We start from the raw sequence: 72,089 nt of genomic DNA, 5'->3' as shown, positions 1-72,089 counted from the left end.
AGATGCACCTCCTCATGCATTGATTGCGTTGTCTATGAAGTTCACAATTAGTGCTCACATTCATTCAACGAAATTTGCAAAACAGGCTTGGGATATTCTAGTTGGTCTTTATGCAAGTTGCAATGAGGCAAAAATTGCATTACTGCGTAAAGAGCTAGAGTCAAAGATTATGCATGAGGAAGATGACATGGAAAATTTCCTTGCTAGTGTCAAGGATATCAATGAGCAACTTATTTCTACACATGAAGTCATTTCACACTATTCTTGATGGTTTGCCAGATTCTTACCAGACTTTGCTAGTACTTGGAGACTCATGACCCAAGGAAATCTAGAAGTTTCCAAGTTTGACGCATTATACACATTTTTGTTGCAAGAGTCGCTTTCTAGAAAAAACACGACTAGACAGCGTGCAATTGAACATGCCTTTATTGCTACTCAAAGCAAAGGTGGTAACAACAATGTAGCCACTTCTCATGGTTCTTCTACGAGTGGTAAATCACATGTTCCTAAATTCTTGTGTTGGCAGCAAATTTTTTGGAAATTTTTGGTGATAAGGGCAAAAAGAAGGTGCGTTGTGTAAAGATAATGATCATTTGATCAAGAAGTGTCCTAAGTTGAAGGCTAAAGAGGCTAAGAAGAAAGAGGCTCATTCGACCACTAATGTTGGTTCCACTACAAATGCAACTATTATTGAGTCTTCTATGAAAGGACATTGTGATGATGATGTTGATGCAAAATGGGCTTTTAGTGTAGAGTGCACTTATGATCCTATTGTCCATGATGTATTTTTGTCACTTGCTACAGATGCTGATGTGTGGTACTTAGTTAGTGAAAGGAAATGTTCATGTTGCGTTTGTTCAAATAGGGTTTGCACATTTTGGACACATCCTAGTATGAAAGAACCCCAAGAAAAGACATTGGTAGAACATCAAAGACACTCTTACTGGCACTAACAATAGGTGTATCGGACCTCCAGCTCACCCTCAACATGCTTGTATCCATAGCATTTTCAGCTTATAAGTATTTTCCAAATATAATATTTCTCATATGATCGCAATTTCTTTCACACATAAAAGTACTATTGTGTTTTGAGATTGCAATTAGTTTGTATTGTGGCATGTTTGATTTTTATTGGTTGAATTTAGGTCTCATTAACTAGCAACGACACGAGGTTTCAATTCAAGAAAGACACATCATATGTTGAATTCAACAAGGGCATGATGATGTCGTTTGAAGCCCTCTTTCTAGAATACCAAGAGGGTAATATTGTACTATCAAGCTAGCACCTAGAAAGGAAGATACAAATTAAATGGATCTCTCCCCTAGCCAAGTTATTAGCATGTATTAAATTCATCAATTTGTCTGAAAAATAGAATTTTCACAACTTTTGGAATAGGATTTCAGACGTAATACAAACATGCCGCCCTCATTAGTATTCATTGCATGCTTAAAGAGTAGCCACACAACAGTGGTAAGCAAGGTTTGCATGCATAAAACGTCAATTTCCTTAATTGCAAGCAAAGAGAACGTACACATGATTCTCTCAATTTCTTATAGCGACCAACTTTTCATGTGGTGATCATTTTTGGCCGCATTAATAGGTAATTGGGAGAATCGGTACAAATCATATAACACATGAGATCAAGCTAGAAAAAAAAATTCTACACAATAGTATTGTTAGTGCAAGAAAATACGAGCAAAAAAAAAAACAGAGAGATCAAATAGTACTATAGGTAGATTAGGCCCCTTTGTAGAGACATAGTGGAATAATATCATGCTTACTTGTGCCCCGAGCAAAAGCTAAGCTCATCCATTTTTTAGCAGAATATGGACCTCATATATATAAAGGCATATAGTCTCATATACATGTCTCCAGCCATTGCGTCCATGTCCATCCTAGTCAATGTTACATGTACTCTCAGACCTAGGGTAGGACCAGGTAGGCCAAGGGCCAAGACAGAGTCATGCGGCCAGGGGGTCCCTATTATTAGCAAGGCGGGACCTTTATAGGATGGTTGGGTGGAGAGTTGCAGGCTCTAGTCCCCTCTATCTCATATTGGTATCAGAGCTCAAGCTAGGGAGAGGCGATGGAGGAGGGAGAAAGGTTTTGCATGGCTGCATGATCTCTCGTACTCATTCGGGAAAATTTGGACTCTCAAGGAAGTTTGACTTCACCTCTCTTGTCCAAAGTGGGCAACCCAATGAAGTACATAAACGCTTTGTTAAAACCCTATCAACCAACATATCATTGGAAAGAACTAAGAAATTAGGTTCGAAATTCCCAAACTCCGACAAATTGATTTGTAGCAGTTATGGCCTCCCCACTGAAGTTGAAATCTCGGGGAGTCCACTATGTAAAAATTTCATATAGCACACGTGAACAAGAGGTATTTAAAAAATTCCTTACTTGTATATTTTTTAGTAGTATATGTACCCCTTATGTATGCATTTTTGTAAAAAAAATAGCCCTTATGTATGAAACTTTTCACTTTCTCAATTAAAAAAACATTTATGTAAGTACATTTTTTTATAAATGGTACTAATTATAAATCCCCTATTTTGTTCACACATGCTATCTTACATATTTCCTAGTGAACGCCCCAGGGTTGAAATGAGGGGAGAGATTCCATTTATAAGACGGAGTTGTTACATAAAAAAATGAAATCTTCTAAAATATAAGGAATCTGCTGGCATACTATGTATCAATGGATATATCTTGATGAGTATGTTCTAAATCCAAAAGATCCAACAAGTTTTGATTTCATTTGTAAAAATTTTACCATGCGCTTATGTTTGCGGGTCGCCGCGATGGACGTCCATAGCATAGCCTTCAGGCATCAACATAAATATCAATACCAGGGAAGCGACTCGGATGAGGCATGGAAACTCACTAGGGTGTCAATCCTAATGAAGTGAACTCGAAGAGATGCAACTACTAACTCTACAAGCAAATCAAACGCACTAAAGCCAAGTAATCTGCCTATGTCCTTCTACACAGCTCTACAGTCATCACGCCTGTTTACCATGCAAATCATATCAGATTCTCATGAAACTTGAAGGGAAGCCATAGGGGACTATTAGGAGCATATCCTATCACTGTCACAGCATTCTGGATGGGTACACGGATCGCGATCGTTCATCCCAAAGTACGCCAAAAGTAAACGGATGATCCTAAAGGGTCGTTTTTGGGTCCCTAAAGCCTCTCCTAGGGTCAAAACAACATAAAATACGCATGTAAACACTCAAAACAGCAATTTAAGGCCACAACGGTTGCGTTTGATACCTACACCAAATCTTGAATGCTTACACTTGAATGAAAGAGCAGAGTAAGAAGAACACAATGCAATAAACAAAACTGAATTTGGATTATCATAGCCACAATAGCGATGATTACAAGTTGGAGCCAAGAGGTCGCTCCCTGTGCATACAACAATAGTCACTTATCTTCAAAAAATAATCTCCCTTTCACACTAACCTTAGTGTATTATATACCTAGGGCTTTCTAAAGTGGCCGGTGGGCAACTTCTCATGGACCTTTACATACATCATTGGAAAAATTACATCTTTGACTTAGACTTGACATAGACGATTGACATTAGGCTTTTATAGGGTTTGATGTATTAAACATCGGAAAAATAATGTGACCACATCAAAACTTTGGCTGGCTGACCCAACGGGTGCCTTGGCTAGGTGGGCACTTGTATGTTGTTATCACCTCTAAACAACTTGTTTTGGACAATAGTAAGAAAGTCAAAGTCCTTGTAGGGCCCATTTGAGAGTCCAAAATTTTCCTAATGCGCTCTCTCGTTTTATCTTACTCTTGCCTATGGATTTCTCTCTCTCTTTCCTTCAAGGAAGAGGAAGGGAGGTGGCCATGTATGTTTTGCATGCCTAGCACCAAAGAAGTGGGGACATGGGAAGCATGGCTTTGCCACAGACAAGGAGGTCAAAGTTGGTTGAAGCGTGTGTGCATAGCCGCTTGCGGCGAGGGGGAAGAATCGGTCGACCACTGTCAAACACCACAAGGGCGATCTTACTATGAGCGTTGGGGCGACGAGAGAAAAGTACGACATAGAAGCTCGGCCCAGCAAGCCACACAGGGGCTGTAAACACCATTTCTCCCTCTCGCGGCATCACTGTTGCTCCATTTCCTATGTGTGATCCTTTATTTTCACACCTACTTGCCCAAAGGTACGTTACCCATGGATAGGGTTTTCTTCCCCCTATTCTTGGCTATGAGGTCCACCAACAATTGCAAGCATCCAACAAGGAAAGGCGAATCCCTGTACACTCAAAAAAATTATGAATTTGCAAAAAATCTTAGATGGTGGATCATCACTATCTTTAGGTAAAGCCAAGGCAAAGAGTCTTAGCAAGGACAATGGTCATGGATTTGAATTCAACATATATGTTGTACAAACTCAAGGTACTAGAGTCGACTGCACTTTTGATGATCACACCTGACAAAGTGGTCAAGAACCATGGGTACAATATGATTGCACTGTTGTTACTGAGACAAGAGGCTCTCTTATGGAGAAAGAAAATGTTGCCTAGTCTTGAGCCCAAACACAAGGGGGATTACAAGGATTTCCTTGTTACTCCTATACAAATTCAAACAATCCTTGGTAACCAACCCTTGCAAAGAAAGAAATGTTTTGAAAAGTGATCAATCGAAGAGACATATTATAAAAATTCACTTGAGCATCTCAGGATCGATCCAACCTATTGTCCTATCAATAGAAGGAGATACTGGGATAACTTTAATTTGTGGCAAAGTAAAAGACCAACAGTGTTGAACTACCCTATTCTCACAATAACAACACGAAAGTTCCCACCAACGGAGAAATCTATAGTCAATTCAATCACATGAAGGATATTATGGAGTTGTCTTGCCAAATGCTCATGAAAATTTCAAAGATGATCATCACATATAAAGGGGGGAATGTTGGTGGTCAAGCCAGACGAGCACCCTTTGAGTTGGCCCCTTCTTCCATAAGCCTAAAATTTCCATATCTCTTCATTTATTTTTCCGAAAAGCCTTGTATATTTGTAGTCCCTGATTATAAATGGGCAAGCTATGGGATGTTAAGCTGTAAAGTTTGTAAAAGGTCCAAGTTTTGTCAAGCCGGCCATTGGCCAAGAGAGCCTTAGGTACAAAGACTTTGTTGTGTAAAGTGGAAAAAAGAGCATTATCATTATCAAGTTTGAAGTTTTTGAAGCATACACCTGAGAGTGGCTTCTTTCCTACAACATTTAATCCTCATATCTTGAGCTTTAATAATAAAATTTCAAATTTGAAACTTACAATGTGTTCCTTGTTCAATGATCTTTCATTCAAGTATTGTCATTGTAAATATTGTTGTGATTTTTTACTATGCATTAGTAGGCTAAATTTGCTAATTTGAGTGCATTAATGAGTGTTTTTTGACATTACAATTACAGGAGAGTGTTCTTAGACCCTAGGGAGACGTTTTTGATGTGTTCAGTTGTAGTTTCTAAGACCTAAAATATGATGGATCGTGATTTTGGTACCTCCTCAAAATGCGACCAAATTTGGTAGGTTAGTGTCCCAAAGTCTCCTTGACATCCTCCTAAAGTTTTGTAGCAATTGGACTCCATTTGAGTGCCAAAATGGAGTTATGATTGAGTGTAGTAATGTTGAATATAGGTAAATTACTACAACACTTCGTGTGAAAATTGACGTTTGCACCAATGCAAATAAACATGGTCTAGAATTTAAAGACATTGGAATAAGCATCCATATAAACGCTTGAGGGGTCCATCTCTATGTATGTAAGTATACCATGAGAGTTCAATAGGAGAGGTTTTTAAATTCAAAAATTTTGGTAAATTTACATAAATATATTTAAATAAGGGATTTTTTTGTTGCACTTTGGAAAAAAACCCATAAGTTCATAAAGAAAGAGGGGTTGTTTTATTAGTTCATGATAAGGGGTTTTTTAAATACCCTTTGAACGCACATTTTATAGATGGTCTATATATAGTGAACCCCCCGAGTATAAACGTCGGACTCATATCATCGAAATATGCGTTAGTATATTGGCTTTCAATACCAAGGCGTATACCGATGCATATATCGACCTCCATACCAACGTGTATATCGATGCCTGTACAAACACCTGTATCGATGCCTATACAGATGCCTCTACAGATGCCTATAGCATACGGACACCTATATAGACACTCATACTGATGCGTGCACCTACAAAGTTTTTTGAGCAGAGAGTAGTGACATTTGTTGCTACTTCTCTTGAGCAACAAATGGCATTTCTTCTCTTGAGCAGAGAGTAGTGACATTTTTTGCTACTTCTCTTGAGCAACAAATGACATTTCTTCTCTTGAGCAGAGAGTAGTGACATTTGTTGCTACATGTGCTGTAGTAACAAAAGCACAACCTCTCTACTCAAGAGAAGAAGGAAAATGTAATCACACTTTGCATTAAGATAGATTGATAGTGCATCATAAAACAATAAAGAAGTGTTAAGCAAACAACCATAAATATGAAACACTCAATATAGAAATTGCAATAATCAAAACCATGATAACCATAACCATAATGATAACTATAAGAGAGATCATAACCTTAAATTTAAACATAATCATTACCTTAACCATAAACAGCACCATAACCTTAACAAACTCCAATGACATAATCATAAACAAAAGCATAACCATTGGCACTATCATAACCATTAAAAAACATACTCAAAACCGTTGTTAACACCATAACCGTTGTCACTATCATAAGCATAAGCATAAACATAACCATAACCATAACCACAAAAGAGTTATCAAAACCATAACCATTGTTTCTGGCATAATAAAATGAAAACGATAACCATTGTTAGAGGCATAGCAAAACATAAACCATAAGCATTATAAAAATTGTATCCATTACCACTGTAATAACCATGAGAATAATCATAACAAAAAAGGTACTGTTAGAACCATAAAAATTTTCATTATGTGCATCGTAAGCTTAATCATAATCATAAATAGTGATTATGTGTGTGTGTAGTTATGTGTGTATATTTATGCGTATGTGTGTTTTTATGTGTGTGTGCATGAAAGAAACAGAAGAAGCACTCACATTTAAAGAATGTGAGTGTGCGAGAAGAGTCAAGCAAATACTTGCAAAAACAAAGTATAAGCATTTTTATCCACACACAAACACAAATATTTATGTGTATGTGTGTGTTTACGTGTGTGTGTGTGCATGAGATAAAAAAAAAGAGCACTTATATCTAACATGGGTATCCCTATGGAACCTAGAGCCCAAGTAGCAAATAGAGAGTCTATTCACTTGTGGGGAAGGTCCATGCTAGAAATGGACAAGAATCATATGATAGATTTTTTAAGGCATTCAGATGGTTTTAGAGATGGCCCGATGATGTAATATTGAAATCAATCTGCTTGTTGACAGGTGCTTGTGTATCAAGATAGTTTCCTTAGAAGAGAAAGAGACTCAAGGAGGGGGATTTTAGTGGAGTATAAGGCAAGGATGTTGCGTTGTCTTTGTAGAAACATTCAAGTACTTGACTCTATAGTACCCATGAATGTTTTAATATTGTTTTGCAAATCATTATATACAACAAGGAATACTCTGAGGACAACGCAAATCTTCCAATGAAATCTGTTACAAAATTGTGTGGTGGGGATCCCCTACCACTGAATATAGAAAGGCTAATTCTGATAGAGAAATAGTTTTCTCTATGCATCTATGGGTATGGGTGCCAAGCACTTAGAGCCCCCTATTTCATGTCCTACATAGATCAGACTCTGACGGCAAGAGTTAAAGCCTTAAAGAGTTTAGATCCATATATCAACAATCTATTTTTAACGGAAATAAGATGCTTGATGCCCGCGGGGATGTTTCTATCAACACAGGAAAGAGTTTGTCTAAGGGGCTTGCACATCAAATAGGTACATAGTGAGGAAGAAGGAGGTGCAATGAAGAGGATAAAAAGGACATGGCTCATGCCCATCTTCTCCCGCTCCAGACTCATAATTGTCACCACCTCACATGGCGCTCCCTCGCATTTGGGTTTGCCCAAACCCTTTGCTTTTTTTCTTTTCCGATGTATTGTAAAGAACGTGTAATTTCAGATAGCTCCTTCTGCCTTGCTCTAAGAACAAGTCATCTATAAGTCCATTGGTGTAACTCTTTTAGGCTATTGTCTTTATCCTTGCCTCCCTCATGTCTGGTGTGATTAAAGTAACCCGTTCCTTCAATGTAGTGGGTCTTTTCCATGCCTATGTGGACCATATTGACAATTAGCCATATGTCATGGAAAAATATGTACCAAGGTTGAATAGTATGTGTCGCATTGGAATAAAACAAAATGGTGAGTAAAGTAGAGTTTTAAATGTTGTTTGCGTATGGAGCATTCTAGCTCACCGAAAGTTGCCTCATGAGCTGAAAAAAAACTTGATTTTTTTTTTGGAATGTCAATCTCACCATTAACCTTACTCTTGCACAACATTTTTGAACATAAACAATGTGAAAAAACGAGCCCGTGACCAAACAAATCCTTTGTCGAACGGAGGTAGTGGTCTCGTAAAGAGATAACCCGCTATAGGTCTAGATCTATGACCGGTGGAGGAACCTGAGTAGAGTAGGTGTAGGATGGCCATGCCTGCAAATAACAAAAATATACCTTTGACACTCATGGTTTATGGTTAATTAGCCAGAAACAAGACTTCGGTCCACTGGAGGCGATATCCACTCCAAGTGAGAGCCCACCTGGGATGTGAACCAACCAAAAGAAGAGCTAGATGGCTACTCCCCACCAGGTGGTCTCTCGTCTGATATCTACATTACAAAGAGCAATATGAGATTTAGCTTCCCCCCCTACTTGCTCATCTAGAAATATGTACACAAGTATATTAGCACACAAACACATAGATACATATACATACTAGTAGACCTAATACATAAACACGTAGATACATATACATACTAGTAGACCTAAGACAGAAACACATAGATACATATACATGCTAGTAGACCTAAGACACAAACACGTAGATACATATACATACTAGTAGAGGCTACTAGGGCCAAAGGTCAAGTGCACCTCTTTAGATATCATCATAGTCAACCATGGTAAAACCAAAGGTATATTGCGGAAATCAATGCATGAGTAGATCAATGACCGCAACGCCACGATTAAAAAAGCACTATACCCAAGAGGAAGGGTCTAGACTTTGGGTATTATGCTCCCATTACTTAGTGCTTGCCTACATACATGCATAAACAAATATATATGTACACACAATATATATACAATTACGTAATGTAGCCATCGTTTTGAGTAGAGATAAAGAGTTATGGTTGTAAATGTAGCCACTGTTTTGTGTTGTGCGCAATGTGAGAGTGCTCTTGCTTCTATAGAGTGCTATGAAGAAGAGCTTCTTTATTGTGCTTCTTGTGCAACATCTCTTCACATCAGCTCCTTGTTCAAGGAATTACTTTGCACATTGCATGCATGCCTCCATTCTGAGGTATGGTACTCTTAAAAGCTGTACAACCTAATGCCTATTCGGTAGGAAAAAAGAGATAGGAAGAGAGAGAGAGAGAGAGAGAGAGAGAGAGAGAGAGAGAGAGAGAAGCTAAAGAGAAGAGAGTAGAAAGTAATTTTAAAGGTTCCATTGGCTTCACGTAAATAAGGTCTTTTTCATATCACTCTATAGAAACAGAAGCATACCCACACCGCGCACACCACAAAATGGTTGCTTTGCCTACAACCATTTCCCTGTATCTTCCTATTTCTTTATCTATATATCTCTATCTCTCCCTCTCTATTTCTCTCTCTCTCTCTCTCTCTCTCTCTCTCTCCATCTCTCATTCTCTATCTCTATATCTCTCCCTCTCTCCCTCTCTCTCTCTCTCTCTCTCTCTTCTCCCTCCCTCTCTTTCTCTATCTCTATCTCTCCCTCTCCCTCTCCCTCTCTCTATCTCTCCCTCTATTTGTCTATCTCTATCTCTCTTTCTCTACCTCTCTCCCTCTCTCTATCTCTATCTCTCTCCCTCTCCCTCTCTCTATCTCTCCCTCTATTTGTCTATCTCTATCTCTCTTTCTCTACCTCTCTCCCCCTCTCTATCTCTATCTCTCTCCCTCTATCTCTCTATCTCCTCCCCCCCCCCCTCTCTCTCTCTCTCTCTCTATCTATCTATCTATCTCTCTCTCTCTCTCTCTCTCTCTCTCTCTCTCTCTCTCTCTCTCTCTCTCTCTCAGAAGTGAAAAAACTATCAAAATTTTGCATTTTTGAAAAAACATTCAAACAAAACACGCAAGGGTGGAAAATCCACACTCACCATGGAGAATGATGCAAAATCTCCAAGGAATTTGGATGCTAATCCAACCACATCGTCTACAACAATGGCAACAATGATGATGGCTTACTTGATCTCATTACAAAAAACTGTCAACAAGTAAGGTGAAGAGTTGCGCGCGCTTGCAATGGAGAATGGCACTTTAAGAGTTCTTGCTGTGGAGAATGAGCACCTCAAGAAGGTTCTTGAAATGCAAACAACACGCTTGGTGCATCTTGAGAATGAAGATCAAGAATGTAAGTGCTCTCTTGTGGACATGAATGTATTGAAAGAGCGCTTGAGCAAAGTTGAGAGTGATCATGTATTGAAAGAGGAAACGATAGATACAATACGACATGATGTATGTGAGATGAGAAATGCATCCAAATCATGGGTTGATATATGTAAGGATAATGTGGTTTCTACATCTCCTATCATGCAAGCCGTTGTCCAAGCAAAGAACTAGAGAATGTGGACACTCAAGAAATGCAAGAACGGCAAAAACGCTCAAAGAACATCTTCGTTCGTGGAATCGAGGAGGAAAGCATGGAAACGCCCCAATCTCTTGCGGTTGCTATTGAAGAGTTTTTTGCTACACACTTTGGCATGTCTGGAATCATGGCTTATGGTGCACATCGAGTTGGAAAACAAGGAGTCCCTCGCTCGGGAGAAAGACCTATTGTATGTACCATGGCTGATGAGGTAACGAGAAATATCATCCTTGATAATAGTTGGATCTACCTCAAAGGAGTGGGTTGTAACGTATATGAGGATCACAATCTTATGCAACAAAATGTATGTCGCAAAGCATATGAGGAAAGAACCAAGAAGTTCAAGGTGTCATCTCAAGAAGAAAAGTCACTTGAGGAGGATGCAAATCTACCCAACAAATAGGGACACATGACCTATGAGACCAACTCATGCTTGCGAATAATCTTTTGGAATTGTAATGGTTATCCATGGAATGCGAAAATTGGCATTGATGAGATTACCAATGACTCCGATGTGATACTTCTTGTCAAAACATGGGAGCATGATGCGGAATGAATTCTTGGATTTGACAAATATGATGTGCATTCTTTCATGTGGACCAAAAATGCAAAGCAACGTAGAGGCCAAGAAGGTGTAGCATGTATGATAAAAAAGGGTTTGAAACATGTTTCCATTGTCAAAGAAGATAAGTATAAACGCTACTTATGGCTGTAAATCAGCCCACCCAATGGTCAAGTCATGTTTGTGGTTGGTTGCTACATTCCTCACTATGGCTCCACTTTTATGCTCGCTTGGATATAGATAGAGATCAGCCCTTTGTTGAACTAGAGGAATACATTTCTCATTAGAAGGACCAAGGTGAAGTCATTGTCTTTGGAGACATGAATGCTCGCACAAATACATTACAACACGACACACAACAAGTTGACATGCCGCATGTCTCAAGAAGAATGGATGACTCATACATGTATAACCGAAGCTATAATGATGAAAAAGAATTGGATCACTATGGAAATTCACTTCTACATATGTGCAATAGTACCGAAATGCTCATTGCAGATGGTGTATCTTTATGGCAAGGCACCAATGACTTTACATGTAGAAAGCACAATAGTGATAGTGTGATTGACTATATGTTGTTTTTGGAAGCCACTCTAGAATGCATACAAAGATTTAAACTTGGTGAATGGAATCCGGAATCGGATCATAGGATGCTATGTATTGACCTCAAATGTGATAAAAGACCCGAGCATGTAGCCCCCAATCATGATGTGAATCATTCATACATATGTATAGACTTCAAACGAGCACTTATATATGTTGATATGGTGGACCAAATGTTAAGCATGACAGAGCATCAAGAGAGCCCAACATTAGAATGCAAGTGGAAATTTTTCAAAGAAGTAATTTTCTCTTGTGCGTGAAACACACGTAGACTTGCAAAAGATCTAAGAAGGGTAGCAACAAGAAGAAATGGTTCGACATGGAATGTAGCCAAGCCCAAAAACACTTGCTAGGGTTGGATGCAAGCAAAGACAAGGAAGGTTACTTGGAATGTTCACACACATACGAAGCACTTGTTCAAAAAAAGAGGAGAAGGTGGGAAATCAAAAAACAACTTCTTTTAGCGCAAGAGAAAGCATATGCATGTGGCAAGTTTTGGCAAAATCTAAAAGGCAAGCGTGTTGAGAGCTTTGGTGACTTGACTCTTGAGGATACGTATACACATTGCAAGAACCTCTATGAGCAACCCAATGTTGATAAGATGGAGTGTTGTATCTCCCTTCCGTTTATGCCTCCCTTCTTTACCATTGAAGATCTTGTTGCACTTTTGAGAAACTTGCTACCCGCAAGGCAGGGGATCTTCAAGGTGTCAAGGATGAAATAATTAAATGGACAAGCAAGAAAACACGATATTGGATATGCGATATGTTTAACCTTGCACTTCAGCATGGCATGCCTCACGATTGGAGTGAAAATTGGATCAAACCTTTTCACAAAGGAGGAAATGTAAACAATGTGAACAACTATCGCACTATAATGGTTGGTTCTTTGATGGCAAAGTTATTTGGATGTATCATGGAGATGAAGATAAGTGAATGGGCTGAAACAAACGGTAAACGTTCACTAGGCCAAGCAAGTTTCCGAAAGCATCATAGCACTATTGATCACCTTGTCACTCTTTGAGTTCTTATAAGAGCGTCTTGATTGAAAGGAAAAAAGTTGTATTGTTGCTTTGTGAATTTCAAAAACGCTTTTGTCATGGTACCGCGAGGAAATATTTGGAGACATATGCAAAGCCTTCAAGTGCCGAGAGAATTTATGCATGCAGTCTTTCACATCTTTGAAAAAGTGATATGTCGACTACATATGAGAGATGGAATTTCAGAATTTTTTGCAAGCACCATTGGTGTCAAACAAGGATGCCCACTTTCCCCAACCCTCTTTGGGCTACTCATTGATGAATTGGAATGCATGGTTCTTGATTTTATGCAACAAGAAGGCATTAAAGAGGTTAAGATTGGAAATGTGGTGATCATGCTTTTGCTTTATACCGATGATGTAGTGCTCTTGGCACATACCTTAGAAGATGCGCAAAAGCTTATTAGTGTATTGGAACGCTTTTACCTACATAGCGGGCTGATTGTGAATGGATCCAAAACCTCAATGATGAAAAGTCATGCATTGTATACAACAATGAGCAACTTGAAGTGGTAGATAGCTTCAAGTACCTTGGCCTTGAGGTTCCATCCAATCATAGATGGAAGGATTGTGCAATGCATCGCTTGGAAGCTAGAAAGAGGGCTTATTATGCATTTGAAAACATGTGCAATGCTGGAGAGATCAAGTGTTGGGATCTCAAAAATTACCTCTTTGACACATTGGTAACACTGGTGCTTCTTTATGGAGTGGAGGTGTGGGGTGGTAGCATCGGGAAGTCTACTTGGAAAGAGTTTGAGAATATTCAAAAGTGTTTTCTCACCAATTTTCTCCAAGTCAAGACACAAACACCCTACATGCTCTTACTTCTTGAGTCTGGATTGCTTCCCATTGAGGTCTTGGGCATGCAAAGGGTTGTGGAGTACATGCTTAAGATACAACGTAGCCCTTTGTATTGACTTCCTAGAATCGCATATGAAACAAGTCAAAAAGTCCATAAGACATGCAAGAGAAAAATACTAAGCTCGAGGTGGATGCTTGACATCAAGAAATGGTTTGGAAGATGGGATGCATGTCACTTGGTAAAGGATACGTCAATTGACTCCCAAGTTAATGAGGCCTTCTTACAACGCCAATGTAACACGGCTTGGGAGAAATCTAGAGGTTCTTGCTTCAACCATTACACCACACACATTGCCCCAAACTACAAATCTCTCTTCTTCTCCGAATGCAGTAACCAAACCCATCCCTACATCCTTGAGCCCATCCCATTGAGTGCGATCTGCACCATTGCCTCCATTCATCTTAGCTCCCATTCTCTATGCTGCGAGACAGGATTTTGGGGCACTAGCGAGGAGTCTTATTGTTGGACGGATACGCCGTGACGGACGTCAGCACAGCGAGAACTCACCTAACAAGATTTGTTAGCTAAGGACGAAGCTCGAGCCGCAGGCGCGTGGAAGAAATCATAAGGTGTCAACCTACACTCGACCGACTCCTAACTAATTCCTATAGAGGTCTCTACCAATTGTCTAAGTTACAATCTTCAAGAATGCATCAGAGGAAACTTCCTACAACGTTGTCTAGAGCTGAACACCCATCAAACAACCTTGAAATGCCACAAAACTTGAAGGAGACACTACTAACACCAATAGGTCGCTCTCCCTAAGGTATATGAACCAAAACCCCAACCCAAAACACCCGCTACAGAATCGGGTAGGATGTCTGGCCAAAATTTACAGGTCATCGTTTCCAAAATCTAAAGTGCCTAATGTGTAGCTCTACTCAATGCGAACGCATGGATATGCTGCAATGCAAAATCGGACAACGTATGCTCACCGAATCACCAGATGAAGCTCGTAGATGGAGCTCGCCAAACCGAACCGTACACGTGCAATGTAGGTATCGACGCGTAGCTCTCGTCGGGGGCAACACGCTGCACTTCTCCGCACTTGATTCCGACCATCGGTACTTGCATACGCTCACTCACATACTTTTTTTAAAACTTGACAAAAGGTTTTTCATTAAGGTCAAAAAGTGGTATATATACCTTACAATTCTCAAACCCTAAAGTTCCAAATCAACCATCTACTCAATCTAACTATCAAAACTGGGATACAATCTGGAAACTTCTGTAAGCCCCAATATTTACAAGGTGAAATGTCAGTTTTCTCGATAAATGAATAATTGCAAAAAAAATGACAATCTGTCGAGAAGTCAGTTTCCGTAGCGTGTGTCCAGCTTCTAACACTTATCAACTTTGCACCTTATGCCCTCGTCAAGTGCGAGAGTGAGTACCACACACTACTTGAGTGCTCAGCTTTTGACCACATTAGGTCCTCTTTTCCCCATATATTCAACCATGATCTCTCCCTACATACCTTCATCTCCCAACCATGATGTGGAATCTCTATTGCGACACTCATTTCAGCCATTTTTGAGCATCGAGAGTCACTTATAACCTCCACTCACACCAGGTGACATGTTCATTTGGTCCCATAGGTCATATTTGATCTCCGAGGACGATAATAGAACTCTCTCTCTCTCTCTCTCTCTCTCTCTCTCTCTCTCTCTCTCTCTTTCTCTATCTCTATCTCTCTCCCTCTTTTCCCTCTCTGTCTATCTCTCTCTGTACTTGTACAATTCTCTCGTAGAGAGCAGTACCATAAGTCACATCTTGACCCACTTACATGGTATGTGATCGTGACTGTATGAGGGTAAAGTATGACACTTTGCCTATAAATAAACATGAATAAAAAATGTTTTAAGACATCAATAAATGACCTCGTCCTTGACAGAGTATCTAGCGCTATAGTGAAAGTGTAGACAATTTTGGGGTTCGTATGTCCATCATACTAGTATGCTATGCATACATATCAAAAAGTAGAATAAGAAGCCCTTAGCTTCAATGGCAGTCTCAACCATGTGAGCCCCTGGTATACGTGCCTTGCATGATTACACTGGCATGGATACATCACAGTGCGTCATTGCATAAACTTTGAGCTTATATCTTGGTAGTGCGAAGGATGCATGCCATTATTGTTGATCTGAAGTCAATCAATAATACCTTGGTACATGAGAAAAGGCTTGCTTCTCATGAAGTCTAGCAAAGCACCTTGCTTTGCACCGTTGAGAAATCTTTTTCAAATAAAAGGTCAAATTACAAAAAAAACAAGCACTGCTTGAGTGAGTTGTCGTATGCATCATATACGCCCTCGTGTGATGTAAAAACTTGCAGGCATCTTGATTAGTTTTTCCAAGTTTGTATGCTAAAATCATATTCCAAACTCTAAAAACCGCGATGCCAAATGCCAAAAGGGAATCCTTGCTTCACATACGTACTCATGGAGTTATGATGCTCATCGCTAATAGATACTCTTGCCAATTTACAATGGCATATCAAAAGAAAGTTAACCTTGTCTAGAATTTGCAGATTATTGTCCTTGTTGAATTATACAACGTATTGAAAAACAAACAAAATACTTGCAAGGTATGTACCTTGTACCTCCTTTGGCTTGACTACTATTGTCCTTGACCATATAGTTTTGTCTTCATCAACGAAAGCTTCGACAAACTTTACCTAGAACCATGTCCTAGCAAAACAATGAAAATCCAAAACACAAAAAATAGAGAACTCCTATCAGCTTCTCAATCTGTAGCTAGTGGTCGGCCATGCCGAGGAGTCATCCATGACGAGTAAATTTGCCCCCTTTGTCAAGCAAAGGTAGGTGAGAAGAAATGTGCATGAAAAGTCATGGGTGGCGACTTAACTTGCCTTTCGTCAATTGGATGACTACTGCATTGAGTTTGGAAAACTTGCCTAGGATTTGTGCTCTAGAAAATCCAAAACTTTGAACTAGAGAGAAATTTTTTTGTTGTTTTGTAAATAAAAACAACTAGTCGTCCATGCCGAGTATCTTTGCCTTACATGCCACAAGCCTTGCTTGTATCTTCATGCAACATGTGTTGCCTAAACACCATGATTTTTGTCCTTAACAAACATCCCTTGGAACAAGCTCCCCTTCCACCATAAGTCATGGTCTCAAAGCTTGCTTTTACTAATACAAAAGTTTTTGCAAAAGTTAAATGAATGAAAAACATTAATCTCTAGCTCATTGTACTTATCGGCCATAGAATTCTTCTATAACAAAAAACTCCATCAGATATGAAGCGATTGTCTTGAATTTCATGGCATCAAATCGTGTGGTGGAGGATAACCAAAACCGTGCTTCCCTTGAATCCATCATTATTTTGAAGCCAATAGATCGATAACCTTTTTCATGTCAATGGTTCTCAAAAACACCTTCCATGCCTTGCATGAATCTTGTGGGAGTTTGGTACCCGTCCCAACTTTGTCAAAATTTCACTGACTCTGAAAAATTGTGAGAAGGATCGCGCACTTTAGAGCTCCACTGTAGAATCTCCTTCTAGGCATCTATTTGATCTTCTTTTTCTTCTAAATCATGTAATTTTGCCTCTATAGATGTGCTTGGCAGCTCTACAATTGGAAGATCCATGCCCATCTTCCCTTACCCTGTTGTTTGATAGATTTTCAATGAAGTTGGTTGGCCCCTTATGGAACTCATGGACAAATCCCCTAGTTGCAAAGCTATGGTCTGTGTGCCATTTTGAACAATGAATTCTTCTTTATCTTTTTCTAGTTGTTCCTATAGCATTACAATTTCATCCTCTTTTTGCTTTTGAATGGCCTTATGCCCAGATGTTATGATTTACCTGTCATAATGTTCTTGAGCTAGGGGTGCCTTGAGATCCTCCAACTCTTGTATCATTGAGGATGGCGTTGCTGAAGTAGAATCAAGGGTTGGGGTGTCTTGCATTACTAGGATTTGTGTAAATGTTTTGCTGACAACCCCATATGATTCCCCTAGTTTCACATTCTTTTGCCTTTCTTTTTTGAGTTCTTATTCCATGCATTATTTCTCAACCTGCAAACTTGTGTTAGCCTCATTAAAGGCTTGAGCTTCGTGGTAGAAATGAGGAGCATTTTCCTACTCCCTTTGTAGCTCACCTTGAATCTCTTGTTGGATACCTTGTAAATCTTCAATATTTAATCTCACATCCTCTCCTTCATCGTCTGCTTCAGCTCTGAGTTTTCTGTTTTCTTTCTCTTTCTTCTTGCGGAGCTCCTCCCTTTGGGCTTGAGCATCCTCCATAGATCTCAGAGGTTGCGTAATTGGTATTGTGCTTGTATGCTTAGTCAATCTTCTCCTCAGATGTACTAGATGGAGTTTATATTGTTCCTCTTCTTCCTCATCGTCATCGTTGTTATATGAAGGCTGATTCCAAAGGAGTATCCATGTTTTTTTGCCTTTATGTCCCCGCTAAGGCTGATTATCAAGGTTCCACGAGCGCATTATAGCAAGGGTAGGTGGACCAAAGAATGTGACTACAATCGTCACAGATAATGCATCCAACTACAAGAATGTAGGAAGGGCTATCCAACTTAAGTACCAAGATATTACTTGGGTGCCATGTGCAGTGCATACTCTATATTTTTTGCTAAAAGACATCAATAAATTGGCCGCCATAAAACAAACTCTATTGGATGCAAACCATGTAGTGAAATTTATCAGAGGTCATAATTTTTTGTATGCTCTTTTTTGAACAAAATCACCCAATAAAACTTTACAGATATTGTGTGCGACAAGGTTTCCTACCATATATTATCTTCTTGCCACCTTGTAAGTAATGAAGCCTGCTTTGATTGAAACTATAGTTGATAGAGGATGGGATGCATGGCTCACTAAGTATCCTGGCTACCAGGTTGCAACTACAAGATGTGTAGATCTTGTAAACTCTTGCCATTTTTTTGACGCAATGTAGATAGGATTGGACATGTAAACTCTTGACCATGTATTGGACACTTATTCTCTCACCTGCCTACACGCCCGACAGCTTAGGATAATTCAGCCAATTGGGTTGGCTCCTTTGTAATATCTCCTGGGACTTCCACGTCCTGATCCTTGGTAGAGGACAAAAGATGAGGTTGTCTCTGATGGGTTTGGGTGCCTCTACCAAATGGATTATGTACTGTGGGTACTTTGTCAGCCACGCCTTCCTCCATTTTGGCTGGGAGTCAACTATTAACCTGACCCCTTATGGCTGGGAGATATCTGCGTTGTAGAGTGGCACTGTCGGCTCTTCTCTAATCCTCTTATTGATGGTGGTAGCTTCATACTTTAGCAAAGGATATGGGAGAGAGGGTTGAAGCCATTCGCGCCTGAGGTTGGTGGCGTCAATCTTCTGGATGGTCATGGATTTTAAAACCCTCTGCTCCCATTCCAAGGCTTCCTTAGTCGTCTCTCTGATCTCCACTTCTATTGCTTTACGCGGCTTTTCTTCCTCTTCCTGTATCAGATCTTGTGGCTCTTGAGAGGATCCTACTATGATTTCCTCTTGCATAGGTGTGTCCATAGGATCTGACACATTTTCTAAATCTATGCCTTCAGTGGCCGCTGGCCCTGTGCCTTCTTGCTCTCCGGCTTGCTGTCCTCTCAACTCCTTAATCTGATTTAGGAGTTTTTGTTTTTCTATTTCAGCTTCTTTTACCATGTTCATGAGGAGGTCATTCAACTCGGCGTTTATCTTCTCCGCCTCCTCGAGCTTTCTTTTGATACTTTCTAATTCCTCTTGCATGGCTCTTTGTTCTTCTTCCATTCGTGTTTGCATAACAATTGACCCTTCTGCCATCATCAATCGTTTCTTTTTCTCTAGAGTCAGCTCTTTCTGAAGTTCCTGCATCTGTTCTTCATAAATTTGGCTTTCCGTAGTGATGTGAGTCAAGCTAGTAGCTCTGACTCTGGAAGGAGATGCCCGTAGCCTCTGGATGGTTTGATCTTTCACTTTAAGTTGGTCCTTGAGCTCAAGGACCTCATCCTAGTTGGCTTCTTGATCTAACTCCGCCTTTTCTTTGGAATTTCTCATGGCCTCTAATTCCTTGGACTCCTCAGCCAGCTGTAGGGTCAGGTTATCCCTTTCCCTCTCTACATCTATCAATGATTTGCTGAGTTGCTCACACTACTCTTCGACTTTTTGCATTCTTTGGGCTGCTACCTGATTTTCTTTTTCCATTTGCTGGCATCTTTGCAATGCCCTTGCTAGACTGGCTTGTAGCTCCACTTCTCTCTCTTTCTGCCTTTGACTTTGTCCTTGTAAAGAGTCTACCTCCAGCTTTATCTTCACTTCAGTGGCCTTGAGAGTTTCCATCTCACTTTCTGAGGCCATGGACTGCGCTCTTAACCTGGTTAACTTCGTCACTACCACATCCCAATCGTTGGAGGGTAGGTGCAATTCCACTGTATCTATTGCCATATCCTTTAGTTCTACTAACCTGATGCTTTGCATTTGTTCCTTAGGCCTTGTGCTTGCCAAGTCGAATGCGACTATGGCAGCCTCTTCTTTTGTGTATCCTGTAGCTAGCAGGTCCAGAAATGTGTTGTATGCTTCATGTGACTTTGGTTTCTCACTCTTTGGTTTAACCTCTTCCCTTTCCTAGCTTTGTTCTTTCTTGGACTCTTCCCGGCCTTTGTGTTTTTCTTCCTTCTCTCTATCTTCTTGTGGAGGGCTGCGAGGAGGTGGTGAGGGCGGTGGGCTGGACTCAGGGCTGGCTGGTAGAGATGTAGGCTTTTTCTTTAAATCTCGGTCTGGCTTTGTCTTCCTTTCTCTCTCTTGGCTCTCCTGATCGTCTAGCAGTTTTTGTTGTACTTGCTCCACTTCCTCTTCTGTAAAAGGTACATGTGGAATATTTTCTGTTGTGGAATCAAGAATCTCAAAATTTTTAATATAATCTTCAAATCTGTCCCTTTGCACCCTTCGGGATGATCCCGACATTGCTTTTAGAGACGGCTTCCAGAGTTCACTCAAATCGCCTTTAAGGGCCCTTTCTGCTCTGAAGCTCTCCATCAGTCGCTCTAGTCTTGCCACTTTTTGTGACTTTGTCTCTTTTTCCGGCACTTGGAGAAATTCTTTCTTTCCCTTCTTTTGCTCTGGCTGCTCTTCTTGAACAGGCTCTAGCCATCTTTTCAATCTTGCGGCAACCCTTGGTGCTTTGGGTTGTTCCTCATCGTTGTCTTCTTTGAGCCTCAGCAAGTCATTTTGTGATGGACGGTTGGGCCATCTTCCCTTGGCGTGCAATGCCCCATAAATCACCTTAGTGATTAGTTCTCCTGGCACAATATATGTGGGCTTCTTGTTACCCATCTTCACTAGGTTGTCATGTACATAAGCTACATAATTGATGATCTTCGGCTTGCTTTTCTGCATTGCCCAAGTGAATGTCGTGGCAATTGCTCCTGGCGGCATTCTATACTTTTGTGGCCGCTTCGTACACATATGGAAGTATTGGTTGTACAACTGACTCATGATTGCCACTTTTGGATTGGCAATATCTTCAAAAATGTAGTTATTTTTCTTCTCAGTGTACACCTTGACATCATCTCTTCTTTTAGTTACACTATCCCCCTTGTTGGAGAGGTCTAGTGCATCTGCTACAACTTTTTCGATGATGACTATTTTTGTTTCTGGCCTGCCTTACAGATCTGTTACTCTGGCCACTCCATCTTCTTTATTGTTGTCACGAATTCCTAGACTCTCTTTATGTCAACCCCCGCCGGCACTGCTTCAAAATGGTTGTGGAGATCAATCTTCTCCAAGTACTCGGCCATCTTGCTTCTTACAAACTCATTGAGTTCCCGCGGTAGCATTGGTAGCTCGATCACATTCCCTTCAGTGTCTTTGAACACTCCTTGGTAGATCTTTAGGTCATTGGACTCTAGCAGATCTTCTTGGATCCATGTGTTGGTGGGCTTTAGTGTTCCTTCTGGTATGATGAAGGGCTCCACTTCTTCTAGGTAATCCTTAATGGTCATTCTTTTCTTCTTTGCCGGTGACTTCACGGCTACCATAGATCCTGTTGCACTCAGTAATCCGAAGTTAGCGTTTTTTCCATCTGAGCTAAGAACTGAGTTTTAACTATCCAAGTGACTTGAAAATTGAAAATAAAGCTTAAAAGGAACTTGTGAGACTGTGCATGTGTTCACAGTGCAACTCTGGCAAAAAATTTCCATTTAGACATCCTACGCGTAGGATGTCTTTTTTCATCAGAATTGGGTGATACTTGACTTGCTGATAGTCCTTGACCTATGGATCATGGCTATGTGCTTGGATATGGATTTGGGCATCAAAAAGTGGATTTTTTGGGCTGATTCAGGCTTTAGGTCACAAATCGGCCAAAAATTTCAAATAGGCATCCTACGCGTAGGATGTCTACTTCATCAATTTTTGCTTATGACCACACAGATTGGTTGGTTATGTGTTTGTGAATGTGTTGTGCAAGTTTCATGTGGTTTGGACAAGATTTGGTAGGTCTATGGCTCATTATTGCCTCTATGCCCTAACTTTGCGTTTTTCATGCATATGAGGTCAATGTTGGTCCAAATGTGATGAAAGTTGGTGGCTAGCATGTAAAGGTCATTCAGAAAATGTGTGTGGTGAAAAATTTTGGGATCTCTGTCCAGAAATGCCCTTGAGACATCCTATGCGTAGGATGTCTCCTGATGATTTTTTCATGGATTTTGTCACTAGTGCTTGCCCTTGGTCCCCCTGAGTCCCTTTTAAGCCTAATTTCAACAAAAAAATCAAATGGATAGAAAATAACTCCCTGTGTGGATTTTAGAGCCTCCGAGCCGTTTTCTGACTTTTGGAGTACTTTTTGGCGATGAAATTTCTTGATGTTGGTCTCCATAGCTTCCCGATCCCTTGGGGATCCTTGTCATATGGTTTTTGTCGACTTTGGATTCACCGGAGCTTCATTTGGCAATTTGTCACTCTAGAAGCACCCGTGGTTGCGTTTACATGTCTTCGATGATTTGTGGTGGTCTACCACCATAGAACTTGGTTGTTGATGATCTAGGAAAGTCGCTCGTGAAGTTTGGTGGCAAACAAGCATGCGGTTTGGCCGCGAGAGCTATTTGATGCTTTGTGTGTTTGATGCCGTTTTTGGAGTTTAGTGCCACTTTGGGTCATTTTTTGGCCATGTGGGCCACATAGACTTGTCAAGAATGTCGAGACGCTCCTACCGATGAATTTTGGTAGCATTTGGGATCCTTTTCGCCGATTTCCCATTTGGTGGCCTCTTGCGGGATTCTAGGAATTAGGGTTTTTCCCGATGGTTTTCTACTGCCTTTGGATATCCAAGACTGGTCTCCTATGCTAGGGTAAGGTGCCGATGAAGCCTCATTGCTTTTGGGTTAGCCGTTAGGTGGCCGCTTCTACTTGTAGGTCTCTACCCCCCGCTTTGTGTGTTGAACCCTACGCTAGTTTTCGTGACAAAACGACAAACATGCGCGAAAAGCTCAAGGTGGTCAGCCTACCTCTCATGTCTGAAGCCCGTCAGATAGTCGTGCGCATCATAGAAGCTGCTGGAAGTTCCGCTCGCTCTAGGTGGCAGAAGCTCTCTCCAAAAGGTCAATAGTGAAAATGAGCTAAAAATGAAGTGAAAATTTCTTATAATGGGGGTCCCCGAACCACTTTTCATGAAATTTGACATGTGCTCCCAACTTCTCGCAAGATGGGGTTTAGGCTAAAAACTTTCTTGATTTGGACTCCATTTGCCCTGTTTACCAGAAATTTGGCATTTCGGTCAAAATCTAGCCAAAACACGCTTTCCGCTCCAGTCTCATAATTGCACTCCCATTGTACCATAGGTTGTCCTATAGTCACTGATCATCCCCATATTTTTTGTTTTTCATTACAATCGTTTTTCACCTGCTTTTTGTACTTTTGAAGTTTTTCTGTCAAAAATTAGAAAAATTAAAAGGAAAATAGCAAATCAAACCAAGAAAATCCCCAAAAATCATAATAAATCACAAACATCACCGCCAAACATTACATACACTCACATGCAATTTTTATGGCTGGATTCCTCCGTTTTACCATTATTTTGCCCGAAAACTAGCTATTTCTACTTATATACACACACCTAGGGGCTTGATTTGGCGTTTGGCCCCCTATACCTATAGATATATGCTGCATAAGGGCATATGTACTTGGGTTAGTCCAGAAAATTTTGCAATCAAACAACAACCCTTAAAATAGTCGAAAATCATGCCCTTTTTTGCTCTTTCTGCTCTTGGTTCCGCATTTGAGAATGCCTCCCCCCCTCCTAGCCGGAGTCCTCCCGGATGACAAAATATGGCCTCGGAGTATGTGCCGTGCATAGGTTGATAAAATTGTGCTAATGCTTGGCCTTGTAATGTGGCCCTATTTTATGCATACTCGGTCAATGCATGGAAAAATTAATGTTGTGTAAGAGAAGGGAATAAGCAAGATACTTATTGGCATTCGCCGTCGAGGTTTCCTGTTTTCTTTGCCAGTAACAGTTGTAACTCTACTGCTCTCTGTTTAATTTTCTTTTGTGAAAAAGGCAATCGCTTGGCCGCTACTGTTGATATAGCCGTAGTTGTTTCTGTGAAGAGGATTGGCTTGGCCGGAATGGCCGTGGACCGTATTTCTTTTGCTTTCCATTGGTAGCTTGTTTTTGCCGGTTTTTGTAGGTGTTTTTCTACTTCTTGTGTTGCCACTGTTTTGTTTCTGATTGGCATCCACATAAGTCAGTTGTCCTTTTTCAAATGCATCTGTCTGCCTTCAATTGTTGCTTGCACTGAAGGGAGTTCCTTTTGCTTTTGTTTTGGTATCCAAATGTGAGTAACATTTGGGTTATTGCTGAGCATTTTCTTTGGGATCCATATCTGTTTTATGCCCTTGGTTTTTGGTTGAACTATCTGCTTCGGTTGAATTCTTTTGTTGCATTGTTTTTGGTCTGCCATGTCATTTCTATCCTTCCGCATCCATACTTGTTTCCCTTGTTTTGGTAACCTAGATCTTTGCACTGCGGTAGGTGACTTCGTATGTATGTAGTTAGCATGGTTGGCTTTTACATGTTTGTTAGCCTTGGGTATCATGTTGTTCGTTGGTGGCACTCTTGCTTTTGGCTCTTTTTTAGGTGACTGCGTGGCTGGCAGCGGATTATTCCTGTATTGCTGAGAAAAGGCTATTACATGTTGTTCTTGTGCATGCTGAATTTTGACTGTATTCGCATTCCAATCTATCTACACATTGTACTCTTTTTGCCAAGGTTGTCCCAACATCATTGGGTGTTGTGTGCTTTCATCCGTGACTACATAAAATTTGTGTGGGTAAATATATTGATGTACTTACACATGCAATATAGTCCAGCCCAATGTTTTCAATGAGTGTGATGTATTAGTTTCCAGCACTTGAGGAGTAGGATGAAGTTGACCTGTGGAGTCAAGTTGTTGGTATAATCCGTAAGAGATCAAATTTTCTTGAGCTCCAGAATCAAGCAATGCCGTCGATTCAACTTGATTGCTACCCAGGTTGACTGCAATTATTGGCTCCACTATGTCTTCATCCAACTTCGTTAGCCGAATGGCATTGATTCGCAATGGTGCTTCACCTTGATGTTGTTGTTGCAGAAGTCTTTGTTTTACAATGCGTTTTTTTGCTTCTGCTTGAGCTTCTTCTCGTACTCTCTGTTTTTCCTTCATTCGTTGTTTCCCGTGATGAATTTGTTGCAGCATGTCCTGTGTGAGTGGTAAATGATATTTCTTCAGTCAACATCCACTAATCCAGTTCGGAATTTCTTCACTTGCTAATGTAGCAAGCTTGACAGCTCCGCTTTGTGATAGATCACTAATCACAAAGGGTCCCATCCCTCGCTTTTTAAGTTTCTTGGCATGTTACTTCAAAGTATAAACAAGTACATAATCACCTGTTTTGAACTCTTTAGTGCGCACATGCTTGTCAAAAAACTCTTTTTGTCTTCTCTTTTTAGCATAGATTGAAGCCACAGCTCTCAAGCGGAGTTCATCTAGCTTTTCAAGATCATCTATTCTTGAAGAGAGATCATGCCCTATCCATTCTAAGCGTTTTGCTACTCGTAGAGTTGGGACTAAAAACTCTATGGGTAGTATAGCATTTAGGCCAAACACCATGTTGTACTGTGTTGTTCCTATCGATGTTTTGTAAGCTACTCTGTATGCCCATAGTGTTGAGTGTAGCTGTTGATCCCAATCTATTCTTGACTCTGACACAATTTTAGTGAGAACCGTGCATAGTGTTTTATTGGTGGCCTCAACTTTGTCCATTTTCCTGTGGATGGTATGGAGCACATTTCCTATGTATGACCATGAATTCCTCTAGCAAATATTCAATGACTTCATTAAGAAAATGTGTCCCACGATCACTGACTATTTCTATTGGTAAACCGTATCGTACAAAAATATTCTCATACAAAAATTGTGCAGTGGTCCGTGCGTCTATTTTTTGTGTTGCCTTGGCTTCCGTCCATTTTGTGAGATAGTCCGTGGCCACGATGATATATTGGGTATGGGTGCGATATGCAGGTGGTCAGATAGGTCCCACAAAATCAATGCCCCATTTTGCAAATTCTCTTGCTCCCATCATTGGCCGTAGTGGCATCTCATGTCTCTTTATCGGCACCTTGGTGCGCTGACATGCGTCACAATGCTTTACAAATTCGTCAGCATCCATATGCAATGTACGCCACCACATTCCTGCGGTTAAGACAATGTTTGTCGTCTTATCGCCCGAAAAATGGCCTCCACTTATTCCGCTATGTGCATGTTCTAGAACCAGCAGGTATTCACTTTCACTTGCACAGATTCTAAGTTGATTGTCCTTTCCTCACTTATAGAGTTGGTTCCCAATTAGCTGAAAGTCGCAAGCCTCTAGCTCTATAGCCCTTTTTCGTGCTTTTGTTACTGGTGGTTAAGAAATCAATGATATATTGACTCCATGCAGGTGCAATGTTTACCTGAAACAATGTCACGTTAAATAAATAACACTGGTCCTTTGGCACTACATATAGTACAATTGGTAACATAAGAATGTGTGTCCGCATACATAGTTGGCCAATAAACCCCTAACTGCTTCAGTCTCTGGTGTGTTTTCACTGTTGAACAATGAAATGCACAATCTTGGACATATTCTTCTTCAAGGTAACACTCAAATTCGTCCGGATTTATACATAATCGTAGGATTTGGTCTGATCCTAGATGATACAGCCGTCCTGCAATCAACTCGAATTTTTTTGTTTGTCTAATTGTTTGTTGCTTGGATCTTTCATTCGTGTTATCAAACCTACCACCAAAGGAAAGAATGCTAACAATTTCTTGAGACCATTTAGGTATCATTTCAATATTGAAAAGATAAGCATCTGGTATGTCATCATCTACTCCTTCAGGAGCTTCCCCGTTGTGTATCCTTGAAAGATGATCCGCTCGTAGATGGGTTTTATCCTTTTTTACCACCACTGTGAAATCAAACTCTAGCAATATAATAAACCAGCGTACAATTCTCCCTGTATTGCATGGTTTATTTACCAGATACAAAAGAGCTTGATGATCTGTGAAGAACACAAATTTGTTTGCGAGCAAATAATGCCGAAATTTCTTTACAACATAAATCATTCCTAACCCCTCTCTTTCGGTGGTTGTGTAGTTATTTTCCGCACTGTTTAACTATCGGCTTGCATAAAAAATTGGAAAATCCATTGTTCCGTCTGCTGGTTGAGCCAGAATACTCTCGATTGCATATGCAAAAGCATCAATGTGAACATGGAATATCTTTTCCCAATCTGGTGCTTTAAGTATAGGTGATGATACAAGGTTTTCCTTCAACTTTTGGAATGAAGTTTCACACTCCTCAGTCCAATCGAAGTTGACCAGTAAACGATACAAAGGTTGTGCAATGACTGCATACATGTATATGAATCTTCGATAATATCCGTAGTGTCCCATGAAAGATTGCACTTGTTTCGCATTAGTAGGCCTGGGTAGGTATACTATGACTTTGACTTTGTATAGGTCAGTGGTTATGCCATTTCTTGAGACAATGTGTCCTAAGATGTGGCCTTGCTTAACCATAAAGATACACTTTTCCGGGTTAAGACAGATTCGATATGTCCTGCATTTCTCAAATACCTTTTGCAAATGGTCAATATGTTCCTCTCGTAGAAGAGAGTGTACACAAAGATCATCCATGTATATTTCTAAGAATATTCTTAGGTATTCTTTGAACGCGTGCTTCATTATCCTTTGGAAGGTAACTAGGGCATTAGTTAGGCCAAACGGCATAACTCAATACGCATAAATTCCCCATTCTGTGGCAAACGTTGTTTTGTGTTGATCCTCCCTTGCAATTGCCAATTGGTTATATCCTGAAAATCCATCCAGAAAGGAATAAACTCGTTTCCCGACCACCCTCTCAAGTACATGTTCTGTGATTGGCAAGGGATAATTATCCCTTATGGTGGCTGCATTCACCTTTTTGAGGTTTACACACACTCGCAGTTTTCCGTTCTTTTTGGGGACTACCACAATGGGTGACACCCAATCTGTATGTTCGATCTCATAGATGAATTCAACTTCCATCAGCTTGTCAATCTCCTCTTTGATTCGTTTAGCAAATGTGTCATTATATGTATAAGGACGTTGTTTGCTAGGTTTGGCATCCGATTTCAAAGGAATTATATGTTTGCATATCGATGGATCAACTCCTTTGAGGTCTTTATAGGACCATGCGAACACATCTTTATACTTCTTGAGAAGTTGTGTTAGTCGTTCTTCTTCTTCAGGCTCTAAATCATTTTCTATATAGACCGACTGAGGCTTTTCACCTGGTTTCGTGAGATCTATCCTTTTTGCATTTTCTGGCCCATCATAAGATTCTTGGTTGGTTCTTTCCCTGACTGGTGGCGTCATGATGATTTTTTTGTCCTGGATGGTAAATTTCCGATAGTGTGATGGTACATTCATGTTTCCCTTTCCTGATTCCCCTTTTCCATCACTATCTTCCTCAGTAGTCCATACCTCTCGTAAAGACCGTTTCAGTTCTTGGTATTTCTGTTTATGCTCCAGTTTGGTCCACTCTTGGTTTTTCGTTGTTTCTTTTTTTATTTTTGAGATTTTTGTGATTTTGTTTCTGTTTTAGCTTTTCGTACCTATTTTATTTCCTCTCGCATTCTTTCCCTTCAATCTTTTGAGAATCTTCCTGATATTTGATCTTTTACACAATCCTCTGCTTTTACAAGCATCAAATAGTGGGTTTTACCTTTTATCCTGGGCATCAGGTTCTCTCTTGATTTGTTCCCTGCTCGTTTCCTCCTATAGTGTTCCTGGAGTCTAGGGTGTTGATTAGCAAAATCATAAAACTCCTTGATATTCTCTTTTTTCTCCCCACGCTCACTTGAGTTGTCTGAACACTCATTATCTGCATCATTATTTACTTCCAGATGTTCAGAGGAGTTATAAAACTCTTCTTGTTCTGGTGGTTCTATCGTCTCATCTTCTCCTGGTTTTGTTGTTGGACTATCTGTAATGGTACAGACATCCAATGTTGCTAGTATATGTTCCCATTCTAGAGATTCCAAGGCATCTTCAGGAAAAGGTTCCAGAATATACTCCTTGTCCTCAATCGCTCTTTCTAAGACGCATTCCTCCCTTCTTAAGCTTCCACAATGTGAAGCTCCACACATCCATAGCTCTTTTTGTTGCCCTAACCATGCTGGGAGTTCCGATCCTGCTATTGTAGCTGAATCAAACTCTTACACAGGTGTTTGGTTCACATCTTTGTAACTATGGTCTTTCAGGTGTATTTTAGTTGTTGTCTCGCCATGTCTGACGTATATGTGGTCGTAACCCCAATCTTGGACCATCTTCAATTATCGCATGAATGGTCTTCCCAAGATGATCTCATAATTGTTCTTTTTGTCGAAATCGACTATTGTAAATGTATGCTCATACTCGATTCCACATGAAGTGACAATCACTTTTTCTAAGAGTCCTAGAGGCTTCTCCATGAACCCACTGCCAATTGTAATTTCATTCTGGTAGCTCTTAAATATGGTTTTCCCCATTTTTTCCAGATTTCCTTGGTGGCGATAGCAACTCCTGCTCCACTGTCAAGAATAGCTTTGAAAACTACTCCTTGGAATTCCACTGGTAGTGTGGTGTTTCCATCTTCTCCCTCGCAATACTCTCCAACCTTGTTTAATGGTACTGGCCTAGTGTTTAGTTGAGGCCGGTCCAACTCTCTGATCCCTTCTTGTAGCCTCAAGGTGGGGTCTGTCACTCCAAATTTTTCTAGGAATTTACCTACTGTGGTCCACATGTTTGGTCGTAACCTTAGGAGTTCGGCTAATGTGATTGTGCATGCCACCGGGGTGGACAATAACTCAATCAATCCTTTTGAGTCCATCACTTTGCTAGAAGAAAGTCTTTGAGATGGGATTTCTCTCACTTCAGAGTTGGCTTCATACTCTCCTAGGTAAGAGGGTAGTGTTTTCAGCGAGTCTGGTTGGCTGTGCCCCGAACTAATTGATCCCTGGTCTCCCCCTTGAGAATGTATCTCAAAGTTCATTTGTGACCTTGCCTCAAATTCTTCAATAGGAGGTAAGATCTCATTCTTCTCTTTTCTCGTGCTATTCATGTGGTTACTCACTCTGTTAGCCTCGTTGGACTCACGGATTTGCTCCACATATCGTCTAGACCGCTATAATCCTTACCCATTTCTGCCAATGTTTTAGGCTGGAACCCGTCACTTGCCTTATCTATTGTATTTGGCACTATGATAGACTCTCCTTTAGACTCATAGGCATTCATGAGTCTTTCCTTCGTCTCTACTTGTTCCTCTAAAGTTGGTTGGATAGGGGTTGGAGCTGGTACTTCATGCCAATTTGCAGGTTTACCCAGCGGGTCTTCCATCAATGATTGAGCTGTTTCAATCATCCTTCTACACATTTCCAACCTTTGTTTTTCTATTTCAACATATGGATAAGTCATCCATCTTTGTTCCTGGGTTTGGTTCTTTTTGAGTCTGGCTTCGTACGCTTTTAGAAGTGCATCCAACTGCTCATTTACCTTGTCTGCCAGTACTGATCCTCTTGATCCTGCACTTTTGGGTTCTACTATTTCCTTGGGAGCTATGGTTTCTGCGGTGTGTGAGCTTAGGCTAGCTAGATCCTCTAACCGCCCTAATCTATCCTTTGTATGTTTTAACTCCTCGGATAGAGCTGTTTGCTCTCGTTCTTTCCAGACCTTCATGCGCGTCTTTCTAGCTTTCCAAGTGCTTCTCTGATTTTTCGTTTCTGAACTTTGGGCATCGGTTTTTGGTTCTTCAATTATGGGTTCATTTGTCATTCTTTGAGCTTGGGCTCGTGTCATAGCCTGAATAGGTATGATTGTTTCATTTTCTGACCCTCCACTAGAAGGTACCGTTTCTAGCATGTTCAAGGTAGTTTTGGCTCCTTTGCTCGGGTTTTTAGGGCAATCCAAAATCAAATGAGTAACTCCACACTCGGTGCAATATGCGTTGACTCTAATGATTTCATCATGAGGAAAGTCTCTTAGCCAATGGTCTCCACCACATTTGTAGCAGGGTCCCTTGGGTTGTTGAGGTGCTCCTTGAGCTCCTCTTTGTTGGTATATATGTCTTTGTCTGCCCATGCCTCCGTTGGCTATGAACAACAATGTTCGTTCATCTAAGCTATATCTTCCTTCTTCTGCTGCCTGTGCAGCTATTGGTGGTCCTGTACTTCCTATCATGCTCCATGGTTCTGGTGTCGAGGGTTCTTTCGATGGATAATAGACAGATTTTGATGCATATCCATTGGGATCTTTGTAATATGCATGCATAGGCATCAAAGCCTTTTCCTCTGCTTCGGTTACGGTTGGTGTGTATCTTATACCGACTTGTCGTAATCCTGGTAAGTGGGGTTGTTGCCCCAACACCGGTTGTGGTCTTTCTACACCTACAGGTCCTGGTAGGTTGCTTGCTTGATACCTAGGCATGGGTGGAACTTGAGGAGAAGCTACTTGAGCCTGGGTAGCATAAGGTCTCTCTCTCACATATCCCTAATTATAATAACATTCCTCTGTCCCATGGTTTGTCCATTTTTGTTCAATAGCACACCACTTGGGCTGTTTAGCTTGGGGTTTGGTGTACAAGTTAATATTTTTTAGCACTTCATATATAAGCAGCTCTTGGTTTACATCAATTTCTCCTTTCAGTGCTATCTTAGAAGACTTGCTTCCACTTTGTTGTGAAGATGAATCGTCATCAAGTAATTTCGGCAATCGAATCAAAGCATTTAACTTGCTAGAGGTTATCTTAATAATGATTGGTATAACTGGAGAGTTAATCTCAACCACTACTGTATTTTATACACTCCTGATTTTCTGGATTAGGTCTGCTAATCTGGAACTGTGCTTCCCTCAGATGTTGGTCAATTTTCGTGAAAACGTCTGAATTTCAGTCTTTGCTCCGTCAAATGGATAAACAAGGTCCAAATTCACTTCTGAAAGAAGTTCTGGAACCCTTAAGCCAAATGGAATCTCACTGTCTAAGCCCAGTCAAATTTTCTCTTCAGTAGGCCCCAATAGACATCCTACGCGTAGGATGTCTCCTGCTATGTTTTATCTGGACTTTTGCACTATGGATTCCCCTTGATGTGTTGAGTCCACAGCTGTTTTTACTTTTTGATTTGGACACCTATAAGCTGGTCAATGGGTCAGCAATCTGTTCCGACAGCCTGTTGCTGGTCTTGATCAGTCTAATCAACTCCAAATTGGACCAAAATTGACTAGAGGCTTGTCTCAGGCTATACAACACCTTGCTATGCCCATAGTCAATATATGGCTTCAATTTCTTGCATTATACATCATATGCGTAGGATGTCTTTTTGCTCAGAATGGCTTCAATTGCAAAACACAGGCTCCCCTTGAGTTGCTAAACACTTTGGTATGCTCAAAATTAGGTTTGAAGTGCAAAATCACACAGAAGACATCCTACGCGTAGGATGTCTTTTTGGCCTGTTTGACCCCAGACTTGACCCACAGCTTCCCCTTGATGTCAGCAACCCAATGGTATGCTTAGATTTTGGTTTGGATTTCAAAAGTCCCCAGTTTTAGCTGTTCTTGCCTTTTTAGTCAAAATTACTAAAGTCAGCTTTGAACCCAATTTTCTCACCCAAATGAGATGAAACCCCTCTCAGTCACTCAATATATCATGCAGATCATGCTCCTGCAGCCATCCTATGGTTTTGGTTTTGAAATAATGCCTTGGCACAATTTGGGTAGGATGTCTCGCAATTTCAGTCTATCTGGCCTTATCCTGTCAAGATATGGTCAAATTTCCACTTTCCAGTTGAAAATAGGGTAAACCCCACCTTCTGAACACACTGGTCAACTCAAAATTCCCAAATTCCCTCCAGATTAGCCTGTAGACATCCTACACATACGATGTCTCCTGACTTAAAATTAATTTTTTTCCTGACAGAAATGCTCTTGATGCTCTGTAGCTCTATCAGAAACACTCACAGTAACTTTTAGACTTCACTTCGGCTTTCAAACTCACTTTTGCGTCTTTTTGCATCCTTTTGCATCTTTTACAACCTTGTGATGAATTTACCAAGCAAGTATACATGTATGAAGTGCTCTAGATCCTGAATCATGATGTCCTACTTACTCTACTCCTACTCGTCATGTGAAATGGTGATAATGGTGTTTTGGTTGCTTTCTGGCCTTTCCGGACTCTCAAGCTCTCCTCTCACCGCTTCTACCACTCTGACTCCTACTCAAGAACTCAACTAATACCTAAAACTATCTTAGTCTACCTAAATCTACCTATTGCGAAGGATCTAGGCCAGACACTTGCTTCCTAGACTCCCTCTAATACCTAAAGAGTCCTCCACCCTCGGGTCCTATCTAAATGTAAAATGAGACTCTTGGCAAACCAAAAATCCCTATCCTCAAGAACTACTCTCAGTCACCTACCTAAGGTTTTCGTCCCCGACAGCGGCGCCAATGTTGGATGGATATGCCCGGACGGACGTCAGCACAGCGAGAACTCACCTAATAAGATTTTCCAGCTAAGGACGAATCTCGATCCGTAGGTGCGTGGAAGCAAGCATAAGGTGTCAACCTACACTCGACCGACTCCTAACTAATTCCTACAGAGGTCTCTACCAATTGTCTAAGTCACAGTCTTCAAGAATGCATAAGAGGAAACTTCCTACAACACTGTCTAGAGCCGAAGACCCATCAAACAACCATCAAATGCCACAAAACTTGAAGGAGACCCTACTAACACCAATAGGTCGCTCTCCCTAAGGTCTATGAACCAAAACCCCAACCCAAAACACACGGTGCAGAATCGCGTAGGATGTCTGGCCGAAATTTACAGGTCATTGTTTCCGAAATCTAAAGTGCCTCATGTGTATCTCTACTCAATGCGAACGCGTGGATATGCTGCATAGCAAAATCAGACAACGTATGCTCACCGAATCACCAGATGAAGCTCGTAGATGGAGCTCGCCAAACCGGACCGTACGCGTGCAATGTAGGTATCGGCGCATAGCTCTCGTCGGGGGCAACACGCTGCACTTCTCCGCACTCGATTCTGACCACCGGTACTCGCGTAGCGTCAAGATGAAGTTCTCACTCTCTCTCTCGTACACAATACGCTCACTCACATACTTTTTTTAAAACTTGACAAAGGGTGTTTCATTAAGGTCAAAAAGTGGTATATATACCTTACAATTCTCAAACCCTAAAGTTCCAAATCAACCATCTACTCAATCTAACTATCAAAATTGGGATACAATCTGGAAACTTCTGTAAGCCCCAATATTTACAAGGTGAAATGTTAGGTTTTCTCGATAAATGAATAATTACAAAAAAATTGATAAACTGTCGAGAAGTCAGTTTTTGTAGGGTGTGTCCAGCTTCTAACACTTATCAACTTTGCACCTTATGCCCTCGTCAAGTGCGAGAGAGTGAGTACCACACACTACTTGAGTGCTCAGCTTTTGACCACATTAGGTCCTCTTTTCCCCATATATTCAGCCATGATCTCTCCCTACATACCTTCATCTCCCAACCATGATGTGGAATCTCTATTGCGACACTCATTTCAGCCATTTTTGAGCATCGAGAACCACTTATGACCTCCACTCACACCAGGTGACATGTTCATTTGGTCCCATAGGTCATATTTGATCTCTGAGGACGATAATAGAACTCTCTCTCTCTCTCTCTCTCTCTCTCTCTCTCTCTCTCTCTCTCTCTCTCTCTCTCTCTCTCTCTCTCTCTCTCTCTCTCTCTCTCTCTCTCTATTTCTCTCTCTCTTTCTCTATCTCTATCTCTCTCCCTCTTTTCCCTCTCTGTCTATATCTCTCTGTACTTGTACAATTCTCTCGTAGAGAGCAGTACCATAAGTCACATCTTGACCCACTTACATGGTATGTGATCGTGACTGTATGAGGGTAAAGTATGACACTTTGCCTATAAATAAACATGAATAAAAAATGTTTTAAGACATCAATAAATGACCTCGTCCTTGACAGAGTAGCTAGCGCTATAGCGAAAGTGTAGACAATTTTGGGGTTCGTATGTCCATCATACTAGTATGCTATGCATACATATCAAAAAGTAGAATAAGAAGCCCTTAGCTTCAATGGCAGTCTCAACCATGTGAGCCCCTGGTATACGTGCCTTGCATGATTACATTGGCATGGATACATCACAGTGCGTCATTGCATAAACTTTGAGCTTATACCTAGGTAGTGCGAAGGATGCATGCCATTATTGTTGATCTGAAGTCAATCAATAATACCTTGGTACATGAGAAAAGGCTTGCTTCTCATGAAGTCTAGCAAAGCACCTTGCTTTGCACCGTTGAGAAATCTTTTTCAAATAAAAGGTCAAATTACAAAAAAAACAAGCACTTCTTGAGTGATTTGTCGTATGCATCATATACGCCCTCGTGTGATGTAAAAACTTGCAGGCATCTTGATTAGTTTTTCCAAGTTTGTATGCTAAAATCATATTCCAAACTCTAAAAACCGCGATGCCAAATGCCAAAAGGGAATCCTTGCTTCACATACGTACTCATGGAGTTATGATGCTCATCGTTAATAGATACTCTTGCCAATTTACAATGGCATATCAAAAGAAAGTTAACCTTGTCTAGAATTTGCAGATTATTGTCCTTGTTGAATTATACAACGTATTGAAAAACAAACAAAATACTTGCAAGGTAAGTACCTTGTACCTCCTTTGGCTTGACTACTATTGTCCTTGACCATATAGTTTTGTCTTCATCAACGAAAGCTTCGACAAACTTTACCTAGAACCATGTCCTAGCAAAACAATGCAAATCCAAAACACAAAAAATAGAGAACTCCTATCAGCTTCTCAATCTGTAGCTAGTGGTCGGCCATGCCGAGGAGTCATCCATGACGAGTAAATTTGCCCCCTTTGTCAAGCAAAGGTAGGTGAGAAGAAATGTGGATGAAAAGTCATGGGTGGCGGCTTAACTTGCCTTTCGTCAATTGGATGACTACTGCATTGAGTTTGGAAAACTTGCCTAGGATTTGTGCTCTAGAAAATCCAAAACTTTGAACTAGAGAGAAATTTTTTTGTTGTTTTGTAAATAAAAACAACTAGTCGTCCATGCCGAGTATCTTTGCCTTACATGCCACAAGCCTTGCTTGTATCTTCATGCAACATGTCTCGCCTAAACACCATGATTTTTGTCCTTAACAAACATCCCTTGGAACAAGCTCCCCTTCCACCATAAGTCATGGTCTCAAAGCTTGCTTTTACTAATACAAAAGTTTTTGCAAAAGTTAAATGAATGAAAAACATTAATCTCTAGCTCATTGTACTTATCGGCCATAGAATTCTTCTATAACAAAAAACTCCATCAGATATGAAGCGATTGTCTTGAATTTCATGGCATCAAATCGTGTGGTGGAGGATAACCAAAACCGTGCTTCCCTTGAATCCATCGTTATTTTGAAGCCAATAGATCGATAACCTTTTTCATGTCAATGGTTCTCAAAAACACCTTCCATGCCTTGCATGAATCTTGTGGGAGTTTGGTACCCGTCCCAACTTTGTCAAAATTTCTCTGACTCTGGAAAATTGTGAGAAGGATCGCGCACTTTAGAGCTCCACTGTAGAATCTCCGTCTAGGCATCTGTTTGATCTTCTTTTTCTTCTAAATCATGTAATTTTGCCTCTATAGATGTGCTTGGCAGCTCTACAATTGGACGATCCATGCCCATCTTCTCTTACCCTGTTGTTTGATGGATTTTCAATGAAGGTTGTCGGGCCCTTATGGAACTCATGGACAAATCCCCTAGTTGCAAAGCTATGGTCTGTGTGCCATATTGAGCAGTGAATTCTTCTTTATCTTTTTCAAGTTGTTCCTATAGCATTACAATTTCATCCTCTTTTTTCTTTTGAATGGCCTTATGCCCATATGTTATGATTTACCTATCATAATGTTCTTCAGCTAGGGGTGCCTTGAGATCCTCCAACTCTTGTATCATTGAGGATGGCGTTGCTGAAGTAGAATCAAGGGTTGGGGTGTCTTGCATTGCTAGGATTTGTGTAAATGTTTTGCTGACAACCCCATAGGATTCCCCTAGTTTCACATTCTTTTGCCTTTCTTTTTTGAGTTCTTATTCCATGCATTATTTCTCAACCTGCAAACTTGTGTTAGCCTCATTAAAGGCTTGAGCTTCGTGGTAGAAATGAGCAGCATTTTCCTACTCCCTTTGTAGCTCACCTTGAAGCTCTTGTTGGATACCTTGTAAATCTTCAATATTCAATCTCACATCCTCTCCTTCATCGTCTGCTTCAGCTCTGAGGTTTTTGTTTTCTTTCTCTTTCTTCTTGCGGAGCTCCTCCCTTTGGGCTTGAGCATCCTCCATAGATCTCAGAGGTTGCGTAATTGGTATTGTGCTTGTATGCTTAGTCAATCTTTTCCTCAGATGTACTCGATGGAGTTTATATTGTTCCTCTTCTTCCTCATCGTCATCGTTGTTATATGAAGGTTGATTCCAAAGGAGTATCCATGTTTTTTTGCCTTTATGTCCCCGCTAAGGCTGATTATCAAGGGTCCAAGAGCGCACTATAGCAAGGGTAGGTGGACCAAAGAATGTGACTACAATCATCACAGATAATGCATCCAACTACAAGAATGTAGGGAGGGCTATCCAACTTAAGTACAAAGATATTACTTGGGTGCCATGTGGAGTGCATACTCTTAATTTTTTGCTAAAAGACATCAATAAAATGGCCGCCATAAAACAAACTCTATTGGATGCAAACCATGTGGTGAAATTTATCAGAGGTCATAATTTTTTGTATGATTTTTTTAACAAAATCACCCAATAAAACTTTACAGATATTGTGTGCGACAAGGTTTCCTACCATATATTATCTTCTTGCCACCTTGTAAGAAGTGAAGCCTGCTTTGATTGAAACTATAGTTGATAGAGGATGGGATGCATGGATCAGTAAGTATCCTGGCTACTAGGTTGCAACTACAAGATGTGTAGATCTTGTAAACTCTTGCCATTTTTTTGACGCAATATAGATAGGATTGTCACTCTGGCCAAACCATTTGTAGTTGGGAAAATTTGAAAAAGACTCTTTCATCTTTGGTTGAATTTATTGGCATATATTACAGGCCTGACGCAAAGTAAGAGCGTATGATGGCTTTGGTGCAAAGGACAAAGCTTCCATAATCACGATTGCCAACAAGTGATGGGTGCAATTGCATACTCCGTTGCATGGTGCGGTATTTGTATTGGATCCTAAATTCCAAATGCATCAACAATCGCCTAACAAAGAAGTCACGATCGACTCCAAAACGGTGTGATCTCAACTCTTGGCACACATGAGGATGTAAAAGCTTCTTTTCATCAACGATTTGATTATGCTAATAGAATTGGTATGTTCTAGGATCCATGGCATATAGATTCAATTGTCAAAACAAGTGCGCCTCTATGGTGGAAAGAGTATGGTGGGGAGAAAGTGGAGTTGAAACACAGTGCAGTAAGGTTGCAGTTTGGCTTGGGCCTCTAGTAGCTCTATCTCAAGTGTCATATGGCAAGCCTTATATGGCAGAGGTCCATACAGAGGCATATTGTTGCAGTTTGGCTTGGGCCTCTAGTAGCTCTATCTCAAGCTCAAGTATTCTATCGTGCAACATGTCAGGTGTCTCTCCTTGGAAGGCAAGATCCTACCCGTGGCCTGTTAATGCAATGAGCATCTTTGATTCTTTGAAAAGGAGAACTATAGGGTGTTTTTGTGCAGACATCCGTCATAAAATCTAATATCTAACTAACCCAAATGATTTTCTCATATTAAATTGATCATTTAATGTGGTAGAATAAATGGGAACAAGAGTTAAAATAAAGACATGTGCTTTTAGATTTATCTCAACACGAAAAAGGCAATGGGTCCAAATGGGAGATGGTCTAGCAAAGATCAATGACAACTAATGGAGCTTAAAATATCTTAGGGCATTAGGAAGAGGATGGGGTCTAGGAGGGCCTCTTTATTTTCCATGAGCTTATGGAGGTGATTAACATTTTGATGAATAGGTGTACGCCATGTGTGCAAGAATGGTGGGTGTGTAAGAGATGTGTAAAAGTGATCAAAGGATGAACTTTTTCCCCCAAAAAAGGAGGTGAACTATTTTATGATTTTTGGTCTTTCATAAATCCCACATATGATCTCTGATTTGAGCGAAGATCATAGATTTGAAATCTACACGTTGAACTCTTTCCATAGATATGCTACATGATATGGTTCAACCCACTAGATTTTAAATTCTATTTTGGGGGGGAAATTTGAATTCAAATAAACTAGTTTTGCCTATTTGAATTCAAAAGTTGTCCTTTGATTACTTTCTTACTACTAAAGATTTGACTTCCTTAAATTGCCAAATAAAAAGGCCCTCCTAGACCCCATTCTCTTCTTGATGGTTAGCTTCATTAAATACCTCCAAATGTTAATGTTAAAAGTCCTTGGACCTCGTACCTTAGGCAAGCTAGGCCTGAGATTGAGGTGGGAACCTGACCAAAGCTTGAGGTGATTGTTGTGCTTGCTGACTAAGGAGCTTGTCATGCTTGCTAACTAAGGTGCTTGTAATGCTTGATGCTTAAGGAACTTGGGGGCCAAGGTGCTTGAGGGGCTTGAAGTCAAATCATGCCTACAAAGGAGGGGGTGAGCCATGCAAGTAGGGGATGGAAGAGAATGACGTTCCCCTCACCCAAGGGACACCGCTTGCTCAAAGAGGAATATGGGACACATGTCAAGCTCCTACCTAGGTTGCCCCCATAGTGTGCCTAAAGTGTATTGGATGGCCTTGAGAGAGGTCCAATAAGCATTTAGTTTAATTAAAAAATTATCTAGGTTTTATCAAGCCCTCTCTCTCAAAGGGGTAAGGAGGACACTTGTCCAAAGACTACCCATGTTGCGTGAAATGCATTTTGCATGTGATTGGCTAGGCTTAGAGGGATCCAATGAGCTTCTGGATTGAGCTACAAGGAGGGGTCTACCAAAGCAATCAAGGGGTCTGCTTGGGGGGTATACTCCCTCTCACACACACTCACTTTCTCTTAGTCTCACTTTGTTAAAGTGCAAAAGTTCACATCCTTCTCCAAGATTGAGAAGTTGAGAGCCTACACCAACACTCTTGGCTGTGGAATGAAAATCCAACCAACAGCCATGCTTCAATGCTATGCTATCCATCTTCTTCATCTCCATTACTATGCTACTATGCTATGCTAAGCTATAAGAGTAATACAAGTGAGGAGTCTATTTCTTTCTCGTATGTTACTTCTTCTTCCTCTTCCCTTCCCCCACTCCCTGCTAGATCTCTCCACCTTTGAAGGTGTTTGAGGTCTTGGGATTGAGGCCGGGGATATGTTAATTCTTTTGCAAGTTAGTCAAGGACATAATTTTGGTATATGAATTCTACCATCTTCATTGCACCAATGAGGTCTCAAGGAACACAATATTTTAATGTACCAAGTCTCTCTTTATGGGGGAAACTATAATACAAAAGCCTTTTGGAGGGGAGACCAGCTCCACATAAATCTGTCCTCAACTGTTGTCAATTTCTCTTACCCTTTCTCTCTATCTTTTACAAGTACTTTTCATGCCGAGCTCATTAGGTTTAATGTTCATTTTGCTACCTTTGATCCATTACTCTTCTTATGCTCTTTAAGAATTCTCTTAACACTAGGTTGGTAATGGGACACTTTTATGTCCTGGGACACTTTTATGTCCTGTTAAGTGACCATTTTCCTTGAATTATGTCAAAGAGTTTCAAAATGGATTTTGAGGTGCTATCTGTCTAGAAAGTTTTCTCATGACCTGAAAAAAACTCGACATTTTTTTTGAATATAAATTCTATCTTTAACCTTGTCCTTGCACAACATTTCACAACCTAAACTATGTGAAAAAACGGGTCCTGATTTTGGCTTTTTTCAACTTTTTGCAACTATACCACTCTAGAATTCATGTTTGTGAGGTCTATAATGCTAGAGAACTATCTTTAGTAGTCCTCAACATGCCTGATGCTTCTAGGGAGAAATAAATGCTAAAGTTTAAGTTATGACCGAATTACAAAAATTGTCAACTCCTGTTTTTTAGCCAATTTTAGCTCTTCTATGATTTTTTTGGTGGCTTTCATGATATCCAAATGCAGTTTTGATTTTCTATGTCGCATATTGTAATATAAAGCTAATATTCCTTGAGTTTTGGGGCACCTAATACCCTATTTTGCATAGTAGACAATGATGGTTGATTTTTTCAAATATAGAAGAAAACGAAACATTCTAGTATATCAAGTATTGCTTTTTCAACATTGTTAGTTTCTTGTAACAACTACATGCATTTTGTAGGTAGTAACCATATTTAGTCATAAGGATCAAATTTGGCTAGATATTGAATAGTTTCTATGGGATTCTACAACTCATAATGTTGAACCCAGTTTTTTCATGTTTGCTCTATTTAGTACTTCATCTTTGTCCCCAAGATTCCCCTTGGTAAGAGATGTATTATTCTTTTGACATGCTCCATGGCTCCTTATGAACCTAAAGGACAATAGGGAACTAAGAAAACATGCATATATTATTTGTATTGAGCTTGGCTATAGAAACTTTGATGATAGGTTTGCAGAATGGTAAAAATTCAACTTTTTGTACCTATTTCTTTTGGCAAAACAAAAAATAGTGAGTGAAGCAATCATATGTTCTGATCACCAACCCATTGAAGTTAAATAGGGAATTTATCTCAAGTCCTACAAAAATCCCTAATCTTATTTTTATGCAACAAAATGTAAGAAATGACTGTTTTGATGAAAATGTACTGGTCCATCAACTTTGGAGGCTTGGTGTGACCAAAAGATGAGAAATTTTACAAGTTTCTTATTTTTTCCATGTGTAGTAGGCCTTGAACTATAACCTCATGAAAGGATTTTACAAAATGAATGGATCTACTATGGTTTTGGAGGTTTTTTTCAAAACCCTGAAAGGACACATTAAAGTCCTGTTAGGTTACCAACCTAGTGTTAAAGGAAATTCTTACTATCATAATTCCATTTTTTGCTACTGTAAGGACATGGGTCCTATGGGCAAGGCCACCGGAACGGCCGGACAGTGTGTACGCTAGGGGGAGGCTATAAGATAGCATAGTTGGGTGGAGACTAGCACACGCATTACCACAGCCCTTTCACTGGTATTGGAGCTATTTCTGGGAGAGAACTAAAAGCGGCTTGCATGTGTGTGCGATGCTCTGCTTCTCTATCACGTTCCGCAGTTTCCTGTGCGAGCAACACGTGGACAGATAGCGCAGCCGACCCACCTACGCCCGTCCACAGGGAACGACCAAGAAAAACTCGACAGCACCGAGGCTTCGAAGGCTTTCATTGGCACCGTTGCCTGCGCGTGTAGGAAGGCCCGCTTAACCCTTGCATGAAGGAGCGTTGAACCCACCCCATGAGGGTAAGAGGCCAACAATTTACCATCAAGCTATTGGCCCTTGTTGAGTATAACAAGGAAAGATAGTCTACTTGTGTTGAAAGGAAAGCTAGAAGAAAAGCGAAAGCTTCAAACTTCAAGGAAGTAGCTTTACCCTTCCTTTTCACTTCTTGGAGGAAGGCAAGTTTTCCTCCAAAACTTATTTTTTTCTTCACGGAGGTAGCTTCAAAGTGAAGAAAAGCCTTCACAAAAACGACGAGTTTTTGTGAAGAATCATCAAAGGTGTTCTTACAAGGAACGACAAGTGAAGCGCTCAATTCCCGTTGTTGGGCGCATTTCTGACACCCCGTTTTTTGTAAATTTGTATATACGAACATGACTCCTGATGTCAAAAGTGTGTGTGGGATTTTTTGGCTTGCTTTAGCAAGCACATGTACATGCACTGCAAGTCGCTAGTCTAGTGACAGCTGTCGGGCTACTGTAAGTGCCCGTGAGTGAGTTTTTTAAAGAGAGACTTTCATATAACTAAAACTCGTGTACAAACTTAAAAACGTTCATCCAAACATCAGAAATTTGTAGGTTTTAGCTCATCATGTCTCCTTGGTGCTTTTTGATGCAGTTTTTTGCCCTGACTAGCCTTCTCTACATGTAGTCATGCTGGGACATCTTTCTGTTCGCGTCAATTTTGCTCATGGAGTAGTATGGAATCAATTTTGGTCATCTTCAGCTTTCTCGCCAATCATTTTTGAATCTTTTTTCCAAGCTTTAAAGTGCCCCAATTGGAGTTGTTCTCTTCAGGTTACGACTAGTTCTCTGCAGGGTTATGGCTATGGCAGCCTAGTGGCAAATTGTGTGTAGATAGATTCGGAGGGCATGTATCTATGAATTGTGGAATTGATGTTGAAGTTGTGGGTTTTTTATGTTCAATTTTGAAAGGAGAGGCTCTTGTCTTCATATCATTGGTCAGTGTGTGCTGTAAATCCGTGCTTTGACAAGGTTTTGCTCCTATGTGAGAGAAGTATGTTTGTGATACAAATGTAACTCTTGGGAGTTCTCTTTGTGTAGATATTGTAGTCAAAGATCGCATGATGGAGGTCAAGGAAGTTAGCAATGGGAAGGATGTCTTCATGTCAAGACCCAACATCCAAAAACTTTGGAAGAAGCCATTAGTCATGCACAAAGATATGATGATGACCAAGAGAGGAAAGGAAATGTTCCCTACTCTAAGAATACTTTTGCTAAGAGCAATGTGGCTAACAGCCAATGGCGAGGTAGATCTCCCACGCGTTCCAAGAGGAATAAGAGACAATCTACCTCTCCACGCCCACAAGAGGCTAAGAATTCTAAGCAATCACGAGATACTCCGCGTGGGTCTCGCAGCACTGCTGATTTTGAGCATGCCAAGAAACACAATTTGTGTTTTAGATGTATTTCGGACCAACATAACAAGAAAGATTGTCCTCTTTTGCAAGGCAAAGAAAAGGCCATGCACACGGTGCAACTCCTCACATTAGATTCATCTCCTAAATATTGTGTTGTAGAGGTTCTTCATATGGAAGAAAAGCACAAGTGTTGTGTGCCTGCTTCAATGTGGCAGCCCACCCTTGGCCCCCATGATTTGATTTGCATGCATGGCACTATTAACAAACAACATGTTCATATTTTATTGGATGATGGTGCAACTCATAACTCCTTGAATTATAAGCTAGTCAAGAAATTGAAGCTTACACAAACTCCCTGCTCTCACAAGTATGTGGTGGAGCAGATGTCTGGGAATGATAAAGAAGTATGGGACACAGTAGTTCAAGGGGTTGAGCTTATTGTTCAAGATCATACGATGACCCTTGACTTCCAAGTTATGAACATGGACCGTGCTGATGTAGTTTTAGGACGGGAGTGGTTGCATGGTTTAGGAAACACATTGCACACTATTTATGAACACAACTCCTTATCCTTTATGGCCAATGGTAAACATGTGCTTTTGCTTGCTGAGAAAAATATACCATCTACAACTCTTATATGTACAGCCGAGCTTTCTATTTTGCAAAAAGCAAATTTAATAGATGAAGTCTTTTTGTGTTACTGCTTATCTCCAAGTCTTGTGAATTCTCGAGAGCAAAGTGCAGTGGATTCTAGTAATGGTATGCAAAGTGTAATGAATTCTAATAATGGTATGCAAAGTGCAATGAATTCTACTGATAAACAAAGTATTAACAAATCTAATGAGCAAAGAGCTCTCAATTTTAATTCTATAGAGCAACGTGCAACTGTTGTAAAATAAACATTACACGAATTACAAGATTCTCCATCCCAACATAACTCTAGTTTACTTTCTCCTTTTGCATGGAAAAAGCTGACTCACTTACTCACGGAGTATAGTGATGTGTTCTCAAGTGATTTACCATCGGGTTGACCCCCTACATGTGATGTGCAGCATGGCATAAATGTCTTGCTAGGCCACTGACGACCGGTTTTCAAAACCGCAACCGCGAGAACCATATCCCAAGAAGGGGAGAGCATATTACCAAAGAAAAACAGAAAAAAAGAAGTTCTTTTACCATTCACCACCCCTCTAGGCTTAACCACTAGCTGGGCGCCACCAATTTGGCCACACCTCTCCATTATTGCCAGAAGACAGAGCCTCTCTCTCTCCTACTGCTCGGCTCTGCCAACTCTCTCTCTCACACTTACTCTGTCGCTGCATCACCTGGCCCAGTGGACGCATAAGATGGGATACCACTATCACACCCCTCTTGTAGGCCTCCACGCATTTTGTATATTCTCTCTCTCTCTCTCTCTCTCTCTCTCTCTCTCTCTCTCTCTCTCTCTCTCTCTCTCTCTCATCCATATCCTAGCCTTAGCGGGCCGCCATACTATACCCCTCCATCTCCCCTCTCGTTCACACCCCTTCGGCCTCACTCTCCTCCCTATATCCCTCTATTTTCTTCCCAGCTCTGGCGGATCACCGGCCTATACCCCCCCCCCCCCCCCATCTTCCCCTCCCATTAGCTCTCTCTCGCTCTCCCTTTGAGTGAGCGGCTCCGTGGGCATAAGAGGAATCTTATATTATCTCTCTCTCTCTCTCTCTCTCTCTCTCTCTCTCTCTCTCTCTCTCTCTCTCTCTCTCTCTCTCTCTCTCTCTCTCAGTTCACTTCCCTCCTCAATAACCTCTTATCCACATCTTATCACCCTCCCCCTCCACTCACACACTCTCTCACTCTCTCCCCCCCCCCCCCACGGTGGAAACCCGCCATAAGGACAATACTCTCTCTCTCTCTCTCTCTCTCTCTCTCTCTCTCTCTCTCTCTCTCTCTCTCTCTCTCTCTCTCTCTCTCTCTCTCTCTCTCTCTCTCTCTCTAACTCCAACCCCCCCCTTTTCCCGTTGACTATACCCCCCCCCCCCCCCCCCCATTCTCGCCCTCTGTCGGATACGGGCCACCCAAGCCACCTCCTCTCTCTCGCTCCCGGACCCAACCCAAAGGCGCCGCGCATACACAGACACCCACCCTCTCACCTTCTCCCTCCCTACCCACCTCACCTCACCCTCACTCGCTCTCTCTTGCACTGTGCGCAGGCACATTGGCCGACGCACTCACATATATACACCCATGCATATACGCACACTCACAGCATAAAAAACATAAAAAAAGAAACTAAACAACATCGACATCGACGAAAAAAGGAAGAAGACTAAATCTCACGACACTGACACCAAAACAAGCAAAGGCGCCGAAGGCATGCCCCGGCCAACCCAGAAAGTGACGAATGCACTACATCGATGCACCAGCTAGGCCGCCATTCGTCGGCATCACATCCACGACGCCCTCTTCAGTAAAAACCGTAGGTTGTCATCATTTTTTCCAATTTCAACCAAACCTTGTAAAAATCCCAAATTTTTAAATTCTCATCTCTCTTGGTGATGGTCACAAAGGCCCACCTAGAGGTTTTCCTTATAATATTTCCCAAGACAAAGCAAGGGTCAACCACCCAGGGCCCACCGCCTTGCTTTGTCTCCCCTGATTAGATATTAGCAGCAAGCTAACGCAGACACCATTTTTCGGAGTTCTCCTTGTAAAACGATTATTATTTTGATAAATCGGGAATATTGTAACTCCTATTTTCTTGGTAAACTTTGTAATTAATGATCTAGGGCTACAAGCTTCTAGATTGTATCAGCCAGTCAATTCTCAGCTTTGGTAGAACTCCAGATTATTACTTTTGACCACCCAAAAACCTTGGGTAAGGTATAAAAGCCAATTTTTGTAAGTTTTTATAAGTTTTTGGATAAGAAATACACAGCGTGAGCTAACGACGCTCACTTCTCTCCTTCTCGCACTTCCTAATCCCTCTCCGGTTGTCACATTTTAAATGCATTTGTTGCATTGCAACCGCAGGTAAGAGCTCTACGCATTGATGTAAGCCATTCACAGTATTTCGTAGCTTTTGGCGTCGCTGACCCACGGCCTAATTTCATCATAACTAGGAATTTACACTTTTAAAATGAAAACTAAGCATAGGCGAGGTATTGGGGTATCATTGCTAAGCATTTAGATGCATTCTGGGTTGAAAACGACTAAGTTAAAAATCCACTGCTGTTAATAATCGCGATTTTGGAACTTGACCTAAAGTGGGGTTTGAGGCCATAGACGTGTGTGCTTAGGTCTTATAAACTTGTCCTAGAAGTTTCGTTACGTTTGGATGTCATTTGATGCCATAACGGATGTGATTTGCTTGCCGATGAGCGATTGGCTTTTGGTGATTTCAGTCACTTGAGTGTAGCTTGAGTAAGATGCGAGTTGTTAGTTGTTTTCCAAGAGATTGACAGCCTCTTGTAACCTCTATGCACTAGTCGAGTCAGCTTCGTCCCATGGTTTGACAAATTAATCGTGGTTCTCGCTAATACTATAATAAGATAGGATGGTGAGGTTAGACATGCGTCCCACATTTGGCATCGTTGCCGGGGATCGAAGAGACCTAAACTAGGGAAAAACATGAGCATCTTGTGTAATTGTCCTTTAACTTCCTCTAGATTCGCCTAGAGTTCAAAACTCTCTTTTAGAAACCGCATGACTTAAGATTGTCATCTTTTGTTGTGTAGAGGTAGCTTGGAAGTAATTGTACTTGCTAAGTACCTTTAGGATTGTAGGATTGTAGAATTAGAATAAGATTTGGAGAATCGTTGGTAGACGAGACAAGTCTTAAGGTCAAGACTCTGAAAAACATAAAAAACACAAGAAAACGAGTGTTTGTGAACACTTTCCACAACCCCATTGCATGAGAAACTAGGAGTAGTGTAAGTAGGATCTGAGGTGGATTTCAGAACATTGCTCTCTCTCAAAGAATCAAGTGTGATTTGTTATGCAAAGTTGCAGAATTTCAGGTCTACGGCTAGAAATAGCTTGAAAAAACTCGAATTCACTCAATCCAACTGGAGAGCAAGCCTAAGAGTTGTCTGAACCAGTGGGTAAGCTCAAAGACACTTCGAGGTAAAAATTTCAAGAAGTTGACCAAAACTCAAATTATTTACTTTTTCTTAACATTTTAGGCCAAATTAAGCTTTGACTTGATTTATAGGCTTAAAAAACATCATAAAAAGACTATCTTTGAGAAAATTGCAAAAAAGTGCCCATTTCAAGCCTCAAGTTAATAATCGCGATTATTAACTTTTTGCTCTAAATAGGCCAAGATTCATACCATTGACTCATTGCATGTGTACAAACAACTTTTGCAAAGGCCCAAGAGATTTGGATCACTAAACTGACAAAAATCTGGGTAAAAACTAAAGTTTGTACTGACTTTTTGAATCTTGAGTGTGAAATGAGGAAAAATTGATCCAAACTTGTTGAAATTTGATTCATAAGCTTATATTGATGTGATAAACATGTGTATATGCTCAATTGATCAAAAACTTGCAAAATTTTGACAAAAGTAAATAATCGCAATTATTTACATCTACCCTGTTCTTGAACTTTTTTTACCAAGTTGTCATACCACTAGCTTTACCATGTTGTAATAAGCCCACAAACCAAATTTTGTAAGATTTGAATCATTGGATTGAAAATTGTGACTAAAATTGCAAAGTTAGTATGTGGATAGATAATTGATGACCATTTGACCAAAAAGTGTCCAAACTTGATGAAAATTGGCTAGTGATCTTAACATAAGGTGCTTAACAGATCTGTGTCAAAGTTGGGATAAAAATTTATAAAATTTATCAGGAGTAAATAATCATGATTATTTACATCTGCTTCTAAACTTGGCAATTTTGCAAATTTGAGTATACCACAAGGTCAAGCACATCAAGTAGACCCCACAAATCAATTTTGGTGAAATTTGGACCACAAAAGTGAGACTTAAGCTAGATTCTCGAAATCAGAGTCTGCGGACACGGAACAGTGGATAAACTTGATCAAATTTTGTCCAAACTTGTTGAAACTTACCCAAGGGCTTTAACAAGTTGTATACTTGCCAAACCAATCCAAAAAGTGCCAAAAATTACAAAAGTAAATAATCACGATTATTTACTTCTGCTATCCAGAAACTTAAATTTTGACTTTTGGGCTTATAGAGTGTTAGACCAGCATAATATAAGGCCATATAAAAAAATTGGGTTCAATCGGATCAAAATTGGTATAGATTACAAATTGCAGAGACCAATCACGGGAGTTCTCAAGAGCTCTACTGTCCTTAAAGAAGAATAGATAATTGGATTGATTTTGTACAGGAATCACTGGCTTGACTGAAAGTGCAATTGATCAAGTGGATATTGACGACAAGTCAATCCCAGGTGAGTACTCTATCCAAGGCTTCATAAGTCTATATGAACCTTAGATCCGGTCGTGTAATAGGAAATCAAGGCCCATTCGGGGAAAAAACCAGTAGAGTATCCACTGAAGAAAGCGTAAATCAAGGCAACTCCTTGCACACAATTCCTTAAGAGGTCTCATACACTTTTTCATATTCAACATCTTCTTACTCGATTCACTCGAAAACCGGAATGACAATGCGCTACAAGCATATACTCTCTTTTTACAAGACTAATCGTCATGGAGCCCAGTTTTACTTGGATCCTAATGAAGAGTATGCTATTCGCATTGATGACCATGGTATTGAGTTCGAAGAAGAGGTTAGGGCAAATAAACAAGGAAAAATGTACATGGATCGAAACGGAACTCAATATGTACAAGTCAAAAATCCGGATGTGATAGACAAATGGGGATTACAGGTAAACACTATAGTCCCAGACATGTGAGCAAAAGAAGGATCACCAACTTTGGAATTTGAGGGATACGATCAGGTAGATTTGAAGCCTTTGAAACGGCTTAGTACGGATAATCCTAGGATCGGAGTCTATTGTTGGGAAGATAGAAGCATAAAAGATCTTTTGTGGACTTCTCATGCTAGACCAGGACAATTAACGGCCATGAAGATCATCTATATCTTCAAGATCAAAAGATAAGGGATCGGTGGATCTATCAACTTACTTGTTTAGGAATTGTTATAACAACAATTTTGTTGTGATGACTCCTGAAGAGGTAGAACAAACCAAATACCAAGGGTATTCCATACGGGATTGGATATTGGGTCAAGGACCAGAAACCACTCCAAGAGATGAACATAATGAGAGATCATCTGAGAGTAATGTGAAGGAACCAAAAACCACCTCATCAGGTAGAAAACCGGGTGACACTAAGGCCAGTCCAAGGCTACACGAGTCACTATTTCCTACAGACTGGTTCGAAGGACTTGGAACAAGACCAACTCCCAGAAGACCTGGAGTTGAACCGAATAGACTTGTCAGACCAGCTGATTTTCAAAAATGGGTCAGAAAATACAGTGGATCAGGGGATCCATATGACCACTTAGCAAGCTTTAAGCAAGTGCTAAGAGCAGAGTGAATATTTGATTTCCATACTCAATTTGAAGGGTTTGCAATGGCATTAGAAGGAAAATCTTTGACATGGTTCCAAAACATTCCACCAAGGTCAATCATGGACTTGAATACATTAGCTCAAGGATTCGTAGCTGCTTGTTCTAAAACGGGGATTAAACATAATACGGTAGCTCAAATCTATAGCTTTAAACAGAAACATGGTGAGTCTGTTAGGGATTGTGCAACTCAAATGAAACAATACATTTCCAGATGCCTAGAGATGGAGATACCTGTAGAGGAACGACTTGTATCATTGTTTCTGGAGGGACTGCTAAACAAAGAACTTCATGCTATACTCTATAGTAAAAAGCATACAACCCTAAAGGCGTGTGTGTCTGATACTATTGACCTAGGAGACGATTGTGAGATCTTCAATGAAGAGGATGTCCCTAAGGATAACCAAAGCGAGAAGATCGCGTCCACAAAACCAGCACAAGTGGGAATGGCTGTTGCGGCACCACTCTCAGCCATAGAAGATATGCTAAAAAAGATGAATGACATGATGAACAATATGCAAAAAGCACATATGAGACGGCCAGGACAAGGGATAACCCCACAAGGACAACCAATTATGCCACAAAAATGGTGTGCAATCAAGGGTAAATGGAACAACCATGAGACCCATGAGTGCTTCTTCAGACCAAAGTATGATGGGAATGTTCAGTACGTGCCCATGAGACCCCAGGGACAACCCATGTATAGATATCAGCCTAATATGGCTCAAGTTAAAAGACCACCAATGGGAATGGAGAGACCTCAACCTGTGTTGGGACAACAACCTCCTTATCCAGGACATAATGCGGTGCCTGTAAAGTATGTGCACTCGGAAGGAGTCATAGATGAACAAGCATTAGTGCTTGTTACACTCTATGCAGAGTCTAGTCCATCTACAGTAATGGTAGAGGGAGATTGGTATAGCCCACACCCACCACCAATTGAGGAAACCATGACTCATGCTCCACCAGAGCTTACACCAATGTATTATAGTGTCAGACCCCCATGGGAAGACCCATGATGAAGCCTAGAACACGAAAATGTCATAATTGTGGTGTTGATGACCATTGGAAGAACGAATCTCCAGATCCTGACAAAAACCTCAAACCAATTGAAGCCTATTGCATACAATGTTGCAAAAAGGGAGGACACTTTCCAAAAGATTGTCCTAAGAATCCTTTGAACAAAGGAAAAACTATTGTCAATGTAGTCCAAGTGATTCCTAGTAGCTCATCGGAGAGCGAACCGATTGTTCCAATCAATGTAATCACTAGAGCCCAGGCAAAGAAAAAGAAACACAATTCCTCTAATGATTCGGAGAACACGAAAGTTTCTTCTCAAAGAATCAAAAGGAGCAGAAGCAAAAGATATGAGATGAGAAAACAAAAACAACGGGCTAAAAACGAAGAGAAAGAAAAAATGCTCGCCCAGGATAAGTTGAAAGAAACTGGCAATGAATTCAAGGAAACAGCCGTGAAATCTGGAGGATCCATTCTAGTTTATAAAAATTTTTAGCCTATCAATGCTGCTTTGGAAGCTTACCAAGAAGGACTTAAAGCAGGCCAAAACATGAAAAACAAATGAAAAAACTATCCATATCCAGACATGGAAGCAGCTAAGCTGGAAGCTTATCAAAACTTGGTAAGAATCACGCAAGAAATGTTGGATAAACAAAAACCCAAACTTGAAAATATTGCAAAACCGGAAGAGCTTACGGTAGAGGAAACGAAAGCAAAATCCGATGTGGTGGCAGAACCCCACCTTGAAACAAATGAACCACAGCTCATAGTTCCGGACAGCAAAGATGCCTTAGACGGAATTCCATTCGTAGAAGAAGACTGGCCAAGACACTTATGGGAAAAGGTAAGAAATATTAATGATGGAAGCCTAACTTTAAAGTCGGCTCCTATAGAGGAAGTCTGGTTGTGGATAACTTACCATCTGATATAAACATGGATATACAATCCTTGTATGGGGATTGTGGATTAGAGGCTTCAAGAATATCTAAACCTTTGACGAAAACCCTCGGGGGTGTGAGGGAGAATTATTCTCTTGCAATATTTATAGCAACCTTATTTCCGGCGAGGTAGAAATCATGGTGATAGAGAGATAGAGGGAAAGATAGTGAGCCTACTTGGTGCGTTCTCTAGAGATGACTCACTGACAAAAAAGTTTGCTAACATAAGTGTGTGTCATCAACCGTTGGAGTCGAGATGTAGACATAGCTTCTTCACATCGTACAAATTCCCAAAGAAAATCGCTACACTAAATCCCCTCTCTCATGGTGCAAATGTTGCCAATTTCTCCCCTCAAAATACTACCAAGTGCTGACCTTTGATGAACTTGCCTCGCCACCCAATAGTGACCTCTCAGTGCCTTTTTATAGGCATTGGCTGCTTTAGATTAGGATAATCTGATGTAATTAGGGTAATCTAATGTGGGATGCATGTCTAACCTCACCATCCTATCTTATTGCAGTATTAGTGAGAACCACGATTAACCATGGGACGAAGCTGACTCGACTAGTGCATAGAGGTTACAAGAGGTTGTCAATCTCTTGGAAAACAACTAACAACTCGCACCTAACTCCAGCTACACTCAAGTGACTGAAATCACCAAAAGCTAATCGCTCATTGGCAAGCAAATCACATCCATTACAGCATCAAATGACATCCAAACGTAACGAAACTTCTAGGACAAGTTTATAAGACCTAAGCACACATGCCTATGGCCTCAAACTCCACTTTAGGTCAAGTTTCAAAATCACGATTATTAACAGCAGTGGATTTTTAACCTAGTCCTTTTTGACCCAAAATGCATCTAAATGCTTAGTAATGATGCCTCAATATCCCGCCTATGCTTAGTTTTCGTTTTAAATTATAAATTCCTAGTTATGATGAAATTAGGCCGCGATTCGGCGATGCCAAAAGCTACGAAAATACTGTGAATGGCTTACGTCGATGCGTAGAGCTCTTACCTGCGGTTGCAATGCAACAAATGCATTAGCAATGTGACAACCAAAGAGGGAGTAGGAAGCGAGCGAGAAGGAGAGAAGTGAGCGCTGTTAACTCACGCTGTGTATTTCTTATCCAAAAACTTATAAAAAATTTACAAAAATTGGCTTTTATACCTTAGCCAAGCTTTTTGGGTGGTCAAAAGTAATAATCTGGAGTTCTACTAAAGTTGGGAATTGACTGGCTAATACAATCTGGAAGCTTGTAGCCCCGGCTCATTAATTACAAAGTTTACCAAGAAAATAGGAGTTACAATATTTTCGATTTATCAAAATAATAATCGTTTTACAAGGAGAACTCCAAAAAATGGTGTCCGTGTTTGCTTGCTGCTAACATCTAATCAGGGGAGACAAAGCAAGGCAGTGGGCCCTGGGTGGTTGACCCTTGCTTTGTCTTGGGAAATATTATAAGGAAAACCTCTAGGTGGGCCTTTGTGATCATCACCTAGAGAGATGAGAATTTACAAGGTTGGGATTTTTACAAGGTTTGGTTGAAACTGGAAAAAATGATGACAACCTACGGTTTTTACTAAAGAGGGCATCGTGGATGTGATGCCGACAAATGGCAGCCTAGATGGTGCGTCGGTGTAGCACATTCATCACTTTCGGGGTCGGCCAAGGCATGCCTTCGACGCCTTTGCTTGTTTTGGTGTCGATGTCGTGAGATTTAGTCTTCTTCCTTATTTCGTCGATGTCGATGTTGTTTAGTTTCTTTTTTTAATGTTTTTTATGTTGTGAGTGTGCGTATATGCGTGCGTGTATATATGTGAGTGCGTGAGCGTGAGTGTGTGTGTATATGTGTATCGGCCAATGTGCGTGGGCTCCTGTCTGCTTAGGCTCATTGAAAACCTGGTAGACTCTTGAAGAATGTGATGGCGCCCGTTAGGGTTTTCACCATGTATTCTTCTGTTGCTTGGCCTTTCTCTGGAGCTGGTAGCCTAAGAAAATTGAGCCATGTTGTCCTCTTCTTCTGCAATGCTTCGTGTGTTTGCCATGTCCTTACCCGAGGTACAAGACAAAATGTCGGACCTTTCTGTAAGGCCGCAGGTGCTCTCGTGAACAGAATCAAGTATCTTGGATTCTTGTTCAACCAGCTTAGCCTCCATCTCGAGTGGTCTTTATCTGTGCCATCTTCTTGCATATCCTTGTATAACCTTTTCTTCTACCTGTAAGAGTTCTACCTTGATGAGAGGGTATGGCAGGGATTGTTGGTGCCACTGTGCATTGATTTGATTGGGAGTGAGTTAAGTGACATTGACAAAGTGTAAAACTCTCAACTCCCAATCCATAGCGGCCTTCCACTGCTCATCTACCTCTAAGGCAAGCTTCTCCTTCAGTTCATCTTCTTCAGCCTTTGACAGCTGGACCATTGGCAGTGTATCTTCATCTGTGATTTGGACCTGAAAATCTTCGTCACCACTCGGCTCTGTTGTAGACTGCGTCTCAAATTCAACAAATGAGACCGAGGGGATGTCCATTTGGGGCGGCTCTGAAGTGCCTGCCTCTTCCTGTGTATCGGGTTTTCCATCTCTGAGTAGTTGATTCATTCTTTTCAGTTTTGCAATTTCCTTAAGGAGCTCCTCCTCTCTTTGGACCCGCATGAGTGATAGGTCTTTGCGTTGTGACTGCTCAAGCTTCAACTCCAGTTCTAAATCTCTGTTTTTCTTTTCAAGTGCCTTGTACAGTTCATATGTTCCCTTGATCAAGGCCACGGCTGGATTTTCTCTGATTTGCCGCAAGAAAGTGGCCTGATCATTAATTCTTTGTTCGGAATATTGCAGAGATGCGTTTGCTACATCTAATTTTACTTGAATCTTTTGAGCTAACAGAGAGGTGGTAAGAAGTTTGTTTGTCACTTCTGTCAGCTGCTCATCTTTCACTTTGCAGGCATCAGATAACTTAGTAAGGAGGTCCCCTAGCTCCTCCATTTCCTTCTATTGTTTGTTCCTTGCTATCTGATGCTCTTCAGTTTCTGACTTTAGCTCTTGTACCTGCCTTTGGAGACCAGCGATAGTAACCATTCTGTCATCGAGATCTCCTTGAAGAGCATCGATGACCATTTCGAGTTCTTTGGATTTTGTACTGCGGTTGAAGGCTACTGAGGCAGCCCTTTCGCCAGGAAATGGAAGTGTTGATGGTACAGACGGGCTGGCTCTTCCACCTATTTGTGGATGAGATCGGAAAATGTATCCGCGGCTGTTTCCTTTGTAAATGTGCCCGCTGTCTTCCTGTCTCTTGCCCGCATGGTCATCCCTTCAGTGGGTAGTCTGAGTGCCTCTACCACTGTTTCTTTTTTAATTACAACCTTGACCTTGTTTCCTTGGTTGTCTGATATCTGGGCAGTTCCATCTTCTTTGATTGTGGACAGAAGCTCGTAAGCTTTCAGGAAGTCCACCCCGCAAGGCTCTAGTTCATAGAAGTGTCGGAGTCCCAACCTGCAGTTAGCCTCTTTGGTTTCTGGCTTTGTAGCTACATCATAGACCTCTTTAGGCAAGAGCTGCAACTCTACCTGATGCCCTTCTTCACTCTTAAACCTGACAGTGAAGACCGTGGTGTGGTGTTCTTCCAACTGTTCTTTAGAAAGGTAGGATGCTTTTGCAGTCTTGACTGACTCGGGGTCCAGTTGATACGGGGGTAATTCTTGCAGTTTCTCCTTTTGGTTGAACTTCTTCTTGGCCTTCTCCGCGGCTTGCATTGCTCCTATTCAGTGAATAGAGTGCAAAGTTAGCAGATTTGTCAGATTCTCTCTGGAATGTGTTTTTAGATTGAAATGCTGATAATCTGGTCCAAATTGCTTCAAATCAATTTTTGAACAAGCAAAGATGCATAAAATCATGCAAGGAACAAAAATGCATGGTCAAAACAAAAATTTACAACCAAAGTAAATAATCGTGATTATTTACAGCTGGGAAAAATTTCATTTTTTTTGCAAACTTGGCTTTATAGGCTTGAAGTATATGCCAATTACATACTCTGAGGGAGATATGGGCTCATTTGGATGCATAGGGTGAAAATGGTACCAGATTTTGATTTTAGGTCATTGAAACAATAGATATAAAGGAAATTTGAGATTTTGAAATCCAAATTGACTCAAAAATGGCTAGTGGGCTTATCATAACATGTACTTTGGATGTGTGATGACAATTTTCCAAATTTCCCCATTTTGGCCAAAAAGTAAATAATCGCGATTATTAACTTTTCTTCCAAAATTGACGTTTTTTGGCATAGATTCGTTCTAGGCATGGTATAGACCTTGTGTATGAAATATGAGGTGATTTGGATCAAGAAAAGTTGTTCATAACCCAAATTTTGGCTTGCAAAGACTTCTTCGCGTTTTTTGGAAATTTTGCAAGTAATGGATGGTCATTTTCGCTCATACTTGATTTTTGGCATCTAATAGATGTGTACACATGATAGGTGAGGTGAATTAACAATTTCCAAGCAAAAATGATGCAAAAGTAAATAATCGCAATTATTTACAACAGTGATAAAAACTTTGCATTTCTCACAAATTTTGACCTAGACATGTTTCATGCACCTAATACAAGTCCTAAATTGAATTTGGTCAAGTTTGGTCATGCCGGCATCACTTGGTGCCCTGTCGACTCTGTAATCACCGTTTTTTGTGATTACTCTGTCTGTTGGGTTGGTCAGTCAACTTCGAGGCTTTGGACTTGTCCGTAACATAGTCGTGAAGCTACCTCTCCAATTTTGACTCATTTGGAGTTAGTTTGGCCTCGTATGTCGAATTTGACACTTTGTAACCTTCGAGCTGTTTTCTGCTTTTCGAGGGCTTTACTTCAGGGATCTCACCAAACCAATCATATACATTGTATATGAACCTCATTAGCAAGCCATCTGTGGAGTCAAGTCGGAATTCTGGCCTTTTGCAAAAACCCTAATTTCGCTACTGGGGACCCCTTGACCCCAACCGAATGGTCATCTGATAGTATGGAAAGGTTCTATATTGTTAGGGTATGCTATGGTTCAAATCCCATCCGATTTGGTCAAGCTGGCAAGCCGCTATGGTCAATTTTAGGTCGTAGGTCTTCGTGCACTGCTCGGTTTCTAGGGTTTTTTCTAGGGCTTTAGACTAGCTACCGGCCGTACAAATGGATCATTGATGAGTAAAGAACTTACCCCTCATGTCTCGTGTGAGATGGCGCTGAAAAAGGTCAATTGTGGGCTCCAAAAACGTCGCGCGAAAGAGGCCGAAATGCTCTCTCTACAAAGGCTCCAAGTGAAAATGAGGTGGTTTTAGCCTACCCTGGATATCTATACCCGGACTTCCCGAACCAAATTTCCCTAGATTCCTCCGTTAGTCCTATTAGGCCGTGAAATCTATGTTAGGCTCTAAAATCTATGTTAGGCTCAAAAATTTTCCAAAACAGATTCCTGTAGCTCATTTTGCAAGAATTTTGAAGAAGTAGGCCTGGCCGCCTAATTTAGGCTTCCCGCTTCCATCTTCTGATTTCGTTGAAAATTTTTGTTCTTGTCCGTCTTGTCTTTTTTATCACCAACGTGTCTTCCATTTTTCCATTTGAGCTTCCTTGCTATTTATTATTAATTTTTGACCTTTTTATTTGAAAAATCAAAGAAAATAGCAAAATGTTCTAAAAAAGTAAAGTAAAAATCCAATAATTAAGAAAATCTCTTAAAAAACACAGCTTTATTGTTTTTTGTCGGATTTCTCCATTTTTAAGCCTTCCTATCAACAAAAATGATAAAAAATACCCAAAAAAGGACTATTTTTTATGGTTTTCTGATGGTATATACACTATTTACACTCATTGAGAAGATATTATCAGTGAATTTTCCTTTATTGACAAATTATAAGGGAATTATTAGGTAATTTTGCAAAAAATCACACGCTAACATGGAACATTTTTCTCCCTCTTCAAACATTGCCCTTAATTACTTAGTTCTTAGTACCCTCCTAGATGGCGTTCTCCGGGACGGCTGCGTGCATGGGTTGAACATTTGTGTCTATGCATAGCCATGATTGGATCTACCATGATATGAAGATCAATGCAATTCAACTCAATATGTTGTGCAAGAGCTGGATCTTGAGTAAATAACTCAAGGGTTTCTGTTGTCGAGGTTTGTTGTTGATTTCTTCCAAAGAGCAAATCTTGTAGCCTTTGTACTCTCTGTTTGATAGTACCATCAGGGTGTTTAAGCACGCTGATTGCTTGAGCTGTTGGTAGCACATTAGATGGTTGTCGAGCTTTTATTCGCCATTGATAGCTTGGTTGGCTTGGTGCATGGTGTTTTAGAGCCTATTGTTGCGACTTAACTCGCCATTGTTTGATTGATTTCGCGGTGTGTGGAGAAGATAAGTGTTCCTTTTACTTCCAAACTCTTTTCATATTAGGTTCTTTGTTCATAGATGTTCGATTCTGTGCTCGAATCCTTGGAACCGTCTTCTATTTCTTTGGTGAAGTTTTAGGCACCCAGATTTGATTTGGTTTATCCACAAGTTGTGCTTTTGGTACCCAACTTTGCCTGACTCCTTGCATGCTACTTGTAGCATTTGTTTGTCGAGGAGATGGAGAAGATTTGCTTCGTGGTTTGGTCTTCTGGTAGCAGCTTTTCCATTCCTCCTTGCTTGGTGCAATAGGAACAATGAGTTGCCCTCCTTTAAGTAATAGCTTTAGCTGATTCGTATCCCAATCTGGTACTGCTTTGTATGTACGCATCCAAGGAATGCCAAGAATCATCGTCTCATTCATGTGTTCATCTAGCAAGCATACAAATTGATGCGGACATGAACATACATGTACTACCACGTTCAAGTTGACTACTCCCAATGTTGGAGTTGGATTCTTATTGCATCCTTTGATTGTCGTTATTCCTAGGGTCAATGCTTTTTGGTATGTGGAATAACTAACTGCATTCACTCTAGCTCTTGTGTCTACCAAAGCATTGGTGCTATGATTGTTGAGATGTACTTCGATGTGGAGATCCATTCCATCTAACCAGTCGTCATCTGTTGAGACTGCGTCTTTAGGTAATTCCCATTGTCGATCATCTAGTTCCAGAGTGTTGATGGGAATCGATATCTGTTTCTTCTTGAGGGCAGCTTTATGCTTGAGAACTCGAAGTCTAGCTTCCTCTTGAGATTCATCAATAACCTGTTGTCGCTTGATTTTCCTTTGTTTAACTACATGCATTCTCTCTAGCACTTCATTGGTTAGTGAAAAATTGTATTTCTTTAAACGACATCCACTAATCCAATTAGCCATTGGTTCACCATCTAGGGTGGACAATTTTATTGCTCCACTTGGCGGTACATCTTCAATGATAAATGGTCCATTTCCCTTTTTCTTAAACTTGGGAATGTGTTGTTTAAGGGAATAGACTAGAACTAAGTCCCCTTTCTTGAAAATTTTTGTGATTAAATGGAAATCAAAAAACTGTTTTTGTTTCCGCTTTTGTGCATAGATATGAGCTACAACGGTTAGCCTTTGCTCATCTAGCTTTTCCAAATCTTCAAGTCATTCTGACAATTCATGTCTAGTCCACTCAAGAGTCTGTGCTACCCTTAATGTCGGCAATAGAAACTCTATTGGCAGTATGACATCAAGACCATAAACAAGGTTAAAGAGTGTGGCATTTAGAGCTGTTTTGAATGAAACTCGATAAGCCCATAGAGCATCATGGAGATTCATTTCCCAATCTGTCCTTCTTGAACTAACCACTTTGGTCAGTACTATGCTCAGCTTGTCCGTTAGCTTGTGGGTGATAGGGAGATGATTTGTTATGGATTACCATAAACTCATTAAGCAAATGCTCTATTACCTCGTTGAGGAAATGAGTTTCCCGATCATTGACAATCTCTATTGGTAGTTCATACCTTATAAATACATACTCATATAAGAATGCAGCAGTGGTTCTGACATCATTCTTTTGGGTTGCCTTAGCCTCGGCCCATTTGGTCAAATAGTCCATAGCTACAATGATATATTGAGCTTGGGTTATGTAAGCAGGTGGCTGTATCGGTCCAACAAAATCTATATCCCATTTTGCGAAGGCTCGAGCCCCCATCATTGGTCTTAAGGACATGTTGTCTACTCGTGTTGGGATTTTTTCTCGTTGACAAGCATCAAACCTTCAAACATATTCTTTGGCATCCACAAAAAGTGTTGGCCACCATATGCCTACCACGAAGATTGCTCTTGCGGTGGTCTCACTCGAAAAGTGACCTCCAGCTAATCCAGTATTTTCTTGTTTTATAATCGAAATATACTATTTTTCATTTGCACAAAGATGCAAATGTTGATCTTTACCTCGCCGATACAATTGGTTTCCAATAAGAGCATAGTCTCTTGCTTCCATTTCAATTGCTCTTTAACGATGTTTGCTCATATCCTCAGAAAATGTTTGGTTCGATAAGTAAGTAACCAGATAGTTACTCCATTTAGTAACAGGTGACATTTGAAACAATGTTACATGAGGAATGGGTGGTTGTTTTTGACACTGAGGGCAATCTTTTACAAATGATCTAACATCTCTCCTCATAGTCGGCCAAAATACTCCAAGTCTTAAGATTCGTTGCATAGTTTGGTCTTCCGCAAAGTGAAGTCCTACTATGGTAACATGTGCTTGACTTAGGTATTGTTCCTTTTCTTCAGGGTTAATGCATACAAGCAATATCCCATCTCGATTTCTTTTATATAGCCTCCGAGCTAGTAATTGATACATAGTCAATTGCTCAATTAAATCAATTGTGATAGGAAGTGGTGAATCCACTTGAGCTATTGTGATCAATGACACAATTTTTTCGACCATCTAGGTATCATTTCCACAGAGAACAAATAGGCATCTGGTAGATCATCATCTACCCCTTTAGGTGATTCCCTTGAAATGATCCTTGACAAATGATCTTCTCGTTGATGAGTAGTGCCTTTTTTTACAACCACAGTGAAATAAAATTGGAGAAGAATGATGAACCATCTCACTATTTTCCCTGTGCTGCATGGTTTGTTCACCAAATACAACAAAGCTTGGTGGTCCACAAAGAACACAAACTTGTTGGCTAGTAGGTAATGTTTATACTTTTTTACAACATAGATCATTTCTAGTCCTTCTCTTTTAGTGGTGGTGTAATTCTTTTCTGCCATATTCAATTGTCGGCTAGCATAAGAAATATGAAAGTCATTTTTCCCATCTCCTAGTTCAGCTAGTATACAACCAATAGCAAAGTTTGAAGCATCTACATGTACGTGGAATACTTTATCCCAATCGGGTGCTTTCAATATTGAAGCGGAGGTGAGAGATTGCTTAAGCTTCATGAAGGATTTTTCACATGCCTGGGTCCATTCAAAGTGCGTAATCAAGCTATACATGGGTTTTGCAATTATGGCATACATGCAGATGAACCGTCGGTAGTATCCACGATGTCCCATGAATTCTTATATCCCTTTGACCGTTGTTGGTCTAGGAAAATCAGTAATGACATGAATCTTTTCAATATCGGTAGCTATGCCATTTTTACACACTATATGTCCTAGGATTTTCCCTTGTCTTCCCATGAATGTGCACTTTTTTGGGTTTAAGAAAATCCTGTAAAGTCTACATTTCTCGAATACCTTTTTGAGGTGTTCAAAATGATCAACTCTGATTGATGAATGTACACATAGATCATCCATGTATACTTCCAAGAATTTCCGAAGATACTCTTTGAAAGCCTGGCTCATCAATCTCTGAAATGTGGCTGGAGCATTAGTTAACCCAAACGGCATAACCCGATAGGCAAACATACCCCATTCTATTGCAAAAGCAGTTTTGTGCTGATCTTTTGGGTCAACCAAAAGTTGATTGTATCCCAAAAAGCCATCTAAGAAGCTGTAAGCTTCTTTTCCTGCCACTCGTTCTAAAACATGCTCAGTTATCGAAAGAGGAAAGTTGTCTCTAATGATAGCGTCATTCACTTCTTTGAGATTAACACACACTCATAATTTCCCATTTTTCCTAGGTACTACCACAATTGGAGACACCCAATCAGTGTGTTCAATTTCGTAAATGAATTCGGCTTCCTTTAGTTTTTCAATCTCTTCTCTGATCTTTCTGGCAAATGTTTCGTTATAAGTGTATGGTCTTTGTCTACTTGGTTTAGCATCATCTCTCATGGGTATAGTACGTTGATATATTTCTGGATCAACACCCTTGAGATCCTTGTAAGTCCAAGCAAAGATATCCCGGTATTCCTTTAACAAGCTTAGAAAAAGATTTTCTTCTTCTTCTGTTAGGTCATTTGCAATGTAAGCCAGTCTAGGCTCTTCTCCTGGTTCAACCAAGTCTACCCTTTTAGCGTTTTCAGGTCCTTCGTAAGACTCACCTTGTTTTCGTAGTTCCCTAACAGGTTGTTTGATTATGATTTTCCGATCTTGGAGAGTATACTTTTTGTAATGGGATGGAACATGCATTACATCCTTACCATCCTCTTCTGTGGTTTCCATTTCGGCGGTGTATATCTCCTTTAGAGCTTTTTTCAACTCTTGATATTTCTTTTTTTGCTCGACTCTGGTCATGAGTGGTTTTTTATCCTGATGTTCTTCATGAGTACCCTTCCTTGTTTTTCTCGATGTTTGAGACATTTTTAAATATCTGTTTGAAGGATATCTACCAGTTATTTTTTCCTTGACACAATCATTAGCATCTATCTGCATCAAGAATTGTGTTTTACTGGAGACTGATGGCATAGGTCGTGCTTTCACGATTTTAGTGTCTCTTTTTCTTCTATACCATTTTTGTCTTCTTGATTTCTGGTTTGGAAAGTCAAAAGACTTTTCCTCCCCTCCCTTTAAGAGTAACTGAGCCCTCGTATGCTCTTTTTCTGATCCCGAATCTTTTGAGGTAGCGGAGTGTTCATCTAACTCATCAGTTACGTTGCAATAGAGGTCAGAAAAGATTTGTTGACATTTTATCAAGTCCTTTGTTTCCTCATCTTTGTTTTCAATGTTAAGGACTGACATCATTTGGATGGGAATTATGTCGTAACCATCCTCATTACAAGATAGAGTAGGCACAAACGTATTCACACATACATCCATTGTCGTTAAAATTTGAGTCCATTCAAATGGTTTGAATAAATGATCTGGAAAGGGTTCAGGCATGTAGTCTTCATCTGTACAGTCCCTTTCTAGGATACATTCCTCTCGTCTTAAGCTTCCATTTTCTGAAGCTCCGTACATCCAAATAGGAGTGTCTTTGTTTAACCACGATGGGAGTTTAGTTTTAGCCGAAGAGACTGAATCAAACTCTTGGATGGGTGTTTTTAAGACATCTCTATAGGTGTGATCTTTTAGATTGACTCTTGTTATAGATCCCACCTGCTTCAAGTACAGATAGTCATTACCCAATCTTGAATAAGCTATACCTATCGCATGAAAGGTCTTCCCAATATAATTTCATAGTTGAGTTTTTTCCCAAAATCTACTATGGCAAATGTGTGCTGATATTCAATTCTACAGGAGTTGACTATCACTTTTTCTAGTAGCCCTAGTGGTCTCTCAATGTGTCTGTCAGCCAATTGCAATTTCATTCGCGTTTGTCTAATGGCTGGTTGTCCCCAGGATTCCCATACTGCTTTAGTGGCTATGGCTATGCCAGCTCCACTATCCAATATTGCCATGGTTTCAATGTCAGTATATCTCACTAGGAGGGTGGTGTTTCCTTCTTCCCCTTCATAATATTCTCCGACCTTGCTCATAGGAACTGATCAAATCTCTTTGTTTTCCGTTTCTTTTTTCAAGTTTCCCAGATTCTTAGAGATTCACCCCGTTATCCCCACCTTCTCTAGGGTTTCTTGTAAATCGTTCCATAAGTATGGCCTGAGTTTCAACAGTTCTCCCAAAGTAAAAGTGCATTGGATAGGTGTGAACATGATTGAATGAATGTTGTCTACTTCTAGGGTCTGTTTGACTCTTTTTACTTGAGTGGTCTTGCAAATGATAGATTCATCTTCGTTATCCCCCAAGTAAGAAGGTAACCGGCTTGAGACGTGCATTGGCTCCCGGTGTTTTAGAGGTCGTCGGGGTCCTTGTCGCGCTTTGCTCTCGTCATTTGGTGCCCCCACTGAGGAGGGATTCTAAGAAACCTTCAGTTTACAATGATGGAAGCAACGCACCTCATCAATCATGGACGAATGGCTGAAGGAGTTCGCTAACTAGAGGACAGAAGAGGAGGAGACTAAGGAGGCACTAGCCGCCTTCATTAAAGTACTACTACCAGGCTATAGTGTCGTCAGTATTCAAGAGGTAAGCTCTCCATCTCGTGTTGCTGGTTCTAAACACAAATTGAGAGCATCAGGTGGGAGGCCTATGAAGTGCTATCGCTGATGTCAACCAAAACACACTGTCAATGAGTGCCAGCAACAAAGGCAGCGAAGGGGCTAAAATCGTTTACATAGACATTTATTGTGAGGAAGTCGTTCATGTCAAAGGAGGAAAGAAAATGGTAAGGACTCTCTTTCCTAAGGAAACTGCAATCAAAGGTATAATCTCTACTCTAAAATGGCCTAAAGGGGCTGCTCGAGCCAAAGGTAAGGAGAGGCTAAGCCAGTCTGGAAACACATGACCCCAAAGGAAGAAGCGTCTGGCCAAGCGAGTGCTTCAAGTTTGAAAATCCGGGTCGTACCCAGTTTGCCAAAGAGAAGGTCATCCGAGGCTAAGCGGCGGAAGGTCGCCTACCGATTCGCACGACGCATGCGAGTACTGCCAGTCCATTTCGACAATCCAAAATTAAAAGTGGTAAGAAGGTTTCCATGCCCTAAGGAAGAGTGGTTCGGCTAGTACTCTTGCTGTTTTGGAAGATAGGTAGAGGGTCTTCCTCCTCTCCCCGTATAGCTCATCTTGAAGAAGCTCTCCACCACAGGTGAAACCCAGTGGGCTGGAGACAAATTACAGCTGAATGGAGTGGAATTCATGCAAAACATCGACTACGGTAATTATCTATAGTGGCTGCTAGCCAAAAGGCTGAGAGTAGTCAGGCGCTTCGCCATAACCCCGTACGTGTTGAGCGACAAAGGAAAAGTAGAGCCTATGAAAGGTGACGACCTCCTGTGGATGTGCCAACTCATCAACACCGACACGGTAAGAGTATAATTAAGTGCTCCACCCTTTGTGCATGATGGAAAACGGGCCAATAGCGTTCCCGTTTAGATTTTTGTAGCATATGCATGTGAATATTTATGTAGATAGGAAGACCTTCTACCAATAGAAGATTGTGTATTTGTTCGGCGCTGCGGTGCTAGGAGAAATCCTTAGCTCCCCAAACCCTATCATTCTTCCCATATTGGATTACCACCACCCCTTCAATGTTTCCATGTTTATCATGTTTTAATCTATCCACCCAACTCTGTAAAAAGCCGCTATGAGCCGCTACTGTCATTAATATATAAAAAAAAGTTTGTAATTTCATAAGTCACTACCATGGCAAGTGTTTCTTTCCCCACATTCACTGGAAAGAAGGGAGAAGACCTCACCACCGACTTTCTGGATGATTTTGACATCGCTTGTGTGGTTTCCAACAAGGATGACGACGCCTCACAGCTACAAATTTTTCCTCTATTGATGAAAGTAGAGGCCAAGTCTTGGTACAATGCTTTGCCCCAAGCTACCAAAAATGCATGGAATGTATTACGTGCCGCCTTTGTGAATAGGTTTGGCAGAGGCACAACCTTCGAGAAGCTATGGCAGCTACTGACCGAATTAAAGCAGGGAGGTCTACTAGAGTATGCCACCTACGAGTCCAACTTTGTGTATTTGTAGGAGAGATGGGTTGCCTAACTGGAGGAAGGTGAAGGAGCGCCTAATTTCCTAAAGAAGTACCGTTTCATTGTTGGCATGTGGTCGCCGCTTCAGGAGAAGGTGAAGGGAAGGTTTCCTACAACATATGAGTTGGTTGTAGAAGTAGCCCACCTTAAAGACAAGAAGTTGCGCATGCAAGCAAGATTCAACGAGTCAGAGGAATCAAGCTCAGTCCGACTAACCCCAATGACTGCAACAGCCGTTCATAGAGCCCAACCACAAGAGGCATTAGAAGAGCAGCAAGACTTGCTGAGTCGCATCACTACCCAACTCAAGAGTTTATCCATGCATCTGGTGCAGCAAGGGCATGCACCCGTCAGAAATCCAGAACAAGGAAGAGGACAACGAAGGCAAAACCAACAGTACCACTGCTATAATTGTGGGGAAGACGTCCATGGTATGTACTACTGCCCACATCCAAGAAGGCAGAATTTCAATAGAGGAGGGAGACAGAATCAGATCTCTCTGCCAAGGGCAAGACCACCACCACCTAGGAAACTAGGGCCGATTCCACCGGTCCAAATCCTTCGACCACCTGTACAACAACCACAACCACAACCTCTTATTCCATCGCTACCCCCACCACCTGCTGTAAACCAAGCACTGAGTGTTATTAGCTTGGAAGCTAAAGGGAAGGCAAAGGTAGAAGAACCAGTTCGAGAGAAGCACAAAGGGAAAGCAAAAGTAGAAGAAGTGGATGCTATGGGAGTAAAGCGTGCCAGGCACGAAGAAGCCTCTGGGTCAAAGCATGGTTTGGTGGTACAAAAAGTAGTGTCCTTGACACAACATATGCTTGGTGGTTCTTGTGTGTAAAAACCATGGGCATTTTTTTGGAATTGGGGAGGGCAAATAAACTTCTTTTTTCAGTGGACGTTTTTTTAACTTTAGAAGCATGCAATCCTAAGAAGAGGTGGGGGTGATGGCGGGGCCGGCGGGTGGAGTTACGGTTGGGAGCTTTCACTCCAGCACCTCTCTCTCTCTCTCTCCCTCCCTCCCTCGCACGTCCCTCTCCCTGTGTGTCTCTCTCTGTTTGAACCTTCTCCCCTTCCTTGCCGCCTCCATAGCCACCGAGCTGCTGTGCTCTCTCTCTCTCTCTCTCTCTCTCTCTCTCTCTCTCTCTCTCTCTCTCTCTCTCTCTCTCTCTCTCTCTCTCTCTCTCTCTCTCTCTCTCTCTCTCTCTCTCTCTCTCTCTCTCTCTCTGTGTGTGTGTGTGTGTGTGTGTGTGTGTGTGTGTGTGTGTGTGTGTGTGTGTGTGTGTGTGTGTGTGTGTGTGTGTGTGCAGATGGATAGTAGCGCAGGAGATTATTGTCTTGGTGATGCTCGGGACCTTTCTTTCGATGACATAGAAGGTGATGCTCAGGACCTCTCTTTCAACGAGGTATAAGGTGATGCACAGCTCCTCTCTATCGACGAGATGGAAGGTGACGCACAGTTCCTCTCTTTTGACGAGGTACAAGGTGGCCCAAGCAATGTTCAGCAGATGCACATCAATTCCATTAGCACTAGTATTCCAGCCGATAATCAGGCTTTTCTTCGTGATTATTGGGCTGCAAAGAAACGCGCACAGAGAAGCAAGGAAATACATCCTACGTCTGCTCTTAGATTACGGGAAGCCAGGTCAAGAAAGAGCATTTGTGCAGCGGTGGCTCGATGTTGGCGCAAGTAAACAGTAGGGATTGCAAAGAATGAGCAGAAGGAAATATTCCGGCAACTCTTGGACCACCAAACATTTTCCTTGCTTCAACCATCAAATTTCAGCAAAGTCGAAGACACTGTTGCATCGGGTGTGCGCAACACTTTGACTCAAATCAAGGTCCCTCATTCAGCAAGTGAATTTTTTGTAAAGAGAAGCTCTTTGGCAATGATTCTGAACAATAGTACAAACTCACAATCAGTAAACCAATCCAGAATGGCTAGTATCTTGGGGATCCATCGAAGGAATATAGCTGCATCAAGCTCACGGCTAGAGAATAAAGATGAAGATGAAGTGTTGCCATTGAGTGCTTGTTAGAGACAATTGCCACGAGGAACCGTTATTACCAATGAAACAAGAGATTTGGTATATGCCTTTTGGACATCAGAGAGCACAATTTCACCCAACAAGAAAGACATATGCAAGATGAGAATTGGAAGGAAAAGTGTCATTAAACATCCTATACATCTACTCGACGAATCTCAGGTACCAACAACTTCTAGTAATTGTACATCTTGTTTGGTGCTACTTAAGGCTTATTTGGTCCAGACAGTACCAAATTTGGTAGTCTCCTATACGGCAGAGGGTGTTTACAGTACCAAAGAATATCTATAAAGTACCAAATCCTAGCTATCAACTGCCAAAGCCTATCCATAGAGTTTAACACTAGGTTGGTAATGGGACACTTTTATGTCCAAGGACACTTTTATGTCCTGTTAAGTGACCATTTTCCTTGAATTATGTCAAGAGTTTCAAAATGGATTTTCAGGTGCTATCTGTCTAGAAAGTTGTCTCATGAGCTGAAAAAAACTTGACATTTTTTTGGAATATCAATTTCATCTTTAACCTTGTCCTTGCACAACATTTCACAACCTAAACTGTGTGAAAAAACGGGTCCTGTTTTTGGCTTTTTTCAACTTTTTGCAACTATAGCACTCTCGAATTCATTTTTGTGAGGTCTATAATGCTAGAGAACTATCTTTAGTAGTCCTCAACATGTCCTGATGCTTCTAGGGAGAAATAAATGTTAAAGTTGTAAGTTATGACCAAATTACAAAAATTGTCAAATCCTGTTTTTTAGCCAATTTTAGCTCTTCTATGATTTTTTTGGTGGCTTTCATGATATCCAAATGTAGTTTTGATTTTCTATGTCTCATATTGTAACATAAAGCTAATATTCCTTGAGTTTTGGGGCACCTAATACCCTATTTTGCATAGTAGACAACGATGGTTGATTTTTTCAATTATAGAAGAAAATGAAACATTCTAGTAAATCAAGTATAGCTTTTTCAATATTGTTAGTTTCTTGTGACAACTACATGCATTTTGTAGGTAGTAACCATATCTAGTCATAAGGATCAAATTTGGCTAGATATCGAATAGTTTCTATGGGATTCTACAACTCATAATGTTGAACCCATATTTTTCATGGTTGCTGTATTTAGTACTTTATCTTTGTCCCCAAGATTCCCCTTGGTAAGAGATGTATTATGCTTTTGACATGCTCCATGGCTCCTTATGAACTTAAAGGACAATAGGGAACTAAGAAAACATGCATATATTATTTGTATTGAGCGTGGATATAGAAACTTTGATGATAGGTTTGCAGAATGGTAAAAATTCAACTTTTTTGTACCTATTTCTTTTGGCAAAACAAAAAATAGTGAGTGAGAAGCAATCATATGTTCTGATCACCAACCCATTGAAGTTAACTAGGGAATTTATCTCAAGTCCTACAAAAATCCCTAATCTTATTTTTATGCAACAAAACGTAAGAAATGACTGTTTTGATGAAAATGTACTGGTCCATCAACTTTGGAGGCTTGGTGTGACCAAAAGATGAGAAATTTTACAAGTTTCTTATTTTTTCCATGTGAAGTAGGCCTTGAACTATAACCTCATGAAAGGATTTTACAAAATGAGTGGATCTACTATGGTTTTGGAGGTTTTTTTCAAAACCCTGAAAGGACACTTTTATGTCCTGTTAGGTTACCAACCTAGTGTTAAAACCCTCTCTATAGAGTACCAAACCCTAATTATCCAGTACCAATGCCTATGTATAGAGAACCAAAAGTCTATTTACAGAGTACCAAACTCAATAGATACCACCAAAGCCTCTCTGTAGAGTACCAAATCCTATCACTATAGGACCAGGATCTATTTACAGGGTACCCCACACTTTTGATAGTACGAAAGCCTAAATGTAGAGCACCAAATCATGTCTATCGAGTACCAAAGCACATCTGTAGAGTACGAAATCCGGTGTATCTAGTAGCAAAGCATATGTATGGAGTACCAAAGCGGTATATCGAGTACCAAATCCTAGCTATCGAGTGCCAAAGCCTATCCATAGAGTTTCAAACCCTCTAAATAGAGTACCAATACCTATTTATCCAGTACCAATGCCTATGTATAGAGAACCAAAAACTATTTATAGAGTACCAAACTCATCGGATACCACCAAAGACTATCTATAGAGTACCAAATATTCTCTGTAGAGTACCAAATCCTATATGTAGAGTACCAAAGCCTATCACTATAGGACCAAAGTCTATTTACAGGGTACCCCACACTTCTGATAGTACTAAAGCCTATATGTAGAGTACCAAATACTGTCTATCGAGTACCAAAGGCTATCTATAAAGTACCAAAGCACATATGTAGGGTACCAAATCCGGTATATCGAGTACCAAGCCTATCTATGGAGTACCAACTCAGATTTGTAGAGTACCAAATCCGGTATATTGAGTACAAAATCCTAGTGATCGAGTGCCAAAGCCTATCCATAGAGTTTCAAATCCTCTCGACAGAGTACCAAAACCTATTTATCCAGTACCAATGCCTATGTATAGAGAACCAAAGTCTATTTACAGAGTACCAAACTCATCGGATACCACCAAAGACTATCTGTAGAGTACCAAATCCGCTCTGAAGAGTACCAGATCCTATCTGTAGAGTACCAAAGCCTACCACTATAGGACCAAAGTCTATTTACAGGGTACCCCACACTTCTGATAGTACCAAAGCCTATATGTAGAGTACCAAACTCATTGGATACCACCAAAGACTATCTATAGAGTACCAAATCCTCTCTGAAGAGTACCAAATCCTATCTGTAGAGTACCAAAGCCTACCACTATAGGACCAAAGTATATTTACAGGGTACCCCACACTTCTGATAGTACCAAAGCCTATATGTAGAGTACCAAATAATATCTATAGAGTACCAAAGCCTACCGACAGTACCAAATCTATGCTACCATATTTGAAACTTTTTGGTACTGTTGAACTTGGGTGCACGTCTGTCCACTATTACAGTACCAAATTTGGTCCTTTTGGGTACTGTTGAACTTGGGTGCACGTCTGTCCACTATTATAGTACCATATTTGGAACTGTCAAAAGCCAGTTTTGGCACTACTGCAGTAGTGAAATTTTACCAGTACCATGATGTTGGTTATTTTCTAAATCGTTTTGTTTTTGTGCCATAGGTTGAGCTATACCAAAGGTTCAAGAAGGCTCACGCAACAGTGGTAGTGTCTCTTAGATGCTTCGAGGCATTGAAGCCATACTTTGTACGGAAGTTGAAGGACAGAAATACTTGCTGCTGTGTGGTTCATGTGCAGATGCTCTATTTCAAAGAGGCCCTTAATCAAATGCGGCAGAACAATTTCGGGCACCACGGGAAAGGTCACCTTTGCACTTGCTCCGTTTGTTGCAGAGGTGATGAGAGAGGAACGTGTTTTGCAA

The sequence above is a fragment of the Adiantum capillus-veneris genome, chromosome 18, assembly GCF_014529385.1.
Source record: "Adiantum capillus-veneris isolate H3 chromosome 18, ASM1452938v2, whole genome shotgun sequence".
In the NCBI taxonomy this organism is placed as follows: Eukaryota; Viridiplantae; Streptophyta; class Polypodiopsida; order Polypodiales; family Pteridaceae; genus Adiantum; species Adiantum capillus-veneris.
This window is presented reverse-complemented; position numbering follows the sequence as displayed.